General features: G+C 45.5%; 3 protein-coding genes across 3 annotated transcripts; all 3 read right to left on the bottom strand.

Annotated features, from left to right (window-relative positions):
• Positions 1–23,707: 23,707 nt before the first annotated feature.
• LOC129187865 (coxsackievirus and adenovirus receptor homolog) lies at positions 23,708–25,396 on the bottom strand. The gene is made up of 2 exons (XM_054787635.1): positions 25,306–25,396; positions 23,708–24,684 (listed from the first exon to the last, which is right to left on the bottom strand). The coding sequence occupies exon 2, from the start codon at positions 24,657–24,659 to the stop codon at positions 23,763–23,765; it is 897 nt and encodes a 298-aa protein (XP_054643610.1). The 5' UTR covers positions 24,660–24,684; positions 25,306–25,396; the 3' UTR covers positions 23,708–23,762.
• A 31,395-nt stretch (positions 25,397–56,791) lies between these two features.
• LOC129187699 (uncharacterized) lies at positions 56,792–63,583 on the bottom strand. The gene is made up of 2 exons (XM_054787311.1): positions 63,569–63,583; positions 56,792–59,056 (listed from the first exon to the last, which is right to left on the bottom strand). The coding sequence occupies exon 2, from the start codon at positions 59,027–59,029 to the stop codon at positions 57,539–57,541; it is 1,491 nt and encodes a 496-aa protein (XP_054643286.1). The 5' UTR covers positions 59,030–59,056; positions 63,569–63,583; the 3' UTR covers positions 56,792–57,538.
• Positions 60,914–62,820, bottom strand: LOC129187700 (coxsackievirus and adenovirus receptor homolog). Its single transcript, XM_054787312.1, has 2 exons — positions 62,761–62,820; positions 60,914–62,056 (listed from the first exon to the last, which is right to left on the bottom strand). The coding sequence occupies exon 2, from the start codon at positions 61,793–61,795 to the stop codon at positions 61,115–61,117; it is 681 nt and encodes a 226-aa protein (XP_054643287.1). The 5' UTR covers positions 61,796–62,056; positions 62,761–62,820; the 3' UTR covers positions 60,914–61,114.
• Positions 63,584–72,089: the final 8,506 nt, after the last annotated feature.

Raw genomic sequence — 72,089 nt, 5'->3', positions numbered from 1 at the left:
ACCACATTATCTTTTTTTGTATTAAATCCTTTTTGTTACACAGATATTTGACTCTGCATTTTTGGGATTCCTTGACCACGGCCACGGCCAAACTTAACAGACCAATCTGGCCAACGATATGGAATCCTCAGAGTTCGGCGCTGTCACAGCAAGGCGCGCTAGTGGGCAGCCATGAACAATCCCTCTGGGGAATTATGGAGACCCTGGCCGTACTCTCCACTAGCATTGGTGACATTGAGCGACGCCTGGGGCTTGGTGATAACCCGGGACAGCCGGAGGTTGACGGACTCCCTTCCGAGACTGTCATAACCGCACCTGCCGCGGCCGGCGCTGCTAACCGCGAGCCTAGTCTCCCGCACCCCCCACGCTTTTTCGGGTAATTGCGAACAATTTTTGCACCAGTGCACTCTGGTTTTTGTCCAGCAGCCTAGCACTTACCACTCGGATCAGGCTAAGATAGCTTTTATCATGAGTTTACTCTCGGATAAGGCAGCGGCATGGGCTATGGCGGTGAGCAAGGCTAAGCCGGAGGTGCGCCCCTCCTATCCTCATTTTTTGGCGGAGATTAGGCAGGTTTTTGACCACCCTATTCGGAGCAGAGAAGCAGGGAATCAATTCCTGGACCTTAGACAAGGCAAACGCTCTGTGGCTGCATTTACAGTAGACTTTAGAGTCCTGGCAGCGGAGAGTAAATACGACGAGGAAGCACTCCATGGAATATTCCGCAAAGCTCTACATGAACGGATAAAGGACGAGCTAGCGGTACGGAACTTTACGGCCACTCTTAACGAGCTCATCGATCTCGCCATACGGTTGAATAACCGTCTCCGGGAGCGGGTACGCAACATGGGAATACTTCCAGGAGCGGCCAAGACCCACCGTCACTGTTATCGGCCAATAACCTCCTGATGTGATCAAGAGTGTGGCAGCGGAATCAACATCCGTATCCGGACAGAAGGGGAATTTCTCCACTCTTTCTCCCTGTGAGTATGCCAAGACGCCACCTGTATCTAATCCTACCTCTGCAGCCAATAAGAGACTTCAGGTGACGGGACTCATTACGGGGGAGGGGGTTAGTGTCCGGGTGACTACTTTAATCAATTCAGGGGCTGATGATTGCTTCATTGATTCTGACTTTGTTAAAAAGTATGGTATTCAGGGGTTTGAGACAAATGACCACAAGAAAGTGCACTCCCTAGATGGACGCCTCTTGGCGGTACTTACTCACCAGACTGTTCACTTCACTTATCACTTCAATTATCCGGCAATCACCACGAGTCCATCCGTTTTTTCATCGTTCCGTCGCAGTCAGCACCTGTGTTTTTGGGGCTCACATGTCTTAGCAGACACAACCTGACGGTAGATTGGACGCGGGGGCAGATTACGAATTGGGGTAGTCAGTGTTTTTCGAATTGTTTACGTTCAGCAGTTCCTACTATTACGGGTAGACAACCCATTACGGAGGAAGTCGATCTTACAGGGGTGGCGGAGGTGTAACATGACGTCCGTATGGTATTCAGTAAGGACAAGGCGCAGAGGTTGCCCCCTTATCGCCCATACGACTGCACGATTAACCTTCTGCCCAGAGCCGCCCTGCCTAACGCTAGACTTTATAGTATATCGGGCCCCGAACAGGCCGCACTCAAGGAATACATTGCGTCCTCGTTAGCATCCGGCCGTCGTCCTCTCCTCTCTGAGAGGGTTTCTTTTTTGTGGAGAAGGACAAGTCTTTACGTCCATGTATCGATTTCCGCGGTCTTAACGAGATTACAGTCAAAAAACGTTATCCTCTTCCTCTTTTGGACTCCGCCTTTTCATCCCTTCATTCAGCAAAGATTTTTTTGAAATTCGATTTACATAACGCATATCATCTGGTTCGTGTCAAAGAGGGGGACGAGTGAAAGACGGCTTTTAATACACCATTAGGCCACTTCGAATACCTGGTCATGCCATTTGGCCTTACCAATGGGCCTGCGGTCTGTCAATGTCTCATCAACGATGTTCTCATAGACATGATTAATAACTGTTGTTTTGTTGACCTGGACGATATTCAAATTTTCTCTAACTCCATCCAGGAACACGTCCAGCACCTGCGCCGCGTCCTCCAATGTCTTCTGGAGAACCACCTTTTCGTAAAGGCCGAGAAGTGCGACTTCCATACCACGTCTGTGTCATTCCTATGCTTCATAGTGGAGAAGGACAAGCTTCGAGTCGATCCCGCCACGGTCCAGGCGGTGGTCGATTGGCCTTCTCCTAAATCAAGGAAGCACTTGCAGAGGTTCTTGGGGTTTGCTAACTTCTACCAGAAGTTTATTTGTAATTTTAGCATAAAGGTAGAACCTCTGACAAGGCTTACATCAGTTAAGGTTCCCTTTACATGGTCTCCCGAAGCGGAGAAAGCTTTCAGTAACTTCAAGACACTGTTTACGTCTGCTCCTGTGCTAACCCACCCTGATCCCACCCTACAGTTTATCGTTGAGGTCAATGCCTCGGAGTGGGTGCGGTCTTATCCCAGCGCTCACCAGTCCACCAGAAGCAACACCCATGTGCATTTTTCTCACGTCGCCTCACCCCAGCAGAAAGAAATTACGATGTGGGCAATCGGGAACTGCTTGGAAGCAGCACTAAGGTGCGTCTGTCATCGACACCCGTCCTCCTGGTCGACCCACCTCCCCTGGATCGAGCACGCCTACAACTCACTACCCTGCTCGGCGACAGGTATGTCACCTTTTTAAGACTGTGTTTGGATATCAGCCTCCGCTTTTTCCTTCCCAGGAGGCAGAGATTACGGTTCCCGCTGTGCATGTACACCTGCGACGCGCCCGTCACATCTGGCGCGAGACCCAGGCGGCACTGACACGGACGGCGGAACACAACAGATGCATAGCAGATAAATACTGCATCCACACAACCAACTACCACCCCGGGATGGAGGTATGGCTGTCCACTAAGGATCTACCCCTTGCAGGAACCTCCCGTAAACTGGCTCCTAGATTGGTGGGACCTTACAAGATCGAGGCCATCGTCAACAAGTCTGCGGTCAAGTTGAAACTCCCTGAAAGCTGAAGTCTATCCGGTGTTCCATGTCTCCTGCATCAAGCCGGTGGCCACCAGCCCGCTGTGCCCCCCGGTCGAGTCTCCACCTGCGCCCCGCATCATCGATGGCCAGCCAGCTTACACGGTGAGAGCAATATTAGATTCGAGAAAAAGACGGAGGGGGGTACACTATTTGGTTGACTGGGAGGGATATGGACCAGAAGAGCGCTCCTGGGTCGCCCGCTCCTGTATCCTGGATCCCTCTCTCATTTCCGACTTCCACTCCGTCCACCCCAATAAACCAGGTATGCCGCCAGGGGGCGTCTTATAAAAGGGAGGGGATACTGTCAGGATTGTGTGCTGCGGTACTGTCATCTCTTGCAGCACATCTCTGACACTCCTGATGAGCTGATGATCCTCACCTGTGCCTGATTAAGGAGTGCTATTTAAGCTGTGTGCAAAGCTATGTTCAGTGCCAGATTGTCCCATTGCTACACCCTGTCATGCTCACTCCAGCATCCCTGTGCATTGTGTTTTGGCTTTCTGACCCTTGCTTTCCTATTCCAGTGCTACCTCTACTTACGAATTTAATTTGTTCTGGGAGTAGCTACGTAACCTGAAAGCTTCGTAAGTAGAGACGCCTTTTGAATGTAAATGCGCTAATCCGTTCCAAGCCCCGCAAAAGTATGATATTATTTTTAATAAATCATAAAAGAGCATCAGAACATGAAACAAATACATGTTAAAATTAGATTACCGCACAATAAACATAAAACGAGAGGCACATAATGTAAAAAAACAAAGAATAAAGGAAATAATAAAAATATTCATTTACCTTTTAACTGTCACTTTTTGGCCTCTTTGTTTACTGGTCCTCAGCAGTGTTTTTGCCTCGCGTTTCTTGAAAAACTGATCCAATGATGTCTGCTTTTGCCAGCTTTTGACAATCCGTCAGAAATGCGCGAGGCAGACATCATCAAAATGAGCGATAGCCCGACTTGTCAACAATTCCGAGACTTCATGGAATTTTGCTAAAATGTCTTTAATTTGGGCTCATGCAATGATGGCTGCGTCCTCCTCCTCGTCGTCTCTGAACTCTTCCTGCACGGTGGTGTGTTGCATCGCCTCCAATTCCTGCAGTTCCTTCGTTGAAAGCTCCTCGTTGTGCTCCTGAATCAGCTCGTTAATGTCCTCGTCATCCACCTCAAGACCCATGCCCTTTCCCAGCGAAATAATTTTGTCAACTTCACGCTCCACCTCGAATTCCTCAGTTTCCCGTGGGGCAACAGCATCGTAGATATATTACGGCCATATTCTTTTGCGAGATCACTCAAACGCATCCCCTTTTCATACCTTTCTATTATCTCTTGCTTTTTTTCTATGGCCAGAAAAAGTCTCTTCCTCTTCTTTTCTCCTTGTCCACTTTTCTGCATGTCTTTCTTGGGGTCCATTGTGACTGTCAGCTCTTCGTAGCGGTACCATAGACTGTTTACAGAGCGGGATGGGGACACGAAGAGCATGCTGGGATACACGCATACGCACCGGGTTGCCATGCAGATTTTAGGCGATAGCCAATGGCAGAGCAGCTACAAGTTTGTTTATGTTCGGGAAACTCTGTGAGCGGCGAATAGCAGCGCGTACTGTACTGTATTTTTGACTTTGTATCCTGAAACGCCTTCGTAACTAGAGGCAATATTTTCCCGTTCAGGTACTTCGTAACCTGAAACATTCGTGTGTAGAGACATTCGTAAGTAGAGGTACCACTGTATTGTAAGTACAGTCCTACCTGCTTGACGTCCTTCAGCGGTCGCGTTTACGCTGTAACTTCTGCTAGTTTTTGTTAGCAACTCTTTTTGTTATTACTGTGATTTTTTTCCTGCTCAGTGTCAGTGCTAGCAGTGTTTTCTGTTTTTGCTATTCCCGTGACTAGGTCCGGAGGTATTTCTGTTGTACTTTGCTTCCTGTGATGTTTTTGTATTTTTGTTATTTTTTTTGGATTAAATACTTTTCGTTACACGGATATTTGACTCTGCATTTTTGGGATTCCTTGACTTAACACTTAACACCCAGAACATTTTGACTTGACTGTCGTACCATTACAGCATTTCAAGCAATCTCATTTTCCAAAAAACGACATCTTTATTCGTTTTGTTTTTCATTTTACAGCTTATAAAAAGTCATTTTTCTTTGCCATTTCAACCTTATGCTACTAAAATGACATTTTCTCGATTACTACATTATTCTTGTACAATGACAACTTTTTTTCTCTTAATATTTTGATTTTATTCTTGTAAGATTACTGCTGATTTTGCTCTTTTTGTTCTTCCTGATAAAATTCTATTTTTAGAATGTGCTCCCAGGCCACACATTGGACACCCCTGCGTTAAAGGGACTGTTTGCTCAGGACACGCGGCTGCCAAGAGGGTGCAACCATGTGTAAGCGTATATGCTACCTTCTCCCTGCTCCAAACATGGATGCTATGCCCAACGCACACACGCACATAGCTGCTTTTTTGTCTGTGGATGTCGTACTACCATGAAAAATACACGCATTTAATTTTTTTAAATCTGTACTTTTAAATCAATAATGCTAACATCTGCCAGCAATTCTGGGGCTACTAAATCTCACTCCATCCGAAGACAATCTTCCGAACGTCACAAGTGCCCAGGGACCCTGGTACACCGTTCCTCTTTCCCCTCAATTTTGTTGAAAAAGTCAGTTTTTTGGGCCTTTATTTTATTTCAAAAATAATATCCAGTTAGAAATCCCCCAGTTTTGTGCATGTTTAATGCGAGTGCCGACTTGTATCCGCAATCTCGTTCTTTCGGTTACGACCCAAAGCTCATGACCATAGATGAGGGTGGGAACATAGATTGAACGGTGGCCACGCTCCAACCTTCCCTCACTCGTGAACAAGACCCCGAGATACTTGAACTCCTCCACCTGGGGCAGGACCTCATTCCCAACCCAGAGGGAGCAATCCACCCTTTTCCGACTGAGAACCATGGCCTCAGATTTGGAGGTGCTGAGTCTCATCCCAGAAGCTTCACACTCTGATGCAAACCGTCCCAGAAAATGCTGCAGGTCACAGCACGATGAGGCCATCAGGACCCCACATCGTCTGCAAATAGCAGAGACGAGATCCGAACGCCCCCGAACTGGACTCCCTTGACACCTTGGCTGCGCAGAACGTAAATTCTGTCCATGGAAATTATAAACAGAATCGGTGACAAAGGGCAGCCTTGGCGGAGGCCAACGTTCACCGGAAGCAGGCTTGACTTACTACTGGCAATGGGAACCAGGCTCCTGCTCCGGTTGTACAAGGACTGAATGGCACATAGTAGCGCACCACCAATCCCATACTCCCAGAGCACCCCCACAGGACACCGCGAGGGACACGGTCGAATGCCTTTTCCAGGTCCACAAAGCACATGTAGACTGGTTGGGCAAACTCCCAAGTACCCTCCAGTAACCTTGCAAGGGTGTGGAGCTGGTCCAGTGTTCCGCGACCAGGACGAAAACCACATTGCCCCTCCTGTAGCCGAGGTTCGATTAACGGTCGTACCCTTCTCTCCAGCACCCGGGAATAGACTTTCCCAGGGATGCTGAAGAGTGTGATCCCCCTATAGTTGGAACACACCCTCCGGTCACCCTTCTTGAAAAGGGGGACCACCACCCCAGTCTGCCAATCCAGAGGTACTGTTCCGGACTTCCACGCAATGTTGAAGAGACGTTTCAGCCAAGACAGTCCCTCGACATCCAGAGCCTTGAGGAATTCAGGGCAAATCTCGTCCACCCCCGGAGCTTTGCCTCTGGGGAGCGTTTTGTCTACCAAAGATACTTCAGCCACGGTGAAGGAACTGTCCGCGTTCGTGTCCTCAGCCTCTGCTTCCTCTATGGAAGGTATGTCAGTGGGATTGAGAAGGGCCTCCAAGTATTCCTTCCACCGCCCAACTATATCCTCAGTCGAGGTCAGCAGGTCCCCGTCCCCACTGTAAACAGTGTGGACTGGGCACTGCTTCCCCTTTCTGAGGCGCCGGACGGTTTGCCAGAGCCTCTTCGAGGCCGGCCGAAAGTCGTGTTCCATGGCCTCACCGAACTCCTCCCACACCCGAGTTTTTGCCTCGACCACCGCCGAAGCCGCGTGCCGCTTGGCCTGCCGGTGCCTATCAGCTGCTTCAGGAGTCCCTCAACCCATCCATGCTCGATCGGACTCCTTCTTCAGCTTGACGGCAGCCCTGACCTCTGGTGTCCACCATCGGGTTCGGGGCTTGCCGCCACGACTGGCACAGACCACCTTGCGGCCGCAGCTCCGATCGGCTGCCTCAGCAATGGAGGCACGGAATAGAGCCCATTCGGACTCAATATCCTCGTCCTCCCCCGGGATGCAGCCGAAGCTCTGCCGGAGGTGAGAGCTGAAGATTCGACGAACAGGAGACTCTGCCAAACGTTACCAGCACACCCTCACTACACGTTTGGGTCTCCCGGGTCTGTCCGGCATCCTCCCCCGCCATCTAATCCAACTCATCACCAGGTGGTGATCAGTTGACAGCTCAGCCCCTTTCTTTACCCGCGTGTCCAGAACATGCGGACGCAGGTCTGATGATACGACTACAAAGTCGATCATAGACCTGCCGCCTAGGGTGTCCTGGTGCCATGTGCACTTATGGACATCCTTATGTTCGAACTTGGTGTTTGTGATGGACAAACTGTGGTTTGCACAGAAGTCCAACAACATCACACCGCACAGGTTCAGATCGGGGAGGCCGTTCCTCCCGATCACGCCCCTCCAGGTCACACTGTCATTGCCCACATGGGCGTTGAAGTCTCCCAGCAAAACGACGGCGTCACCAGTTGGGGTGCTCTCCAGCACCCCTCTGATGGACTCCAGGAAGGCTGGGTACTGTGAACTGCCGTTCGGCACGTACGCACTAACGGCAGTCAGGACCCTTTCCCCAACCCGAAGGCGTAGGGAAATTACCCTCTCATTCACCAGGGATAACTCCAACACAGAGGCACCGTGCCGGGGGGCTATTAATAAGCCCACACCAGCTCGCCGCCTCTCCCCTGCAGCAACTCCAGAGTTGCTGCGGGGTCGAGGTATGGTAATGTACTATATGAAAATAGAAAGAGCACGAAGGCTACCTGGAGAATAATAAATAGTGTCATAAAAAATGATAAACGAGAATCGGTTCTTCCAAATTATTTTGTGAAAAAAAAAGATTGACATTTTTGATAAATCTGAAATAGTTAGAGTTTCATGACTTTTTTGTTGTCCTTGCTTCCACAATTTTCCAAAATATTTGAGAAATTCTTTGTAACCAGGTTAGACAAATTTATACATAGATGCAATATTTTAAGTAATAGTCAGTATGGATTTAGAACTAACCACTCCACATCTTATGGAATTAACGGAAGAAATATCTACTGCAATAGAAAAGAAACAGTTTTTGGTAAGTATTTTTGTTGACCTCAAAAAGGCTTTTGATACCACTGATCACACCATACTTCTTAAAAAACTGAGCAAATATGGTATCAGAGGAGTTGCACTTGAATGGGTTTCAAGTTATTTAGAAAATTTGTGCAGATAGATGAGGTAAAATCTGATATTCAGTAACAGAGGGATAGACTCTGGTGCTTCAGTTAATATAGATGGTATTGAAATTAATAGAGTAAAGGAAACCAAGTTTTTGGGTGTAATTCTGGATGAGAAGTTGTGTTGGGAATCACATATACAGTATACAAAGGTAAATATATCCCAAATAATAGCATTGTTACATAAAGTAAAGGATTCACTGGATAACAAAGCAATGTATATGTTGTACAATACCATGATTGTTCCATATCTGACCTATTGCATTGGAGTATGGGGAAATGCTTGTAAAACATATACTCAGTCAAAATTTATTTTGCAAAAAAGAGCAATAAGGATAATTAGTAGAAAACAATAGAGACCCAACAAATCCATTATTTCTTCAGTTAAAACTATTGAAATTCCATGAATTAGTAGATTATAATGTAGTGCAAATTATGCTGAAAGCTTATAAAAAAAAAACTTTGCCAATTAATATTCAGAAAAGATTTGAAAAAAGAGAAAGCAAGTATTTGTTAAAAGGTACAGTGATTTTCAAAAAACAAAATTCAGGACTAAAATGATGGAATGTCAGATATCATATTTTAAAAAATGGTTAAAATGAGTCTGTTGAGGAAATATGAAATATCTTAGTTATGATCGACTGTCATACTATGGTTATTTTTATTGTGGGAAATGGCATTGGTTGAGTTGTAATTGAGGACATTTGTAACCATCTGCGTGGCTGGCTGCTATATATATATTTTTTGTTTATATTGTTGTTTTTAAGTACGACCTTGTTTGCGATTGAAAAAGGGGCAGAGATAATAAGACTTGTCTTCTTTCTGCTCCCTTTCATTCTGGTTTGAAGAGTGTTTGTTTTAATGTCATATTGTTTTAATACTGTTTGTTTGTTTGTTTGTTTTTTCTTTCTTGAATGAAATAAATGTTTAAAATCAAATCATATCAACTCCAGGCTCATAGTGGAGGATGGTGGATCTGTATTCATGTCTTGCTTTTTATTGGATGTTGTTCCTGTCATAGTTTTACACAATACATAATAAATGAGATCAATTAGATTGCTTTCATGTACGTATGTTTTGCTGGTGTGTTGAAAATCTTTGCGGTGACGAGCGAGCGGTCCACTAAGACTATTTACATCCATGTTTACATTGAAACAAGGCCCCAAATAGCTGTCCTCGGCTATGCCTGCCGGTAACGAGCAGTTCTTAACCCAACTTTGTAGCTCGCAGTTCAAAGCAAAAAAAATCAGCCGAGAGAGACGGCCGAGACACTCGTATGCCAAGGGCACGACTGAATAAATGACAGTGCTGCACTTTCTCACTTCTCTTTGGCAAGCGACAAACTCCGTCAACTCAACTCAGAGCGACAGTTGATACAAATACATTTAGTCTTTTTTTTAGTCAAGACGTCAAACAAGGCGTGCGCACGTAACTTTGACAGCCCAATTTTTAAATGTAGATTTATACTAAGATCTCTCTCTAATAATGTGACTATTAATGAGATGCGTATGTTTCAGTAGTGACAGTAACAAAAGTGGCCACTTGAGGGCGCCTGTACTAATCGCTGCCTCTTTCTGAGGCATCGGCTCCTGTTTCGCAAAACCATGAGGTCGTTTCAAACCAATCATCAGACGGATTTTGGATAAAATAAGCAATAAAAGAAACATTCTGTGGTGTGTTTTAGCTCACCTGGTGCAGACACACAAGAGTGTGTTTTCGTAGCACCAACATGTCGAACACCAGCTAAAGACGGACAGGAAGTGTCAGTTGGCCCAGCCTCGCCCAGACTCTACCTCCAGCGGCCTCCGAGTGAGGTGAGTTTGAGACCCCGGCTCTAAACACTCACTTGACTGTGTACTTTTCGAGGAAACTTGCTGTGTCTCCTACCTTGAGGAAGTGGTGGGTGGCCATGAAAAGGGGCGTGTCCTTCTCCTGGTTTTTGGCTCCCGTCAAAGAAAAACAAGTATACTTGCGCCACAGACAAAGTTGCCACCTACCTTTTACAACCAAACTTCAAATAACAGTCAGCTGTAATACTTTTACCGAGACATCTGATACTGCTAACAGTCGCAGTAGACATCTTTGGCTTCATGGCATCTGTAAAGGGGTACCTTAGAGTGGAGAAAGTGCCATGCCAAACATTCCAAGCGAAAGAAAGGCAACTAGTTGTCACGTTCGCACCTGGCCTTTGTGGCCTACTCAGGTTGTTTGCTGTCCCTGCCTTTTCCTGGCCTGTTTTCTCTGTGTTTTGCAGTCACCCAGGAGCGGGCTGGAGACGGGAAGGCTGGGCACCCCTGTGGCTAATTACTTCCTCTACTTAAGCTGACTGCCTACAGCTGGAGGACGCTGGTTCTTTGTCCAAGCTCCTACTCGCTACGCGCATGTGGACTTGTACTTTACCTGTGGACTACCTTTTTCTACTCGTGTTATTTTGTCTTAGTTTCACCCCAGCCTTTTCCCTGTTCTCCTGCTCTTCCTTGTTAGGTTAAGTTTTTTCATGGTGTCTCTCTCAGTTCTACTTTGTGCTTTACACCATCGCCTTTTGTTCTTGGATTTTTCACGCTGTGCCATTAAAAGACTCTAATTGAACTCCAAGCTCTCCGCCTCTGCATCTGGGGTCCAAATCATCTCTGGAACGTAACACTAGTGATGGAGCCTGTAATAAAATATTTTATGACATGTTTTTTTATGATAAAAACTGTTTGTTGTAATATATATGCACAAATATATTATAGAAATTATAATCACGTAATTAATTATTAAAATATGTATTTTTAAAAATTATGTTGAAAAGGTATTTGTAAAAAATATATATTCATAAATTACGTTATTTGAAAAAAAAATTGGGAGAAATATGTTGTCATACACTCAACAAAAATATAAACGCAACACTTTTTCTTTTGCTCCCATTTTGAGAGATGAGATGAAAATCTAAAACATTTTCCACATACACAATATCACCATTTCTCTCAAATATTGTTGACAAACCTGTCCAAATCGGTGATAGTTAGCGCTTTTCTTTTGCTAAAATAATCCATCCCACCTCACAGGTGTGCCATATCAAGATTGTGATTAGACACCATGATGAGTGCACACGGGTGCCTTAGACTGCCCACAATAAAAGGCCACTCTGAAATGTGCCGTTTTATCACACAGCACAATGCCACAGATGTCGCAAGATTTGAGGGGGCGTGCAATTGGCATGCTGACAACAGGAATGTCAACCAGAGGTGTTGCTTGTGTATTGAATGTTCAAGTGGTAAGTCTCTGTTGATATAGTACACTACTGATAGGGAAGTCATACAACTTCATGTCAAAAACTCCAACCTATCCCTTTAACATTCCCTCACATTTCTCTCTTGTTTAAACACTCTCAAAATTCAAATTTTGTTTGAATTTTAATGATCAATCTACTAGGTTGGACACAAGAAATGATTAAGTGACTCACATGTATTTCACTCCTCTGGCTGTGCCTATGTGTCCTGGCGCCATTCGGCTGTAGTGTTTTTGTATCCTTGTGAAAACATATTGCTCCTGCCAGCTATTATTACTCCTCCTCCTCGTCCTCCGTGAACCCAAGATTCATTTACAGTATTCCGTAATGGCGCCCAAAAGCCACTTAACTTCTGCCTTCCTTCAAAACAAAGCAGGCTACAGTGAATTTCTGTGCCAAACAGAAAACAACTTTTCGGCATTTATGTGTTTTTTTGTTTTTTTTTTACTGTCGCACTCAGGTGAACTGGGGCAGGAGAACAGTTCCCAGCTGCGAGCCGTTCAAAAGAACCGGTTTGTTCGTGAACATCACAACACGAATTGGCAAGACTATAAAAAGACATCAGATTTGATCGGAGGCCAAAAAATGTGGATCGGGACATCCCTGGTGATTAATTAACTTATTATCGAGCCAGGCCTGGTGCCCACAAGACAGTTTTTTTCTGAACAAGAACATTATGTCACGTTTTAATCTCACAAGATCTTGTAACGATTAGTCAAGAAAAAACATTTTTCTCTCTATTGTGATTTTAAATGCATTGCTATGATTTCCTGTTTTTTATTGTTCTCACTGGAACTGGTAGATTTAAAAGGAGGTCTTACTATTTCTTGGTTTTATAATGTTGTGCACCACTTTGGAAATGGTCTTTGTAAAATGTGACATGGAGATAAAGTGAATCAGATTGTCCCACACCAACGTCTCTGTGACGTTTGGACACATCTAAGTGAAAAGATGAAACGATTCATCATTTAAACATACTCCATCGTTTGTTGATACAGTGACCTCTACTCATATATCATCTTTTTGAAGTCAGAGGTTACCGTGTCAGATACAGCCAGAGCTACCTCTGATAGGACAGTTGTAGTTTTCATGATACGCAACACTAAGACAGATGGTCTGTGTGCTTTATGTCACGTGCATCTCTTTATGTCATTGTGACATGAAGTGATGCATACATAAAGTGAGTGTAGATGTGTTATTTCCATTGTGGATTGAACGTGTCTGCTGCTGGACTTCATCTCAGAGAATCATCCAACTGAGGCTTCCTCATCTTTCAGGAGGTGCGGGTAAACAAGTACAGCTTTTTTATGCTAAATGCTAAAAACAGAGCGGGGGTGTCCAAAGTGCGGGCTGGAGGTTTTTTCACATTGGCACTCAACAAAATGAATTGATTATCAATATTAAACCAAAACAGACTTACTGTATTGGAAAATATGCAGTTAAAGGTTAAACACCAGATGAGTGTACAAATAGTCGGGGTGTCATGCGAGATTAAAACATGACAAGAGTTCGTGTTTGGAGAAAAGCTGTCTCGCTGAATGCCTATCAGAATAAACTATGGCTTTGCAACTGTCACTGTCATAATGCAATCCGTACGCTATCGAGGCTGTGCATGTGCGAGACCAAGTCACTTCATCCTTTTCCAAATTCACGTGCTGTGGTCGTTATCTTTTTAAATGAGTGAACATAAATGGTCAATAACCATACTTCATATATGTAATTATACTGGAGGGTTATTTTCTAATTGACTCTTTTTAAAAGACCTGGCTAGCATGCGGATGTCTGTCTTTCTGTCTTTCTTTTACCAAGCGTAACCTTCTATTCTGCCCCTGCAACACGTTCTTAGCTCTGTGTAGCGAGACAGATCGTTAAAAGCGTGAAGGAAGGAAGGGAAGCTCCAGAAGCTTTGTTGAGGACTGATGTTCCTTCTTTTGGATCATTTTCTGTTCTCTCTTATTTCTTGACTTGTTTTCCTCCCTTTTTATTCTGTAACACTGCAAATACAAACAAAAACTAAACATTACATGGTGAAACATCCATTACTGACTATTATGTTCAGTGCTTTGACCATATCAACACATTAGCACAATAAACTATAGCTGGTCTTCACATGAAGAAATCAAGAACATTTACAGTATGCTGTCCTCACTTAATTTTGTTGCAGGCAACGTGATCTTCAGCTACACAGCTAGCTAATATGAACATTTTCCTTCCCCTTGTATCCTCCAAGGAACAGGCAGGTTGCTGTATTTGGCAGCATTCAAATCAAGAAATATCCTTGGTTCTAAAACTGAGAAAGACACGAATACAAACAATAAGTACCTGCAATACTAAATACCTTCACACATAATTTATTATAATTTCTCAAAAACTAATCACACACCCAAAATAGTGACATAAACATGTTACTATAACTGTGAACTGAAGAGACAACTTACGGATGAAGCCGTTTTGTGGACTTATAACAAAGGATGGAGCAGATTGCTGCACTGAGATGCTCACTCTGTCATGTATGCAGAAAAGAGGACTTCCCAGTTCCGGCAAGATGGCAGTCAACTCCTTTTAAGCTCTCAAGCAATAAATGCTGAAATTTCAATTTAGACCTCTGATTTTAACTCCAAACAGGTTAAAAATTCTGCCCACATCTTTGAAAGGAAGAATCTATCGTCTTGAAAGGCTCGAATTGCTGTTTAAAAGACGAAAGCAGTGAGGGGAAAGGCCGAAGCCTCAGCTAAGCTACTAAAGGTTTCCTAGTGTTCTACAGTGACTGATTATGGTTACTCAATGGATGCTTCTACGCCGTTAACCAAAAGGAAGACTACCCACCACCCCCAAGTCACCCCAGTGTGCAATTAGGTGACCAAGCGATGATGCTAGCTAACCTCTCCAAGCTAGCTGAGGTGAACGCAGTCGATATTAAGGATTGTAGAGCTGAACTGTCTAGTCTGAAAGAACATGTATCTATTCTTATCAAGTACAACGTGGAGCTGAAGGAAAGAGTGTTGGGAAATGGAACGCAACACAGGTAGTTGGAATTTGAAAACCCAGGGCCTGAAAGAAAACAACAACGAAGATACCCGCAAAGAAGTTATCGCTATTTTAGCCAAGGTCGTGCCACATTGGACTTCGTCAATGGACATCGTAGCGGACATCGTGCATCACCTTGGGACGAGAGTAGCAGGAAGACCTCGTCAAATAATTATCCAGTTCCAGAGGTCCAACTTGAGAAATGCTCAAATCTCCTTGAACCCAACTTATCTCCAGTAATTTGTGTTGGTAGAGTGGTTACAGAGGTTGGTCCAATCAGACCTTGTAAGTTGGGACGCTGGAATAGACCGGGATCCATGATCTGCTGGATTCTTGTCTGAGGGAACATAATTCCACTGCTCTGGCCTTGTAGACTGTCTGGCACGCTGCACACGGGTGCTCACGTAGACATAAAATCATCTTGTCTCATTGTGTATGTATCCTAACACAATTCTGCTGTAAGTATACAAGTTGACTGTTGTTAAATCAATGTCAAGCTCTCTGATCTCAAGATCTGCTATTTCCACAGCTAATACAGCGTCACACAAATCTAATCTAGTAATTGTCAGGTCAGGCTGTGGAGCGAGTTGAGACTTGCCAAAGACGAATCCTACTTCACTGTGTCCGTGCTCATTCATAATCTTCAGTTATGCCACTGCTGATATGGCTTTGACTGACACATCCGTAAAGACACAAAGTTCTGTGTGCTTTGGAAATGGAGAAGGTTGAAAATGTGCGTGAGATATTGACCTCTTGTAGTGCTGACAGTGATCCATGCCCTTTTCTCCAAACTTCACATTTGTCCTCAGGAAGACATGTCCCACTCTGTCTTGCGTTAAAAGCTCTCACGTTTGACAGGACGCCTCCGAATGGCTTTTGATGGCCGGGGACCTGAAAGGCGAAGGTGTCTTGCATAATGTTCCAACTGACACCAAGGCTGCATTGGACAGGTAAGTCGTATACATCAAGGTTGAGATCTTTGATGAAGGAAAGTTGCATCCTCAATGGAGAGAGAAAACAGGTTATCATTCTCTGTTGTACAGAAAACTGTCAGGGAGATTTTTCCACCATCTTTGACACGGGAGCTTTCTTTCACATGTACCGTAAAACACGGTGTATAAACCGCGCTTTTTTTTCCCACCGGTACGACGCCAAAATTCCGTGCGCGGTTTATACACGATGACAAGTCTTTGACCAGACAGAAATTGACCAGAAGCACATTTTAAAAGAGCCGTCTGTGGGTCAGACAGTTGCTTTGACTTTAGCGCCCTCTGCTGTACAGTTGCTGAAAGTGCAATTCCTCTATCTGACTGCTGTGTGTCTTTCACACACAGTGAAACGATCTCTATATACACTGAAGCTAACCTAAGCTTCCATTAAAACATTGCAGATGGTTTAAAATACAATGAGTTTATTCAAAGTCACACTGAAGCAATGCCGTGTTATGTACAATAACACGGCACCCTTTTACTATGCCGTCCTGACTAAATTTTGTTGCAGGCAATGTGATCTTCAGCTAAACAGCTAGCCAACATGAACATTTTCCCTCATTGCATCCCCCAAGCAACAGGCAGGTTATGTGACTGAACAGACGTAATTGTTAATCCGTAGCTCTGTCGACCTCTGCTGGACGAATTGAACATTACTGCGCCCGCAACCTTGACCTCGAGAATAATTTATTAGAACACGGTCACGAATAATGTTTTACTCGCAAAGATCTGACTACATTTCGTCATCTCACATGTGACTGGCCGCGTTGCTGCTGCTTGTCTGATATCTGTCACTGAAAAAGTTCCAACTAGAACCAATGACTGAACTACGAAGGGCGGAAGAGCTTACGTAAAAACTTACCCGGAAACGTCATACATGAATAAATATGATTAAACACAAAATGCAGTGCTATTTGAATGGAAACAACCATAAGCAGACTGCAATGATGCATTAATTCATAGAATTCAGCTATTGTTTTTCCTCAATGGAGAAATGCCATCCATCCAAACATATCTTGCTAGCAAATGCTTTTTTTGTATTTTTTCAGTGGCGAAAACGAACTTAAAATTTATGGAACCAAGAAAAGAGGTCTTAGAATTTATCCACTGTGATAAGAAAAAAAAAAAATACATGTTTAACTGTCACGAGGCGGCAAGTATTGGTGATGGATCCCAATGCAGACAGCACCACAAATGTTCAATTAAACAAAAAGTATTTATTAACAGTATAACAGAAAAGTCAAGGTCCATGAAAAAAAACAAAATCACCTGCTCAAGTCACGGGAAAAACTAACACTAACAAAAAACACTGCAACATGGATAGCAAGAAAAAGGGGTAGAACACAAAAAAAAAACTCACCAAAGGAGAGGAAAAAATACTGACAGTAGGTAACCAAAAATCTCTGTATGAAGTAACCGCAACGGCAGGAAAAAACATGCAAAATAACCACTACTCACGGTCGTCACGAGGTAAGGCCAGAATCAAGACAGCGGTACAGAACAAACAGGCAATCAGGCTTGCAGGAGAAGACATTAGGGCAACTAGGTGAGGTTGCTGCCTGGTCTAAATAGTCCAGCATTATTTGGACGCAGGTGTGCTTGCTCCACCTCTGATGGTGGAGTGTGCTGTGACGGAAAACAAACATTAGGTGGCAGCAGAGCAGCACACTCACGACATTATCCCCCCTCTTATAAGGCGACCCCTGGCGGCTTACCTGGCTTGTCGGGGTGGAGCAAGTGGAAATCGCTTATAAGTGATGGATCCAAGATACAGGAGCGGGCTACCCAAGAGCGCTCTTCTGGCCCATACCCCTCCCAGACAACCAAATACTGCACCCCCCCACCCCTTCTTCTGGCATCTGAAATAGCTCTCACCGTATACGCCGGCAGGCCATCGATCATACGCGGCGGGGGAGGAGCTCAGCCGGAGGGCACAGCGGACTGGAGACCTGGTTTGAGATGTGATACATGGAATACCGGGTGTACTTTCATGGATGATGGGAGTTTGACAGAAGACTGATGAGTCCACAGTGAATGGTCCCACAAAACTTGGTGCCAATTTCCAGCCAAAGGGAAGGTCGTGTGATGAGAACCATACCTCTTGACCCGGCTGGTATGCAGGTGCAGGAATCCTGTGGCGGTTAGCCATCCGTTGATTGCGTGCTGCTGTTCTGGTAAGGGCTGCACTCGTCTCCCTCCAGACGAGATGAGCTCTCCGCAAATGAACCAGAACTGCCGGTATGGAGACTTCTGCTTCCTGTGATGGGAACATAGGAGGTTGGTAACCGTAAGCGGCCTTGAATGGTGACAAACCTGTAGCCGAGCTGGGGAGTGAATTATGGGCATATTCCACCCATGGAAGGTGGGAGGCCCATGCGGATGGGTACCGATGTCAGACGCAACGTAGGGAGGCCTCCAAGTCCTGATTCGCCCGCTCTGTCTGGCCATTCGACTGGAGGTGGTAGCCTGACGTGAGACTGAGGCCCCCAGTGCTTTACAAACCTTTGATGCGAATTGCGGTCCACGATCCGAGACCAAGTCCGTCGGAATTCCATGAATGCGGAATACGTGCTTGACTAGTAGCTGCACCGTCCAACAATGGTAGTTTGAGAGCCACAAAGTGAGCCATTTTGGAAAATCTGTCCACTATATTCAGAATAACAGTCTTTCCTTGAGATGGGGGTAAACCACTGATGAAATCCAGTGAAATGTGAGACCAGAGGCGGGAGGGGACAGGCAGTGGTTGTAATAGGCCTGCAGGCAGGCGGAGACAAATTCCTTTATGCCTGCAGTCATTGTTGGCCACCAGAACCTCTGGGCCTCCAAAAATTGAGTGCGGTGTACTCCCGGATGACAGGCTACCTTGGCAGTTTGACTCCATTGCAGGACCTCCGATCGAAGTTCTGGTGGCACAAACAGCTTGTTCTCTGAGACCCCTCAGGCCCCGTCAGATGTTGCCTTGGTGACCTTTTCTTCGATCTCCCAACGAAGACCCCCCCCCCCCCCCAAGGACTCGAGCTACAGGTACGATGGTTCCGGATGGTTCCTCCTCAGCCGGGTCAAAGAGTCTGGATAGAGCATCCGGTTTGATATTTCTGGATCCGGGTCTGTAAGTGATTGAGAAATTAAATCTGGTGAGGAAGAGTGACCAGCGGGCTTGGCGTGAGTTGAGTCTTTTAGCAGATTGGATATATTTTTGTGATCAGAGACAACGATGAAAGGGAGGGCAGCACCCTCCAGCCAATGTCTCCACTCCCGCAGCGTGAGAACGATGGCCAGCAGCTCTCTATTACCCACGTCATAATTACCCTCAGATGTTGTGAGGCGACGCGAGAAGAACGCACATGGGTGCAGCTTCTGGTCAACTGGGGATCGCTGGGACAGAACCGCTCCCACTCCTGTATCTGAGGCATCCACCTTGACTGTAGAGGGGTTGGGATGCATGAGAACAGGTGCGGAAGTGAATAGTGATTTTAGGTTGGTGAATGCCGCCTCGGCTTAGGTTCCGCCTTGCTACTATAATTGAGAATAAATCGCCTGTAAAAGTTTGCAAACCCTAGGAACCTCTGTAGATGCTTCCTTGATGTAGGAGATGGCCAATCGACCACCGCCTGTATTTTGGCAGGGTCGGCTCTCAGTTGGCCCTTCTCCACAATATACCCTAAAAATGACACTGATGAAGCATGGAAGTCACATTTGTCTGCTTTAATGAACAATAGGTTCTCCAGAAGTCGCTGCAACACTTGTCGCACGTGCCGTGTATGTTCCTGAATGGAGTCAGAAAAAATGAGAATGTCATCCAAGTATACAAAACAGAAGCGGTTAAGCATATCCCTGAGGACTTCATTTATGAGGTTCTGGAAAACTGCAGGTGCATTGGTTAAAGCCGAATGGCATTACGAGATACTCAAAATGGCCTAGGGGTGTATTGAAAGCCGTTTTCCACTCGCCCCCCCTCCCTGATACGAACCAGGTGATACGCGTTTTGAAGATCCAACTTAGTAAATACTTTGGCTGTATGAAGAGAGGAAAAAGCGGAGTCCATAAGCAGGAGCGAATAGCTGTTTCTAACAGTAATGGAATTAAGACCCCTATAGTCGATACAAGGTCGAAGGGATTTGTCCTTTGTCTCTACGAAAAAAAATCCCGCCCCAGGGGTGACAGAGGGACGGATGAGCCCTGCTGCCAACAAAGTAGTGATATCGTCCTTTAAAGCTTGCTGCTCAGGTAATGAGATGTTAAATAGCCTGGCGCTAGGTAAAGGGGCGTTGGCCATAAGGTCAATCTCACAATTGTAAGGGCGATGAGGCGGTAAGCACTGGGCTCTATCCTTACTGAACACCTGGGCTAGGTCGTGATATGCTGTGGGCACTTAAGATCTACTCTTTCACTGACTCTCGGGTACCGCTGATCAAAGACAATTGGTATAGCAATGGTTTCCCCAGTCACTGATACTCATAGTTCTCCAATTGATAGGATTATGTAATTTGAGCCAGGTGAGTCCGAGCACCACAGGTGCTGCCTGCGAAGGAATTATATGAAACTGAATCCACTCAATGGTTACCCGAGAGTCGTAGGCTTAACGGTTCGGTTATGAAAGACACAATTGACAGTAGTTTCCCATCAAGGGAGAGGACTTCCTTAGGGCAACTCAGCTTAATCTTAGCAAAATGACATTCCTCCACAAACTGAGTCCAAGAAGCTATCATCAGCCCCTGAGTCAATGAGTGCTGAAACGGACACGCAACAACACCCCCCCATGATAGTTCCGTTTACTTGAAGTCTTTGATGTGTGGCATGGTGGTTCTCCTGGGTGTTTACCTTGCTCACCTTTAGGTTCTGGGATTGTGTCTCTGGAAGTACCGTGACCGGAGTTGTCCCAGCTGCTACTCAACTTCACGATGTTATGGGGGGGATCGAGCGCGGCGAGGAGGTCTTGCCGGACATTCGGCGATCTGATGTCCCACGGCACCACAGTAGAGGCACAGCTGTAGGCGGAAGCATCGCGCCCTTTCCGCCGCAGTTAGGTGTCGTCCCCCCAGTTGCATGGGTTTGTCGGCTGCGGCACTTTCCTTCCACTCCGCCCAAGGAGATGGGGTTGTAGTTCGGCGTCGGGGTCACGTTGGCTCCTTTCTCCTTCGCGTGTTCTCGGTCGCGTTTTCGTAGCCGGTTATCCAGGCGTACTGCAAGGTTGATTAGTTCCTCTAGAGTAGCAGTGTCATCCTTGACTGCCAACTCATCCTTGATGCGAGTCTGGAGAGCCTTTCGAAAAATGCCGCGGAGGGCAGTGTCACCGTAGCGCCTTTCTGCTGCTAGCACCCGGAAGGTGACAGAAGAATCAGCTACGGAACAGTTCCTTTGTTTTAAGTCCAAAAGTTGACTACTCGCCTCTTTACCCCGCACAGGGTGATCAAAAGTATTAAGTATCGCCGTCAAAAGATGAGCGAATGGCGGGTTTGGCTTTACTCGCCGTCATAGCCCATGCCGCAGCTCTATCATTGAGCAAACTCATGACAAATGCAACCTTAGCTGAGTCTGTAGCATAGGTGTTAGGCTGTTGGTCGAATACCAAGGAGCATTGGTGCAAAAATCGTTCACACCGACCTGATTCCCCTGAGAAACGAGGCGGGTGTGGAATATTCGGCTCCTAACAAAAAAGAGTGGGCGAGATACTGCATGCTCGGCGGGTTAGTCGGATCTAAACCAGGAGACGCCCCGGCGTCCTGACATTGTTCAGGTGAAAAAACTTGTGCAAAATGCTGACCCATGGCAGTGACATGAGAGGACAAGGTGTTAATTGCCTCCATGATTTTCCTCAGGGATTTGTCGTGTTCACCGACTAATTGTCCCTGGTGCGTGAGTGCTGACCGGAAATGGTCCAAGTCTGCGGAATCCATTTTGTATGGCCAGAACGTGCGGTCACGAGGTGGCGAGTATTGGCGATGGATCCCAATGCAGACAGCACCACAAATGTTCAATTAAACAAAAAGTATTGATTAACAGTATAACTAACAGAAAAGTCAAGGTTCATGAAAAAACACAACACAAAATCACCGGCTCAAGTCACGGGAAAAAGGGAAAAACTAACACTAACAAAAAACACTGCAACGTGGATAGCAGGAAAAAGGGGTAAAACAAAAAATCACAATCATCAAAAGGAGATAGGAAAAAATACTGACAGTAGGTAAGCAAAAATCTCTGTATGAAATAACCACTGCAACAGCAGGAAAAAACATGCAAAATAACCACTACTCACGGTAGGCACGAGGTAAGACCAGAATCAAGACAGGGGTACAGAACAAACAGGTAATCAAGGGAATCAGGCTTGCAGGAGAAGACATTCTGGCAACTAGGTGAGGTTGCTGCCTGGTCTAAATAGTCCAGCATTAATTGGACGCAGGTGTGCTTGCTCCACCTCTGATGGCTGAGTGTGCTGTGACGGAAAACAAACATTAGGTGGCAGCAGAGCAGCACATTCACTCGTGACAGTAACTTCTCAAATCTTTGAAATGAACGCACAAAAAAGACTTTTGTAGTAGTGCCCATTTTCTTGTGTTCCTTTAAGTTAACATGTGATTGAACGTAGCTCCCTGTCCTTCTTGATAAAGTCACACTTTCTTGTCTTCATCTAAACTCAAGCACAACGGAAGAACGTGCTGCCCCCTCGTGGCGTGTCAAAACATTGCAGTCTGTGGACTTATCCTTCCTCAAAGAGCAACCTTGGTGTTTTTTCTAGGCTAACACACCTGCAGCCATGTCTGTTTGTTGCCATGGCGACAGCTGTTGTGTGCGCGTGCATTTTAGAGCGCAAGACGCGGACACACACGACGAGCAACATTACTGCTCTTGCCGCAACCAGTCTGTGCAAAATTCAAGTATGAGTGCAGCCATTGTTTAAGTCTACATTGCTTCTATTGTATAATTCTAGTCAATTCAGACTCATTTTCCACAAATTAAAACTACTGTTTTGTCACAACATTACAGCTTAAAGGAAAAGTTTTTTCTTTCTGATTTCACCTTAATGCTACTAAAATGAGGTAGGTTATTTTCTCTCATATTACGATATTCTTGTAAAATTGCTGATTTTGCCACAGTTTTCTTGATAAATAATAATTTTGCGGGCTGCAAATTGCTACCGAGCCGCACAATGGACACCCCCGTTTACTCCGGTTAGTCGGCTGCCAAAGAGGGGCTAACTGCCAACCACGCTGCGAGGTTTATTCTTGTAAAATTGCACCTCTTTTTGTTGTTTGAATACAGAAACATTTACTTTATATTTTGACTTTATTCTTGTAAAATTGCAGCGATTTCCATTTTTTGTGTGTTTTTACTTTTGTTATAATTGTAGAATGACCATGGGCCAATAAAACACAGCCGCTGGATGCAAATGGCCTTTGGACCGCACTTTGGACACCCCAGACCTGAAGGTCATCCATCAAATAGATCTATTTTTGATTTATTTTTATGAATTGCAAGTGTGTTGGTGTGACCTCAAGGTCACTTCTGTCTCTTTGATCTTCCAAACACGCAGTCTTGAACCTAAAAATGTGACATTTGACCTCTGAGTCATGAATCAAATATGAACTAAAGCGGTGAAACATTTCCATGTAATGTACTCGCATTTTGTAAAGATGAATGTGCACATTGTTCCTGTTTAATGAGTCAGTCGCTACCCGATTCCCTTGAGTGATTGACTCGTCAGAGCTGGAGTCCGTAAAAGGAGTCTCCACTCACTCTTTTGGACAGCTTTGTGTTTTTATCATTTATTTTTTATTGAAGAAAAGTAGTCATACACAACACAGAAATCCTAAATGAATCAAAAACAACAAATTTGGCTCCATTATTTCATATTTTCAGCAGTATCGCCAGAAGTGTGAGGATGCTCACACGTGACACTATCGGGAAGTGTTTCCAAGTCTCCCCCCTCCATCGACAACATGGGCACCTCCTCCACTGTTTCACTTCTGCGCCAGTACCAGATGGCGAGAGCACCGACAAGACCCAGCACAAGCACGACGGTCGTCACGGCCACGACTGGAACTGGAACTCCATCGCTCATGGCTGATGGTGGTGGACACTCAAGTAGGACGTCACAGTGTTGGGTAGCAACCAGACTTTCCACCGTACAGAGATATCTTCCACAGTTGTCCTCTGTGATCCTGTCTACAAACAAGTCACCCAATGTGGCATTCACACTGGCGTTTGGTGGCAACATCTTGTTTCCGCTCATCTTTGTCCAGCTGTACGTCAGTTGGAGTGTGTCATGTGAGGATCCGCATTTGAGTGTCACGCCATGACCCTTTGCAGGCTCCCCTTCCACACCACAAACCGGCTCGATTGGTTTCTCCATGACTGTCAGGTTCATCTTCCTTTCCTCACCTATTTCATAATTTCTCAAGAGGCATGTGTAGGTCCCCGTGTCTGAGAGACGCAGGTTGCTGATGGTTATGGAAGCGTCGCCTTTGCAGTGTGAGGTCTGAAAGCTGTGAGGCATGTGGTGGACCCTGCCCTTCAGTGGTTCGTAAAAAACACCACAATGCCAAAATGTAATACGGAAGTCTTGTGAATTCACCTTGACAAACCAGGTAATCTGGTAGTGTCCATTGTCAGTGGGATATGTATGCTTGCAGGGAAGAGTGATGTTTGATCCTACAGCTGCGTAATAGGACGTCTGGGAGTTGGCTTTGAGAGTGCAAAAGGTCAGCACCAGGACAAAAGAGCAGAACGCAGGCCTCATGATTGGAGCGTTGGACGGGAGCTTGCTGTAAAGTAAACACACGTTACATTGTCTTTCATGTCTTCAAGTCCAAGTGTGACTTGTGTGTACAACTAGAAAGACACCACTAACAATTTCACTCTGTAAAGTGCCAGAAGTGGCGATTGTGACATGTATTTTATCCATTATATTTCTGCAATGATGGCCCCTGGGCCACACATTGGACACCCATGCACCAGGAAGGCAGGTGCTGCCAGTGTGTCTGCTTCACAATCACAGGTGGAGATCCTGCGCGGCAGATGCAAGAAACGCTTTTACTTTGAATGCACCCCTACTTGCTAAATATAGCAACCATGCCGCAGCCGAGTTATGGTCGCCACGTTACGCCTTCAGAGAGAACCATTTACGTGTTTTGATCTGATGAGAATTATTACAGCGTCTGCTTGGATATAAACACACGCAGCAGCTCTTCATCTATGATGGAAAAAAGCACACGTCTCCCTGATGCTGACACAGGGAGCATTGCAGTGTTTAAACACTTAATGTGGGCCTCCAATAATGCTTTTAATTGCATATTAATCCATTTTACTGAGGGCCAATGAAAAATACGCCTCCATGTCACCCCCCTGGCTGTTTTTAAGCATTTAGCATAAAAAGTGTACTTCACCTGCACCTCCTAGAAGATGAGGACACCTCAGCTGGATGATTCTCTGAGATGAAACACGTCTACAGTCACTTTATGTATGCATCACTTTATGTCACAAGACATAAAAGATGCTTATGTCATAAAGCACAAAGACTAGCTTTCGTATTTGATGATGAAAACTGCAACTGTCCTATCAGAAAGCGCCACGATAGCTTTGGAGCTGCCACGGTTGCCTTTGAGGTGAAAAAGATGACATGTAATACGAATAATGCGGAGACTACAAGGCTGCACAAAAAATACCTTTTAACGAAAACCGCTCCAATTAAAAGTAACACATCTAGTAAGAGCAATGCCAAGGTTATGTTTTGCCAGTCTTTATCGGGTTGTTAAAACAGAACATTTTCAGACATTCGTGCTACGAATTCCCAAAATGCCTTTGAGCTAAAGAGTTCCAGCTACTTCCACATTTCTCAACCCATTCAGACACTTCTAAAGTCAAAATTCTCAACTCATTCAGGACATTTAGCCTTCCGGGTACATGCTATCTAACTTTAGCATATGTTAACGTTAGCATGCTAGCATTATGAGCCATGTTCATGGATAGTGTTGGAGATGAAATTTCTCCACAACCTGCCACCCTTGCGTGTTTTTTAATCTCCAGTTATGAGAAGGAATCAAAGACTCTCACAACAAATTTGATTGTTTCCAAATGTATTGAATAAGTCAGACAGAATAACTGCAAGACAAATCAGACATAATTGAAAAATAAGTCAGACAGGATAGTTTACAGTCTTCAGGTACCTGGACCCCGTTTCATTTCACCTGTACCATCTCCTGGCTGAAAATGAAAGAGTGCTCCTGCCAGTTGTCAGTCATTTTTATCCTTGTAGGACGTTTTCCACAGCTGTGCCCTCCCCAACCCCAAGCTCAGGTTGAACATGCGCTGTCGAGGGCCCAGCTCCCACACGCAGGCTTTCAGAAGTCGAGGAGATACTCCATCCGGACCTGCTTTGCTGGGGCGCAGCCTCCTTAGCTCCGCACTTACTTGAGCTGCTGTTACTGTGGGTCGTGTGAGTGGGGGGTGAGTGTGAGTACCTGTTTAAGTGCCACCATCTTTTAACGTCTTCAGGTTCAGAAGTCTTTGATGTTATTTAGGGCTTATTAGTAAAGCAGCGTACAGTCTTTACTGGCACATCACCCATGCAGTAGTGCAAGTGACATTTCTATGCACTGCAATGCAACCCAGTCAGTGGTCCTGCTCAGCCTCAGGGGACCACTTCCTGAACAAGCATGTGGTCATGGATAACTTCCTTTGGTGTATCGTGGTTTGACTAGGACCAGGTTGCCTTCCCCAGTGCCAGGTGCCAGCACGCATCAGTGATATTTGCATACATGAGAGGAACCATGGCAATTGGCAGAGGTCTGCTCATAGATTTTTTTCCTCATTGGATGAACTTGTTCCTCTTAAAAAAAAAGAAAGCCAAATGGCCCTCAGACCACACTTTGGACACCCGCGCTAGAGGTCATCCATCCAATAACTTGAGTTTAGTAGAGTTTAGTAAACTCAACACCAATCATTACCCGATTCCCCTCAGTGACCGACTGTGTTTTGATTTTTAATCAAAGAAAAATGAACAAATATGGCATCATTATTCAATGGATTTCCAGCTTGAAATTTAAGTTCACATAATTAACCAATAGAAATGCAACACTAGCAGATTGAATTGGGTTTTACTTATTTAAGTACTTAAATGACCAGAAAGCAGAATACACCCAAGTAGCTAGAGTTGCTGGAGGACTCTGGACATTCAGGAAACAATCTGGCACTGGAAGCTTGTCAGACTGCAGCTAATAGAAGGCAGTTAATGAGACACAGGTGGGCTTAATTAGGTCCTCCGGATGGCTCAGAGGTGTACTGCAATACATGGCAGACAGAACATGACATTTTTGTCCATAAATTTTGTGGAGTTTACAGTAAATACATTCATCAAATAAATGTTCCGTCCACTCCCATCACAAAATCAATAGATGTTCTGATCAATATCAAAACCACGTCTACTCATTCCCCACACTTGTGTCACGTGTTGTCATCTTTACACGCCAAGATGTCTGCTGTCCAGGATACAAACGTGGAGGGCAACACAGAAAATAGTATCAGTTATAGACAACTTCATATACAGTATATACACACATCAAATCTTTATATGAAGACAATTTTTAAAATAGCAACGTTGACCAAAGTGTTTACAAATGGGCTCAGCAGCTAAACGTTACAAAGTAGTTCATCATATTGTTATGGTTAAAAATACAAGATTCTCTCTGAACAGGAGATGACGGATGGATTGTCTTCTCTTTCCAGCAACACACAAACCCTAAATAAATCCAAAACAACTTTGGCCATTATTTCATATTTTTTTCCATCGCTTCTGCCAGTCGAGACCGTTCCCCTCCTCTCCATTGACGACATAGGCACCTCTTCCACTGTTTGATTAAAAACTAGGTCAACACTGTTTCTTCTGCACCAGTACCAGATGGCGGCGAGAGCACCGACACCCAGCACAAGCATGACGGACGTCACGGCCACGACTGGAACTATACCTCCATCGCTCGTGGCTGATGGTGGCGCCGTGGGTTGAACTTTTTCGCTTGTAATTGGGGGTGGTGGTGGTAGTGGTGGTTGTGGACACTCAAGTAGGACGTCACAGTGTTGGGTACCAACCAGACTTTCCACCGTACAGAGATATGTTCCACAGTCGTCCTCTGTGATCCTGTCTACAAACAAGTGGCCCATTGTGGCATCCACATTGGCCTGAGGAGGCAACATCTTGTTTCCGTCCATCTTTGTCCAGCTGTACGTCAGTGGGAGGGTGTCATGTGAGGATCTGCATTTGAGCCTCGCACCATAAACCTCTGCAAACTCCCATTCCACGCTACACTCTGGCTTGCTTGGTTTCTTTGTGACTTTCAAGTCAATTTTCTGTGCGTATGTTTCGGAAATAACAATCAAATTGCAATAATAGGTCCCCGTGTCTGAGAGACGCAGGTTGCTGATGGTTATGGAAGCATCTCCGCTTCGGGGGTCGGTAGACGTGTAGCGGACCCTGTCAATCAGTGAATCGTACATATCATTGTGATATGCTATTAACTGATAGCTTGACTTGAACACAAACCACTTAATGGAGAATTGCTCACGGGCATATGTACGGTCATATGTGTGGTTGCAGGGAAGAGTCACGTCTGATCCTTCGGCTGCGTAAAAGGACTTCGTGGAGCTGGTTTCGAGAGCACAAAAGATCAGCACCAGGACAAAAGAGCAGAGCGGAGACGTCATGATTGGAGTGTTGGACAGGAGCTTGCTGTAAAATAAAACACACGTTACATTGTCTTTTATCTCTTCACCAGCTTCACAAGTCCAAGTATGATGACTTGTGTGTACAATGAGCAACACGGGGGTGTCCAAACATATGCCTGCCTCTCTGTTCAATCCTGCCATTAAGTTGAAATGTTCAAGAAATAGACGTCATTTTTAAAAGGTCATAATATCCCGAGAAACAAGACAAATAAATATAACAAATAAAGTTCCAATTTCTGAAAAATTACATTGAGGAAAAAGTTACAATGTTACGAGAATAAAGTCAAAATATTGTGGATATAAAGTCAAAATAAAAAAAAAATATAGAAGTTGGAAAATGGGCGAAGCAAAAAAAAGGGCGGGAAGCAGTCCTTTTACAAGAATAAAGTCAAAATATGATGGGAAAAAAACGTTTTCTAACAAGAAATAAGGCAGCAATTTCAAGGGACTAAATCACAATAATATGAGGAAAAATAATGTCAATTTAGTAGCAGAAACAAAAAAACAAACTAGGTTGCATGAAATGAGGGTTGACGCCCAGCAGGGGTCAGTATCGAGAAACACTCATACACGCGCACGTATGCACACAAATGTTACCCTGACATTAAAATAATAACTGACTTGACCCAGGCAATGTTGCCAAATTTTCAGTAAAAAAAGTGGCAATTGGCTGTCGTAGAAGTCGCTAAATGACGGCATCGTCTAATTTGGATATCATTTGCATATGATGTTGTAAAATATGCTTTTGTAAACCCATAGCCTTGTAGGAGAGACACCAAAATTGAATTAAAACACTTTCACACACGTTGACTTCTGAGAACTTTTTTTTTAATGGGCACAACTCGACAGCGAATAACAGATTTATGGATCACATAAACATGACTCAGTGTGGTTCGTGAGTAGCACACCCTTCTGGCTAACAGAACATCTAGATTTGACATTAAAAAGCGGGGAGATTCTCCCATTCCTTCAAGTAACGCAACCTTCGTCCCTTAAAAACCATTTGATACGTTATTCTCTATCTTTTGCTATATTAAATGTACTTTTCCCCTTCCAATTCTCATTGCCTTTGGGACAAAATTCTACTGTGCACCCTGGCTCAGCACTCCCCTATAGCAATGATAGTTTTACTCCTCTAGAAAGACATTTTAATTTTAACTGCATATCCCATCCCTTTTTTCCACTAAAATCCATGGTCATGATCCTTTACTTTTTATTCTTTCATACAATTCACTATGCTCTCATCTAATTTTTTTGTTTTTCATATGAAATAGAAACTTTTCTGATATAGAAATATGTTTTAACAAAAAACACAGGAATAATATGTAATATAATATGTTGTGGCGCATGTTGGACATAATTCACCCATGGGAACTTTATGTGGGTTGGAGTTTCACCTGGGCCCCTTTTGTTGAGGGACCCTTGTTTTCCGGTTCAGAGACATGTGCGTTTTGCTCTGAGATTGTAAGCTCGAGAGGAGCAGGGAAATAAATGTTCCCAGTTGTTGTTCCAATCACTCTGCATGCGACTCCTTCTTCCTGGCACCACACTGAAATAATATATAAACTTTGTCTCCATATGGGGGTTCATTTGAAATTCGTGTAAACGACAAAAAGAAAACTTATTTTTTTATATTTGCAAGCAACCGCAAATTATTTAGTGGTCTACGAGCGGTTGTTTGTTTCCATATCCCCCACAGCCCCCATTGTAAAGCCCTTATGACTCAGGTATGGTATGATATGGACAGAATGTTTAAAAATGATCATATCCGAGTCCTTATGACTAAGCTCAAGCACACCTGTTGTGCGAGGTTAGACTAACCTCGCATTTAGTGTGAGTGGCTAACAAACTAACAACAAACTTAACAACTCACAAGTTCTCACATAAGTCATTGTCCGAGAAGTGTTTCTTGCGAGTGGCAAAACGGCGGCCGTGTGCCTTCACAAGTCATCGCCAATGAGCTATCCAGATGTATAATACAGATCAGTGGTAGAGCTCCACATCATGGCTTGAGACTGCCTTTGGGTGGGGCGGACCTGTCAACAGCACCCGCCCTGCTCAGTGAGAACACAAAATGCAGAATACGTGCTTTTACTGTACTAGAAAACTCCCCAACCACGCCAGACAAAGTCACTCGTCGCTTTTGAGAAAATATGTCGTCAAGGGGGGTTGAAATGTCGTTTGCGACAAAACCGCCAAGTTTGCAACACTGGACCCAGGCAGAACAAACTTAAACATGCTAACAACTAGTGGCAGACGATCATGGAATGACAGCAATTACGGCCAATCACACGTTAGCATAAAAAAAAGGCCAATCAATGAGCTGTGGGCAGTCTCAAGGAAAACCACTGAACTCTACTACTGGAATGGCCCCGATCTCTTGCTGCGCTTTGGAGGCTTGAAGCCACCGGAAGTATAGAAGTTTCACCCAAAACAAGAAAGCCTAACAACTAAGAGGAGTTCGAGATGCCGTCTTGTGCTGCTATTAATGGCACAAATCGTGATACTCGTGAAAATCGCGAGAAGGGACTTACATTTCACAGGTAGGTAAATGCTTATAAATAATAAAAATAGTTTTAAAAAAATTGATACTTTAAATCTGTAAGCATCTATTCATCTAAGTAGTTGTAAATTACCCCTTATTCTCCTTTAGATTTCCACACTGCAATGCTCAACTTCTAAAGCAATGGGTAGTAAATATTCGGAGAGACAGGTGGATTCCTGCAGCCAGATCGCAACTCTGTTCAAGTCATTTCACCGAGGAGAGCTTGGACAGGACCGGCCAGACTGTTAGATGACGACAAAATGCAGATACAACAATATTTGACTTTCCTGATCATCTTCTAAAGGTATGCCTTGCATTTAACTTTGATACTACGGAGATCCTTATCATAACAAATACCTTGTAAACACTGAAACTGAGTTGTTATGCATTGTAATTTCACACCATAGAGGTAGGAAAAACCTTAAACTGGAGGGAAATTTTAAGATTTGGGTCTAGTAAATTTACTCTGTTTTAATGGAATTTTTGTTAATTCGTGTTAATTTTTATACCGAAACATAATAAATGTAGTGAATGAAGATACATGAATGTGTATGCGTGTGTGCTTTTTGGGGTGAAGCAAGGTGGCCGACCTATGGCTTCATGCGGTCAGCCGTCACGCCCCTTCCAGTGGTATAGAGTTCAGTGAGGAAAACAGGCCGGGAAATTGCATCCGTTTTCCACGCGGTCCTAGTACTCACTGGGTTATAACATTCTTATTACAGATTTCCTTTTGAAAAAGCGCCCGTGAGCAGGTTTTTCCCTGGTGACAAACATTTCACAGGTTGCTTTCAAAAAAGGACATTTTGGCTTAGTACAGTAGTAATTAGGGGTGCTCCGATCAATCCGCCACCGCTAAGTATCGGACGATTTTCGTGAAAAATCACTGGATTGGCACATGCCGATACTTGCTTTCAATGCCAATCACAAAAGCCGATTACCTGTGGCTATCGCGATCCTTTCGTGCAGTGTAGTGTCTTAACCTACCTAACATCTTTGTCAGCTAGAGTTGGGATTTATGACTGTTTGAGGGCAGCCGGATCTTGGTGAGCCGTTAAAAAAAATGTCTCATTTGGCTCATTTTTATATTAAGTTTTAAGAGAACAGCCTGGCCTTAACTCGTTTTATCTTGGAAATAATCACTGGGAGAAATGAATTTAGATATCCCACCAATATCAGTTTGAAGTATCTGAAATATTCATTACAACCTTATTTGACATGTGTGGATTACAGTTTGAACTGGATTCGTTGTAAATATTCCACAAGGTGGCGCCCTATCACTCTGCATTGATGCCACTATTTTGATTTATTCTTTGTACAAATGTTGTGTGTCCCAGCTGCGACTTGGTTCCCATCGTTCATGTTAACGAGACATTCAAAAGAACAGGTTCGTTCGTGAACATCCCAACAGGAACATTACTATTTTGTGAGAGCGGAAAAATGATTTTATGGTTCCTTTATAACGAGTAGTACGGGTGCAGCCAGTTGGCAGTCGAGAGACCTTGGAATTGTCCTGACTTTTCCCTTTTATATGACACCCCTGGCCAATAGCACTCATCAAGACACTGAAAAATGTATAATCAATCCATGTGGTCGGCGTCGGATGATTTCAGTCTTTGATGACCAGTATCGGAATCGGCAGCATAAAACCCTGATCGGAGCATCCCTAGTTATAAGAATTTATTTCATTTTCAGAATACACACACACAAATACTGTGGACACCCCCGCTCTAGGCTGTTTAAAGCATTTAGCATTAAAAATAAGTACAGTAGTACCTCGCATAACAAACCTCCTTTTACATAAATTCCACAGAACATGAAGAATTTATGTAAAGTGTTTGCATCGTATTACAGAAGAAATTCCATATCACAATCACAATCAACTTTATTAATGCCTCAAGTTTTTAGGTTTTTTTTAATGCTTCAAGTCGGTGCAAGTTCAGACTAACACTTGTTGACGCCTTCTGACGCATCACGCTCTCATTGGCAGATTTTCGGGGCACCGCCTCCGCTCTCATCTCATTGGCTGATTATCAGGGCACCGCCTTCGCTCTCATCTCATTGGCTGATTATCGGGGCACCGCCTACGCTCTCATCTCATTGGCTGAGTCATACAGCATGTACGTGAGTTTGTGTGAGAGACAGGCTTCTCCCTTCAAACTCCTTCCTCTTCGTAGTCGCCCTGAAACTAACTTAAACAATTAAATTAAGTTACAAATTAAAATTTTGCACACAGCATTATCGTGTAGTTCGTGTGCGTTTGTCTGTGAGACCAGCTGACTCTCAGACTCTGAGTCGCGTTTCGACTCAGGTTAGTCCTTCTCCTTCCTGCCTCCACTTGCGCTCCTGATCAAGACATCTCGTGAACGGTAAGATTGTTTTTGTTTTTCAGTTTTATTCATTTACAGTAATCTTATTTATTACCTTATTTTATATTGGAATGTTACTCTATGTTTATGCTAACGTTTTATTATATTTTCCCACCATATTTGGTGGATTTTGAATATTTTGATGATGATGATGATGAGACCCGGCCGGGCTCAGCCCAAAGAAGCCACACGGGATCTCCCCCCCGTAGACCCACCACCTACGCCTTCTGGTTGGGGAAAGGGTCCTGACTGTCGTTTGTGTGTACGCGCCAAACGGCAGTTCAGAGTACCCAGCCTTCCTGGAGTCCATCAGAGGGGTGCTGGAGAGCACCCCAACTGGTGACTCTGTCGTTTTGCTGGGAGACTTCAACGCCCATGTGGGCAATGACAGTGTGACCTGGAGGGGCGTGATTGGGAGGAACGGCCTCCCCGATCTGAACCTGTGCGGTGTGATGTTGTTGGACTTCTGTGCGAACCACAGTTTGTCCATCACGAACACCATGTTCCAACATAAGGATGTCCATAAGTGCACATGGCACCAGGACACCCTAGGCCGCAGGTCTATGATCGACTTTGTAGTCGTATCATCAGACCTGCGTCCGCATGTTTTGGACACACGGGTAAAGAGAGCGGCTGAGCTGTCAACTGATCACCACCTGGTGCCCCAGGTGGAGGAGTTCAAGTATCTCGGGGTCTTGTTCACGAGTGAGGGAAGGTTGGAGCGTGAGGTCGATAGGCGGATCGGCGCAGCGTCTGCAGTAACGCGGTCGCTGTACCGGACCGTCGTGGTGAAGAGAGCTGAGCCAGAAGGCAAAGCTCTCAATTTACCGTTCGATCTATGTTCCCACCCTCACCTATGGTCATGAGCTTTGGGTCGTGACCGAAAGAACGAGATCGCGGATACAAGCGGCTGAAATGAGTTTTCTTCGTCGGGTAGCGGGACTCACTCTAAGAGACAGGGTGAGGAGCTCGGTTATCCGGGAGGGAGTAGAGCCGCTGCTCCTTCACATTGAGAGGAGCCAGCTGAGGTGGCTCGGGCATCTAGTCCGGATGCCTCCCTGGTGAAGTGTTTCGGGCGTGCCCAGCCGGGAGAAGGCCCCGGGGAAGACCTAGGACACGCTGGAGGGATTGTGTCTCACAGCTGGCCTGGGAACGCCTTGGTGTCCTCCCGGTGGAGCTGGAAGTGGTCGGGGACCGGGAAGTCTGGGCTTCCCTACTGAGACTGCTGCCCCTGCGACCCGGACCAGCGGAGGAAAAGGGAATGGAATGGAATGAATATTTTGAAGGGCCAAAGGTGTGAGTTTGGGAAGATCTTGGAACGGATTAGGCTATTTACATGTATTCTACGCTTCGTATAACATAAAATCCCTATAACATAAAGGTTCTCGGAACGGATTATTTACGTTGAAGGGCGTTGACTGTACTTTACCTGCACCTCCTGAAAGATGAAGCCTGAGTTGGATGATTCTCTGAGATGAAGTCCAGCAACAAACACGTTCAATCCACAATGTAAATAACACACATCTATACTCACTTTATATATGCATCACTTCATGTCACAATGACATAAAGAGATGCACATGACAAAGCACACAGCCCATCTGTCTTAGAATTCATTATAATGAAAACTCCAACTGTCCGATCAGAAAGAGCTTTGGCGCTGACACGGTTACCTCTGACTTCAAAACAGATGCACATGTCATTAAGCATAAAGACTGTCTTTCTTATTCATTATGAGAAAAACTACCAACTGTCCTATCAGAAAGCGACACGGTTACCTTGGAGTTCAAAAAGATGGAATGTAATATGAATAACGTGGAGACTACATGGTGAAGGAACGTCAGAACAACAGCACACAGCAAAAACCCCTTTAAACCAAACCATTCCAATTGAAACAATAAAAACTAGTAACTCTAATAAGAGCAATGCATTTAAAATAGCAGTAGCAAAAACAATAAAAAGGTCAATAACGCCTCCTATTTTGTAAAGGAAGAGGCCAGACAGGCTTTATACAACATTTTTATGTACACTTTTAAAGGTGGTTCACAAACAGCCATGGTTGCTAAGTGGCTCTGCTCCTTTTATTTCAATTCAGTCTCATTTGGTGTGGAGGGTGTGCTACGGTAGAGAAATACGACTGTGACCTTTCCTCTTCGATCCACGTAGCTCTTGATGAAAGTCAAACACGCTTTCTTCTCTTCAGCCAAACACGAGCGCTATCATCAACGTGCTGCCCCCTCGTGGTGTGTCAAAACATTGCAGTCTGTGGACTCAACGTTCCTCCGAGAGCAACTTTTATTTTTTTTCCACACACCTGCAGACATGTCTTTGTTGCCACGGATGTGTGCGCGACTATTTTAGAGGGGCCGGGTGGTGCGCACACGAGCACAAAGGCACTCTGGGGAGATGTGTGTGTTCATACATTTTGTCAAAATGCGACGGTCCAAATGCATACAAAAACATCACGTCGGAAAATAAATCATACATCTTGCTCACGTTCCAATAACACATTTTCATGTGTGTGTGTTTGGTGTGACCTCTGAACCCGTCTGCGCTGCAGTCCAGTTCCCGTGGCCAGTTAGACCGGCGTCCCCCGGCGGCTCGAGCACGGCGGCGTGTCCCCCGCCCCTACACATTGTTCATCGGGAGCAGGCGGGGTCATGGAGGCATTTATGGGATTCCAGTGGTTACTTGACGCAGAGCAAGCCGCCCACGTTGGCCACAAACTCCTCCAGGCTCTTGAGGAAGGCCAGCTTCTGCTTGCGGTCCATGGCGGGCGGCGTGCTGCTGGCACTCAGCTTGTTGAAGGCGTCCACCAGACGCTGGTAGATGGCGGCGTCCCTCTGCGACGACAGCAGTGTCTCCACCAGCTCAGAGTACTCCGCCTGGTGGAGGACGACACGCTCGGTAAGGAAGTACAGAGGTTGGCTGCATATTGTATTCTTGGTGTAAGTGTTTCTTGGCAGTGACGGCAATGGCCACGAGGGGGCGCCATTACTGTTCTTTGCCTCCGTGCCGCTAAAGCAGGGGTGTCCAAACTTTTTCCACTGAGGTCCACACAGTGAAAAATGAAAGGACGCAACTTTGCCACTGTGAAATTTTGTAAAGCAGCACATGTAGATATGCTAACACGTTATCATGAAAAAAGTGCATCTGAGCTTTGTGAGCACCAAGGCCGCCTCTACACTGGGACATGGGGCATGGGCATGTTTTCTTCATTATGACTTCATTCCCAGAACATTTTCACTTGACTGTCGTGCCATTACAACATTTCATGCAACCTAATTTTCCAAAAACGACATCTTTATACGTTGTTTTGTTTTTCATATGACAGCTTATAAAAAAGTCATTTTTCTTTGCCATTTCAACCTTATGCTACTAAAATGACATTTTCTCTCATACTACATTATTCTTGTACAATGACAACTTTTTTTCTCTTAATATTTTGATTTTATTCTTGTAAAATTACTGCTGATTTTGCTCTTTTTGTTCTTCCTGATAAAATTCTATTTTTAGAATGTTCTCCCAGGCCACACATTGGCTTGATTGTTTGCTCAGGACACGCGGCTGCCAACCAAGCTGTCAACCGTGTGTAAGCGTTATATCCTACCCCCTCCCTGCTCCAAAGACGTAAGCTATGCCCAACCTACACACGAAGCTGCTTTTTTGTCTGTGGATGTCCTACTACCATGAAAATTATACACATTTAATTTTTTAAATCTGTACTTTTAAATCAATAATGCTAACATCTGCCAGCAATTCTGGGCCTACTAAATCTCACTCCATCCAAAGACAATCTTCCAAACGCCACAAGTGCCCAGGGACCCTGGTACACCGTTCCTATTCCCCCTCAAATTTGTTAAAAAAAGTCAATTTTTTGGAAATATGGGCCATTATATTTCAAAAATAATATCCAGTTTGTAGAAATCCCCCTGTTTTGTGCATGTTTAATGCGAGTGTCGACTTGTCCCAGGGTCCTTGAACGCACCATCTAACTATCTGCTATGCTTTTCTTTCACCTCATATTTGCTCCCTGGGAATGAATAAAGGTAAGATTTGACTACCTTATCGAGCACTAATTTGTATATTTATATTTGTGTGGTGAAACTAACTCCAGGCTCATACTGGAGGATGGTGGATCTGTATTCATGTCTTGCTTTTAATTGGATGTTGTTCCTGTGTTGTTCCTGGCCGCGTGTCAAACAAGACGTGCACACGTAACTTTGACAGCCCAAATTTTTAAATGTAGATTTATACTAAGATCTCTCTCTAATAATGTGACTATTGATTAGATAAAAAAAGCAAGAAAAGAACTCAGGTGAACGGGGGCGGGAGAACAGTTCCCAGCTGCGAGCCGTTCAAAAGACCTGGTTTGTTCGTGAACATCACAACACTAATCGGCAAGACTATAAAAAGAAATCAGATTGGATCGGACACCAAAAAATGTGGATCGGGACATTCATGAGAAGGGGACAAAAAAAAAGAGAGACAAGAGACAAGGACAACAGCAGCAACAACAACAATTGTGACAACAAGAACAGAACAACAGAAACATACAGAACTACATCAGCAAATAAATGTCTGTGACTACTATAAAGACGAACAAGGACATAAGGACAAAGGAAAAAAACAATATCAACAACCACAATGACAACACTGTCAATGACAATCACACATAATAGCAGTCATGAAATGATGAACTATGATAGTGATCACAATGACAATACTGCATTGAAACAGTCACACATTATAGTAGTAATGAAATGATGAACTATGATAGTGATCACAATGACAATACTGCATTGAAACAGTCACACATTATAGTAGTAATGAAATGATGAACTATGATAGTGAACAGAATGATAATTACTGTAATGCACATCATTGTAAAAAAAAATATAGTCATACTGGTGAAATCACCGTCGCTGTAATAAAACCAACAACATAATAACACCCTGGTTAACTCAGTGAGTAATGTGGGGAAGTACGTATGTACTGTGAGTGTGCATATGTACAGGTATCTCTGTATGTGGGGAAGACTTCATATATATAAAGGTGCAAGAATGTGTGGGCGTGTAATTGTCACTGAGAATGCATGAAAGGAAAGGAGCTGCCCTCCACCTCCCAGAGAGCCCCGCCCCAAATAGCCAGGCCGAGCCCCCGCTGCCAGAAGGCCACCAGGCCTACAGGGACAGGCAGCACAAAGATCAGTGCCCCAAGAGCCAGCCCAGAGAGCCCTCCCCCCCGGGAAGACCAGCAAGGGGCCGAAGAGAGGTAATCCCAGCCAAGGACAGGGCGCCGGCAGGACGGAGAACTGCCAACCCCTGAGACCAGCGAGAGATCACACCCCACAAAGGCAGACGAGTACCGGGGGCCACAAACCGGCAGGCCCAGAGACGCCCCCACAACCGGAAAGAAGCCCGCCCACGCCGGAAGCGCCAATCCCCGCCCACCACCAACCCCATCCCCAGGGAGCGGGGATGTCATGTATGCAGAAAAGTATGCAGAAAAGAGGACTTCCCAGTTCCGGCAAGAAGGTGGTCCAAGCAGGCAACTTCTTTTAAGCTCTCAAGCAATAAATGCTGAAATGACCTCTGATTTTAACTCCAAACAGGTTAAAAATTCTGCCCACATCTTTAAAAGGAAGAATCTATCATCTTGAACGGCTCGAATTGCTGTTTAAAAGACGAAAGCAATGAGGGGAAAGGCCGAAGCCTCAGCTAAGCTACTGATGGACTCCTAGTGTTCTACAGTGACTGATTATGGTTACTCAATGGATGCTTCTACGCCGTTAACCAAAAGGAAGACTACTCCCCACGCCCCCGACACCACCTAACAAGGTGATTGTGTCTCACAGTGAAGAAAACATCAACTCCATCTTTGAAGCTATCAACAAGCTAGCGAGTAAAATGGATAACATCAGTGTGCAATTAGGTGACCAAGCGATGATGCTAGCTAACCTTTCCAAGCTAGCTGAGGTGAACGCAGTCAATATTAAGGATTGTAGAGCTGAACTGTCTAGTCTGAAAGAACATGTATCTATTCTTATCATGGAAAACGTGGAGCTGAAGGAAAGAGTGTTGGGAAATGGAACGCTACAAAGGTAGTTGGAATTTGAAAATCCAGGGCCTGAAAGAAAACAACAACGAAGATACCCGTAAAGAAGTTATCGCTATTTTAGCCATAGTCGCCCCACACTGGGCCTCGTCGATGGACATCGTATTGGACATTGTTCATCGCCTTGGGACAAGAGTAGCAGGAAGACCTTGTCAAATAATTATCCAGTTCACCATGAGGTACTACGTGACGCCTGTACTACTGTTGGTCAGTGTTGACCTTGGAATGGCCCCGATCGCTTGCTGCGGGTTGGAGGCCTGACGCCACCGGAAGTGGAAAAGACAGGTGGATTCCTACAGGTGGATTCCTGCAGCCAGATCGCAACTCTGTTCAAGTCATTTCACCGAGGACAACTTGGACAGGACCGGCCAGACTGGTAGATTACGACCAAATAATGCAGTTCCTGTCACACCTTGCTGTGACACTACTGGTATGTTTGGGTCATTGTTGACTGTTACTCTGTTTGTGGTGCATTTACTCATGCTGATGTCTTGCACTCAGACCCTGGTCCCGCCTGCCTGGGGCGGAGCTGCGGGATGTGCTGCAGCTTGCTCATCAATTAACTAACCTACTTATACTCACCTGTTGCTGTTTTCGGCACTCAGCTATTCCTCCGGATCACTATGCTACACCACGCTTCCAAGGTCATCTCCCGAGCAGTCCTGCTACATGTCCTGTAGCTCCTTCAAGCCTGGTACAGTTATTCCCTTTTTGTCGCGGTGCCCTTTTGATTTTTCTTATCGCACCGTTGTTTTTTGTTCTTACTGGTAACAGAGACTATTACCTGTCCTACAACTTCTTTTGTCTTCTGCATCTGGGGATCCATTATAAACTGTTTTCCTGCGCACTCCGCGTCACAGAATAGCTGAGTCAAGTACTATGGATCCCGCGGAGGATGAAAGTGTTAGAATGGCGCTCCGAGCTCATGGCCAGCGTATCAGCCACCACGAGCAAACCTTAACGAGCTAACCACACTCGTCCGGGAGCTGCACGCTCAGCTGGCAGGTGCACCTCCCGCCGTCTCTGCCGACCACACGCCGCTTGCCGCCGGAGGCACGGACATCACCTTACCTTCCACTTATTCATCACGGGAGCCCAGCATTCCCCATCCAATGCGCTATGAAGGGGATTTTGGACAGTGCCAGCTCTTCATTCATCAGTGCTCCCTGGTCTTTTCACAGCAGCCGCACACCTACACAACAGATGCAGCCAGTGTGGCGTACATGCTCAGCTTACTCTCCGACCGTGCTGCCAGCTGGGCTATGGCGTTGTGCGGAATTGTGTTCCAGCATGCCTCTCTTTGTCACCGAACTTCAGAGTGTCTTCGATCACCCGTTGAGAGAACGAGAGGCAGGAAGCCGCCTTCTCGTGATACGTCAAGGCTCCTCGTCAGTGGCGGATCACTCCATCTCCTTCCGCATTTTGGCGGCAGAAAGCGGCTGGAATGACAAGGCACTAAGAAGTGCGTACCGGGCAAGCCTCAGCTCGCGCCTACAAGATGAGCTGGCCTCCCAGAGAGACCCAGACACTGGAGGAGCTCATCATGCTGTCCATTCGCCTGGACAACCGGTTGCGGGAGCGCAGCGCTCAGCGGAGGGCGGAGCCTTCTGAACCGACACGTCAGCTCCCTCTTCCACATGCAGCTGGGAGGCAGTCGCCTTTCTTCAGCTGAGAGGAGTCGACGGCTACGTCTGCGGCTGTGCCTGTATTGCAGGAGCGCAGCACACCTCATTTCCCGCTGCCCGGTTCGGACAGCCAGACAGTGCTCCTCTTCCACCGGGGACATTCCTCAACAGTTGCCATCTGTGTCACCAGCTTCTGCTGCTTCTTCGGCTGTGGTGGGCCGACTTCAGGTGGAAGGTATGCTATCTTGGTCAGGGGGAGCATGCCCGGTTAGTGCGTTTATTGACTCAGGAGCAGACGAGAATTTTATTGACTGTGAATTTGTAAAGACTTGGAATATTCCCACTGTAGAGCTAATTAATCACAAGAATGTCCGTTCGCTCGATGGACGTCTCCTGGCTAATATCACCCATCAAACCCGCACTATATCTTTGCTTCTTTCGGGTAACCATCGTGAGGTTATCAATTTTTTTCTCATGCCCTCGCGCTCGGCACCGCTTGTACTCGGGCTACCATGGCTTCGCCAGCATGGTGCCGGCATAGATTGGAAAACATTAAGGATTTCGAATTGGAGTACATTCTGCCACAGTCACTGCCTTCGCACCGCATCTTCTCCTGCTCCTCTGGTTAAGTCTCTACCTGTTACCCCTCCAGACCTGTCCTCGGTTCCTAGGGAGTACCACTCCATTAGCGATGTCTTTTCTATTGACCGAGCCATGACACTTCCCCCTCACCGCCCATATGACTGTACCATAGACTTATTACCTGGTTCACCATTACCTTCGTCCCGGTTGTACAATATCTCTCAACCCGAACACCGAGCCCTGGAGGAGTACATTTCCACCGCCCTGGCCGCTGGCCATATCCGCCCTTCTTCCTCCCCTCTCGCGGCCGGGTTCTTTTTCGTTAAAAAGAAAGACGGTTCGTTGCGGCCATGCATCGACTTCCGCGCCCTCAATAAGATCACAGTTAGGAATAAGTACCCCCTTTCCCTTCTCAATTCTGCTTTTACTTCACTGCATGAAGTAAAAGCGTCATTTTCACAAAATTAGATCTGCGCAACGCCTATCATTTGGTGCGCGTGAGAGAGGGGGATGAGTGGAAGACGGCCTTTAATACACCACTCGGGCACTTTGAGTATTTGGTGATGCCTTTTGGGCTTACCAATGCCCCGGCCGTCTTCCAGTGCCTTATTAACGACATTTTACGGGACTTTATTGGCCGTTTTGTATTCGTTTACTTGGACGGCATCTTAATTTTTTCCCCTTCCATTTCCTTACACATTCAGCAGGTGCGGATGGTCCTTCAAAGACTCCTAGAGAACCAGTTATTTGTTAAGCCCCAGAAGTGTACGTTCCATGCACCCTCCAAATCTTTTCTGGGATTTATTGTGGAGAAGGGTCAACTTAAACCTGATCCTGCCAAGATCCAGGCAGTGATCGAGTGGCCCACTCCTATATCAAGGAAGCTGTTGCAGAGGTTCCTGGGGCTCGCTAACTTTTACCGCCGTTTTATACGGAACTTTAGTAAGGTAGCGGAACCTCTGAATAAGCTTACATCCTCCAAGCTACCCTTTGTGTGGTCGCTGGAGGCCGACCGGGCCTTCAAACGTCTTAAGGCAGCGTTTACTTCTGTACCTGTGTTAATACACTCTAATCCTTCTACCCCTTTTTTTGTTGAGGTAGATGCGTCCGACTCAGGGGTAGGGGCCGTGCTCTCCCAGCACTCCACCATTGATCAGAAACTGCACCCCTGCGCCTTCTTCTCCCGACGCCTGTCCCCAGCAGAGAGGAACTATGACATCGGCAACCGGGAGCTCCTGGCGGTGATACTGGCCCTTCAGGAATGGAGACATTGGCTGGAGGGCGCTACGCAGCCATTTACCATCTACACGGACCACCAGAACCTGGCCTACATCCGCGCTGCCCACCGCTTGAACCCCCGACAGGCACGGTGGGCACTATTCTTAACCAGATTCAACTTCTGCATCACCTTTCGCCCAGGTTCACGCAACGGGAAGCCCGATGCACTATCAAGGATGTTTGCACCCGCGGTAGAGGATTCCTCTCCGGAGACCATCCTTCCCCAGTCCCGGATCCTGGGGGCCCTCCGATGGGAGGTAGAAAAACGCGTCGCTGAGGCTGGCAAGGGTTTCCCTCCCCCAGCAGGTTGCCCTCCCAACCAACTGTTTGTTCCGGCGGAGCTTCGTTCCGAGGTGCTGATGTGGGCCCACGCCTCCAAGATTGCCTGTCATCCGGGAGCTAAGCGGACGGCCTTCCTTCTGGCCCAGCGTTTCTGGTGGCCGACCTTCCAAGCGGACACACGAAGCTTCGTTGCGGCCTGTACCAGTTGTGCCAGGAGCAAGCCCTGTCATCAGGCTCCTGCGGGATTGCTCCAACCCCTCCCCATTCTCTCCCGACCATGGACTCATGTTGCGGTAGACTTCGTCACTGGCTTACCTTCTTCCAGAGGATTTACAGTCATTCTGACGATAGTGGACAGGGTTTCCAAATGGACGCACTTTATCCCCCTCCGTAAGCTTCCCTCCTCATTGGAGACCGCCAAGCTGTTGATCCAACACGTGGTTCGCCTTCACGGGATTCCACAGGACGTGGTTTCCGATAGAGGCCCACAATTCTCGTCAGCTGCATGGAAAGCCTTCTGCAAGTCGCTGGGCGCCACAGCCAGTTTATCGTCCGGCCATCACCCGAGGTCGAATGGACAGTCGGAACGAGCCAACCAAGATTTGGGGGCGGCACTGAGGTGCGTGTGTCACCAGCGCCCATCTTCCTGGTCCAGCTACCTTCCGTGGGTCGAGTATGCCCATAATACACTCGTCTGTTCCTCTACAGGCCTTTCCCCTTTCCATGTTGTCCACGGCTATCAACCCCCGCTTTTTCCATCCCAGGAGGCGGGCTGTACAACCCCCTCAGTGGCAGCGTTCCTCCGCCGCGCCAACCGCGTCTGGCGCAACACTAGGGACGCACTACTACGCACCGCCAGACGCAACCAAAGACTGGCTAACCTCCATCGTAAACCAGCCCCAAACTACAAGTCCGGTCAGAGGGTTTGGTTATCTGCCCAGGAGATCTCCCTGGGGGGAGAGTCAAAGAAACTGGCCCCAAGATTCATTGGTCCCTACGAAGTGGAGCGGATGATCAACCCAGTCACAGCACGCCTTAAACTGCCAGCATCCCTCAAGTGCCACCCAGTGTTTCACGTCTCCCACCTTAAGCCGGTGGCGTCCTCCGCCTTGAATCCCCCACCTGCACCCCCTCCTCCCGCTCGACAGATAAAGGGCCATCCTGCTTACTCAGTGAGAACCATCCTGGATGCCAGGAGATGAGGCAGGGGTGTGCAGTTTCTGATCGACTGGGAGGGTTACGGTCCAGAGGATCGGTCATGGATTTCCCGGTCGCTCATTCTTGACGAAACACTTATTTCTGACTTTTACCTCAGGTTCCCTAACAAGCCCGGTAGTCCGCCAGGGGGCGTCCATTGACGGAGGGGGGGAATACTGTCACACCTTGCTGTGACACTACTGGTATGTTTGGGTCATTGTTGACTGTTACTCTATTTATGGTGCATTTACTCATGCTGGTCCCGCCTGCCTGGGGCGGAGCTGCGGGATGTGCTGCAGCTGCTCATCAATTAACTAACCTACTTATACTCACCTGTTGCTGTTTTCGGCACTCAGCTATTCCTCCGGATCACTATGCTACACCACGCTTCCAAGGTCATCTCCCGAGCAGTCCTGCTACATGTCCCGTAGCTCCTTCAAGCCTGGTACAGTTATTCCCTTTTTGTCGCGGTGCCCTTTTGATTTTTCTTATCGCACCGTTGTTTTTTGTTCTTACTGGTAACAGAGACTATTAAAGCCTGTCCTACAACTTCTTTTGTCTTCTGCATTCGGGGATCCATTATAAACTGTTTTCCTGCGCACTCCGCGTCACAGTTCCAACAATATTTGACTTTCCTGATCATCTTCTAAAGGTATGCTAGCATTTAATTTTGATACTACGTAGATCCTTATCATAACAAATACCTTGTGAACACTGAAATTGAGTTGTGATGCGTTGTAATTTCACACCATAGAGGTAGGAAAAACCTTAAACTGGAGGGTAATTTTGAGATTTGGGTCTAGTAAATTTAGTTTTTAATTTAATTTTTGTTAATTTGTGTTAATTTTTATACCGAAGCATAATAAATGTAGGGAATGAAGATACATGAATGTGTATGCGTGTGTGCTTTTTTTGGGTGAAGCAAGATGGCCGACAATGGCTTCATGCGGTCAGCCGTGACGCCCTTCCAGTAGTTTAGATTTCAGTGTCTGAACCCTGTAGGCTCATGAGAACAACACAGCATGCGACATATAACTGCTGACCTAGCACGTCTGCTCTGGCCAAAGGTTAAATCCAAGGAAAGATGTGTGTGCGTGAATATCTTATCAGTATGGTAACCAAGTAGCTACTAAGCGATGTAAATATGTTAACTATAATGCATAGCAATGTAAATCAACTCAGTAATATAGATATATGTTAATTATGATGCATAACAATGTAAGTCAACTAAATAATGTAAATATATTTGAATTATGCATAATAAAAATAATCTACATCTTCAAATAGTATTATGTAAACTACAACCCCCATTTCTAAAACTTCTATTGCTGTAATATTACATAGGTTACAATTCATTTTCTAAAGCCCAAATGCCTTAAGCTTAAATGGGTAGTTTACACTTTATGGGTTTACATTTCTAACCTGATTGGTACCATTGTGTCAAGGGATTTTGTGTTTTCAATCCTTTTGTATTACTAACTTTATCTGAGTACTTGAAGTTTTTTTCTTGTTTTAGTTATGACCTTTTTTCTTTCCAATCTTAGCTGTGTGTCTTTAAATACTAGGGACTTGAGAGATAATGTCAAAAGAAAGCCCATCTTTTTGTCCTGTAAAAATCTAAAGGCTAATTGCATTTGCTTCAGGAAACGCACTCTGTTGAGGCAGATGGAACATTTTGGTCTAATCAATGGGATGAAAAAATACTTTTTTGTCTTGGCACTAACAAATCAACTGGGGTAGCTTTATTGTTTAAAAACTTTTGTGACAAGATAGAAATTTATAGGAAAGACAATCTGGGTCACTGGCTAATCTGTGTATTTGAAATAGATCATAGCTTCTTGATTCTCTGTAATGTTTATAGTTACAATAGTGTCGCACGGTGGTCGAGTGGTTAGCATGTTGGCCAACACAGTAACAGCCTGGTAACAGCTTCATAAGCAGCAAGCAGTCATCCTCATGTCGCTAGATTGTTGCTTACCGTGCCAGCTCATGTTCTTCGCTGTTGCAACTTCAGTGCTCTTAGTGCCAGCCTCACTTGTATTGTGCAATCCTGCCATATCTCCTGCCTGACATTCCTTCGGCCGTGTGAGTATTTTGCTATTCAGCATGAGTGCCTGCTCGGTTCTCAGCAGTGCTTTTCAGTTATGGACTCTTGACTTCTGCTCCCTGCCTGATTTTCGGCAACTCCCTCAGTTTTTGTATTTCCTTTTCCCTGTGTACATTCCGGGCGATTTTGTGTTGTTGGACTATACCCTTTGTTTGTACTTTGTATTTTTGTTATTTATTACCTGTCTGTGTAATAAACACTTTTTGAGCTCACGCATCTCGGAAATTTTGCCTTTGACAGACTATTTTACTTCTACAGCATTCAGTATCCCTATTAAATTCACTGTTAAATATTTGGGTGTACATCCATCCATCTTCTATACTGCTTATCCTCACTAGGGTCGCGGGTATGCTGGAGTCTATCCCAGCTGATTTCGGGCGAGAGGCGGGGTACACCCTGTACTGGTCGCCAGCCAATCGTAGGGCACATATAGACAAACAACCATTCACACTCACATTCATACCTATGGACAATTTAGAGTCGCCAGTTTACCTAACATGCATGTTTTTGGAATGTGGGAGGAAACGGAGTACCGGAGAAAACCCACAAACGCACGGGGAGAACATGCAAACTCCACACAGAGATGCCCTACGGAGATTCCAACCGCCATCTTCCCGATCTCCTGACTGTGCGGCCAACATGCTAACCACCGTGCGGCTTTTTGGGTGTACATATATCTAAAAATGAAACTAAACTAGAAAATATTAAATATTAATATTTTGGAGAAATTGCAAAAATACAGATCTCATTCAAATAATTGGACACAGATTTATGCATTGAAGATGGAGGGTTGCCAGAGGTTTCCAGATCCCCGGACCTCACGGTGTATGCAGTTTTTAAATGAAACTTTTTATTATGAAGGGAGAAAAAAAATCCAAAGCTACATGGCCCTGTGTAAAAACAAAATGATTGCCCCCTATACCTAATAAGTGGTTGGGCCCCCCTTAGCAGCAACAACTGCAATCAAGCGTTTGTGATAACTTGCAATGAGTCTCTTACAGCGCTGTGGAGGAATTTTGCAGAATTGTTGTCATTTGGCCACATTGGAGGCTTTTCCAGCATGAAGCGCCTTTTTAAGGTCATGCCACAGCACCTCAATAGTATTCAGGTCAGGACTTGGACTAGGCCACTCCAAAGTCTTCATCCATTCAGAGGTGGACTTGCTGGTGTGTTTTGGATCATTGTCCTGCTGCAGAACCCTAGTTGGTTTCAGCTTGAGGTCACCAACAGATGGCCGGACATTCTCCATCAGCAGAATTCATGCTTCCATTTATCACAGCAAGTCTTCCAGGCTCTGCTCGTCCACCCTGGGACAAGTTGCTCTCGCTCGTCCAATGTGTAGCCTGAAAGCACATTCTAAAAATAGAATTTTATCAGGAAGAACAAAGAGTGGCAAAATCAGCAGTAATTTTATAAGAATAAAGTTAAAATATTAAGAGAAAAAAAGTTGTAATTGTACAAGAATAACACAATATGAGGGAAAATGTCATTTTAGTAGCATAAAGTTGAAAGTTTTTTTAAGTTTTAATATGACAAACAAAACAATATGTAAAGGTTGTCATGTTCCGTGTTGTCGCTTTGCTGCCGCCTGTCTGCTTTCTGTTGCAGTACACTCTACCTCCTAATTGCTCTCATGAGAAACACCTGTGTCCCATTATCGGCGCCTTTATCAGCTGCTGCCAGACTACAGAGCGGCGCCAGTTATTCCTTCACCTACCCTGCTTCCTACTGCCCTACCTTACCTGGTCCGTTTTTCCTTGTTGCTATTTTAAAATGTTCTGGGAATTAATTCATAATGAGGAAAACATTATGGGGGGATGTTTGGGCCGCATGCCCCAAACCACATGCCCCAGAAGAGAGCTGCTCACAAAGATCTTGTGATCTTGATAACTTCTTAGCATATCTACATGTGTTGCTTTACAAAATTTTAAAGTGGCAAAGTTGCATCCTTTAATTTTTCACAGTGGAAAAACTTTGGACACCCCTGATTCAGCGGCACGGAAGCAAAGAGCAGTAATGGCGCCCCCTCGTGGCCATTGCCATCACTGCCAAGAAACACTTACACCAAGAATACAATATGAAGCCAAGCTCTGTGTACTTCCTTAAAGACCACGTCGTCCTCCACCAGGCCAAGGTCTTTCATAAACCTGATGGTCGAAGAAGCCACTGCATCCTACTTTAGCTGGATAGACCTTGGCCTTCCATCCTCGTTGTTGTGCATCTCCTGCCAGATCTGTGTAGCGCAGTTTCTTTCGTTCGTAGGCCTCCCATTGGACCGTGAGCTCTATGATCTAGACCACCTTTAGTGAAGGGGACCATAGCACCAAGTCTGGCCTGAGGGCGGTGGTTGCAATCTCCGGGGGAAAGATTAGTTGCATGCCAATATCAACTAGCATCTTCCAATCCCGGGCCATGGTGAGCTGTCCAGTTTCTGGTTTGGTTGCTTTGTGGTTAGGCTGCTTCTGTCCCTCTCGAACGAATGCTGGCACAGAGATGGAATTGGCAGCTCTCAAGGGCAAGGAGTTGATGGTGTTCCTCTTGTTCTCAAGACTCTGCCAGACTCTTGAGGACCTCATTGTGCCTCCAAGTGTATCGGCCTTGTGTAAGGCTGGTCTATAACTGGTCAAGATGTGTTTGAGAGTCGCTGAACTTGGGCAGAGGGCGCAGGTTGGGTCCTCGCCATACCACTGGTGAAGGTTTTTTGAGGATGGGACCACATCGTACGTAGCTCTTGTTGTGGAGTAATAAGAGGCACAACACAACTCGTATGCAGTTGAGGGAAAAGGGATACCCCGTTTATTCCGTTCACCCTTAAATAGACCCAGTGAACAATAACAATGACGTGGATTACCAAAACCTCGTCCTTCCTTGGACCTGTTGGCAGGACATTTTGAAATCACATAACATCTGGAACACATCTTGTATAACTTCGGTCACGATGACCTCCCCCTCAGTCACGTAGGCCTGAGTTCAACTGCCTTTCACAGAACAAAAGGTACTCTGGAGTTGACAGGACAAGAATCATTTTACAATATATTCCCCCTTTTTGGGGGTCCCAAACCCCCAAAACAAATAATAATGTCTCTTAGACCCGTCATTTCACCGTCTTCATTTTCCGAAAGAAGTTCAAAGATTAAGTTCGTGGGGATTTTGATGCATGCTTGTCCTGAAGAATGGGCACGGGGAAATGGGGAACTTGTTATGGGCAGTGATTTGGTGTGTGGCAAGGTCGGGAGCAATGTTTCTGCTCACATCATCACCGCCCAGAGGATTATTGTGCCTCTGTAAGAATGGTGTAGGCCATCTTCAGTCCCTTCTTCGATCACCCGCCGATGATCAGCACGATGTCATCTGGAGGGACCCTTTGTGATTAGGGGCTTCTTTTGCCGAAACGAGGTGGTGACTTGGCATGTCACATGTTGGAGGAGGGCGCTCATCTCACACCTTCCTCATAGCCTGCCTCCTGGATGGATGTCCTCCCGCACGATCTGGCTCCTTCCTCGATTATAGCCCTCAGGAATGACTCGTCTCGGCTGGCGTGGTCCTCATGGATGGCTCGTCTCAGCTGGAGGGTCCCCTTGGTTGGTATAGCTTGGTGCAGTGGTTTAAATGCTACCACATCGTGCTCCCTTCCACTTGGACAGCCGTCGGTGTTGCTCGCACCACCTTATAGGGTCCCTCTCGTCTTGGCTCGTGCCACTTTCGCCGTACACCTTGGTGTACACCTGATCGCCTGGCACCACCAGGCCGTCTGACACCTCCGTGGACTCAGGAGCCCTGCTTTTCTCCTGCACATAGATAGCTCTATGTATGGCAGTTAACTGTTTTATATAATCTTTCAGTTCATTTTGCAACTGCTCAAGTGGGGGCCCTTTATAAGGCCCTCTCAAATGTGGTGCTGGCATGGGTCGACCCGTAAGCATTTCATGCGGTGTTAGATGTGTCATTCTGTTAGTCTGCATGCGATAACTCATTAGTGCAAGTGGTAGTGCATCCACCCAATTTAACTTTGTGCTAGCACAAATTTTATTGAGTTTGGCTTTAAGTTTCCCATTTACTCTCGCCACCATTCCCTGGGACTGAGGATGATAGACACACCCCAACCTTTGTCTTATTCGTAACTGTTGTAGGATTTCTTTGGCTACTTTTTGCACGAACGCCGGACCGTTGTCCGAACTTATTTCTGATGGTATTCCAAACCGCGGAATTACTTCTCTTAACAGGAATTTAACAACAGTTTCTAAACTCTGATCTTTAGACGGCATCGCTTCAACCCAACGACTAAATCGGTCAATAACTACTAACATGTACCTCTTTCCATGCACCGATTTAATCATGTCTACATCGTCTAGCACAAGATGTTTGAATGGTCCTTCTGGAACTGGTATGTGTCCAATGGGTGTAGTTATGCCTTTTCTGACATTGTTCTGTGCACAAACTTCATATTGTCCCAAGACTTCATCTATCATTGACTGCAAATATGGTGACCAATATCCTTGCTGTTTTATCTTCCTTACAACTTCCCCCTTTGCACAGTGATCTGGACTGTGCACATCTGATATTAGCACTGTAAGTAATGAGACTGGCGCAACAAGCAGTCCTTCATGTGATCTCCACAGACCTTTTTCATCTTTTGAAGCTCCTCCCTGCTGCCACAAACTGTGCTCACTTAGCCCTGCATTTTGTTGCATCAACACAATGTCATCTGGCGTAGCGGCAGGTTCTATTGACACCAATGGAGCCAAAACAGTCACCTGGCTTTTAGAAGCCAATTTTGCTGCTTCATCTGCTGCATTGTTTCCATGCACAACATCTTCATTTCCTTTCCTGTGTGCCTGACACTTGATAACAGCAAGCCTTGTCGGTTGCATCATCGCCGAAATAAGATCAACTATCTGTTTTTGGTGGTGTATTGGTGAACCATCACTTTTTTTATAACCACGTTGCTTCCACACTGCCCCAAACAAATGACACACTCCATGTGCATACGCCGAATCCGTATACACATTTGCTGTCTTTCCTTTGGCCATTCTGCACGCTTCAGTCAAAGCCTTCAACTCAGCTAATTGTGCAGAGCATGGTTGTTCACAACTCTCAGCCTTTATTGTCACAAAATCACTTCCTTCCTGTTTGATAACCGCAAACCCTGCATGGCTGCCAAGGTGATCTCTGTAACACAATCCATCCACAAAGTATGTCACTTCTGCATTTAACAAAGGTGTAGATTTCAAATCTGGTCTTAACTTCGTGTACTTGTGGCAAGTACTGCAAACATCGAGCCTGCGTGATCACAAACTTATTTTGGTGGATCAGCTCAGAAATTTTATGATGCGTGTATATTGTCACTGGATGTCCCATTGTGATTGTTGATGCCTTCTCATATGCATCATGAACGGCAGCCAACCCTTGATAACATGGTGGCCAACCCTGGACCACATTGTCCAGCTTCGTGCTGTAGTATGCAAGGGGTTGTTTCCTTCGACCACTACAGGTTTCTTGCATCAACACTGCAGATGCGTACATGTTATGTCTATTTGACATGTACAAAAAGAACGGTTTGCCATAGTCTGGTGTTGCCAACGCCGGAGCTGTTTGCATTTCCTGTTTGATTGTTTCAAACGCAATTCTGGATTCATTGGTCCATTTCAGCGGTGACCTCAATGTCTGAGTCTCACCCTCCATTATTTCTCGCAATGGTGCAGTTTTGACAGCATAGTCCACTATCCAGTTTGAGCTGAAACCAGTCATGCCTAGAAAAGTTATCATCTGTCCCACTGTAAGAGGGAGTGGCACTTTGCTCACTCCCTCCGACTGAGAGAGTGCCACTGAGATTGTTCCGTGTGATATAACTCTTCCCAGATACTCGACCTGGGGCTGGCAATATTGTAACTTTGCCCGGGAGGTCTTATGCCCCCCCTCAGCCAACTACTGAAGTAACTTACCGTATTTTCACGACCACAAGGCACACTTAAAAGTCTTAAATTTTGTCCAAAATGGGCGGGGCGCCTTATAATGCGGAGCGCTGTATGTGTGTACCGAGTTCCAAAATCTGTAAGTGTTGCTGCATGACTTTTATGAGCGCTCCGCTCGACTGACTGGGAGCCTGCCGACACGCTGTTTGTATAGAGGAAAGGAAAGGTGGACGTGACTGAGGACGCTAAAGGCACGCCCCAGTAGTTATATAAGTTTATTTTTATTATGAAATGGTGCAATCTATCCATCCAACTACATCACCAACATGGACGACGTGCCGCTCACTTTCCACATCCTGGTGAACCACACTGTAGAGAAGACCAGCACGGTAGCGATACACAGAACGCGACACGAGAAGTCGGCTTTTACTGTTGTGCTTGGTTGCCATGGTAATAGACAGAAACTGCTACCTGTGGTAGACGCTGATGCTGCCTAAAGAAAAGTTTCCAGCCGGACGGCTGGAAGGAGAAAATGGCTGAGTGACGTGTACGGAAGGAAACCGGATGTTTTTCACACGCATCACCACAAATGAACCTGGAGCTTAACATCATTCCGGGAGGCTTGACGAGGGAACTCCAACCGCTGGACATCGGTATAAACACGGCATTTAAAGTTACGTTGCGAGCGCCGTGGGAGCGATAGATGACAGCTAGCGAACACAGGAATGCAGCGCCGTGCTAGTTTCGCCACAATTTCTGAATGGATGTAAACACGGCGTTTAAAGTTACATTGCGAGCGGCGTGGGAGCGATGGATGACAGCTAGCGAACATGCTTCAGTAACACTGGAATGCAGCGCCGTGCTAGTTTCGCCACAATTTGCGAATGGATGTAAACACGGTGTTTAAAGTTACGTCGCGAGCGGCGTGGGAGCGATGGATGGCAGCTAGCGAACACAGCTTCACTAATGGATTGTGGATGCTTGGGCTAACGTGTCTGATGCACTGTTCGAGCTTTCACAAAAAACAGCATCATTTCTGAGGCGCCGCACGGCAACGAGACTGACTGACAAAGACGACAGGGGACCTGGCGTGTTTGATGGAGAACTTGCCCCGCTCTTCATTTGGGATATAAAAGATTTGTGGATTAGGATTTATCAAAAATAACGTGAGTACATTGTTAAATACTTCAATAAAGTACAACCCAACTCAGTTTTACTCTCGCTGGCTTTTTAAAAACAATACAATAGCAAGCATTCTAGCGTATTGTCGCGTCGTTCCCCGGCGTGCTTTGCGGTAGTGTTTTGCTGCGTCGCTGGGGAGCACTTCCTGTTCCCCAGCGTGCTTTGCGGGTGTGTTTTGGTACAAATGCTCTTAAAGTTACATGTTTGAGCTACATAGTTGTTAGTTATTGTTCTGCAAAAATAGAGGTAATGTCTTGTCTGTGTTTGCGTTGCTGTGTGATGTTTTTAGTTGTGCACCATGACTTAGACTGTTGTGTTGAGTGATGACGATCCTGATTTCAAGTAGGCTAGTCGGTATGTGTTACCAAGCATACCTGCGCCCAATAGCACGGTGCGCCTTGTGTATGTGTTAAATACAAAAATAGCACCTGTAGCTGAGACTGCGCCTTTTAATACGGTGCGCTTTATGGTCGTGAAAATACGGTAATTGAGTCTCTGTGGCAGTCCTCGAGTGTCGGTGCGCATATTAACAGATCGTCAACGTACTGTAACAGGGTGCTATTGAGTTGCAACCCTTCAAGGTCCTCTCTTAAACACCTGATTAAACACATGTGGACTATGTTTGAACCCCTGTGGCATTCCAGTATAGCAATATTGTTTTCCTCGATATGTGAACGCAAACAAATGTTGAGGGTCTTCGTGTAACGGAACACTAAAATATGCTGAGCACAAGTCTATTACTGTGAAAAACTTAGCTTCAGGTGGAACATTTGTCAAGAGAGTATGCGGATTTGGTACTTCTACTGGACTATCCTGGACGATCTCATTCACTGCTCGCAAATCATGTACCAGCCGGTACTTGGATTTGTCTGCTTTCTTCACAGGTAGTATTGGCATATTACAAAAACTGTGTGTCTCAATTAATACTCCCGCTTTCAGAAGCCCTTCAATAGTTTGGCTTATACCTTTCTCTGCCTCTAATTTCAGAGGGTACTGTGCGCGTCTTGGAAGTTTCATGTTTGGTTTAAGCTCCACTCTAACAGGGTTTGCTGACTTCACTAACCCTACATCTGTTTCATGTTTTGACCATAGATTTTCTGGGACGTGTTTGAGCATTTCTTGTTTTAAGTCACTCTCACCTTCACGGATTTGCGGCATCTGTGGTACGTCAAATGAAGTAATGATCACTTCTTTTGGTTTTGAAACCATATGGGTACCACACAAAATTTTTATCTTTGTCTCATCTGGCGACACAAAAATTAGTGGATTTTCAGTCGCTTTCCAAGTTATTTTGGACACATTTTTCATCATTGGCCCCAAATCCTTTGACGCAAAATTTTTGTTTACCAACAAGGTTATGTGTGGTGCCGAACTGGGCACGTTGTACCATTGTGCAAGGAAAGGATTTGACTCAACGTTAAACGCTGCACCCTCTTGCCCAATTATGATATACTCTGGTATGGTATCAAATCTGGAATGGTATTCAGACCGTGGTTTTGACGCTTTTGGAATTTGAGCACAGATGTACTCTGGAGTTCACAGGACAAGAATCATTTTACAATACTCTTATGATGAAGCTGATGTTTCTTGCTTCCATTTCCCAGAGCTGCCTCCAGGTGAGCTTTGTCTTCTCCACACCTTCCCACCTCATCCATTGTCCCTGCTTGGCAAAAGTGACAGCCTTTGCTCTTCTTTCAGCCTCCTCCTGACGGCGTACTTCCTCTACCACCAATTTCCTCCTTTGTGAGGTTGAAGCTTTGTGCCAAGTTGGTTTATTCACTGCAAGGCCAAACCCTCCTCTTCCCAGCTGGACAAGTCCCACAATATCGTTGTGCTTCAGGTCGGACGTAGCACGCTCTACTTGTTTGATGACAAATGTCTTAATATTTTGACTTTATTGTAAAATGGTGTCTGTGCGCCCAGGGTGTCATTCACGCCTGTACCGCCACTGATCTTGGTTAATTGGTTCCAGACCTGACCGTGATGAGTGAATTTTTGCCAAGTAGGATTCCTTAGAAATGGAATATTTTGGTAGTTAGAGCATAGAAAAGCAGTTTACCATCTTTAAAATATGCTTTTTGTCTTTATTTGTGCCTGCATGGGAGGACAAGATTCATTGAATTTGATTCATATGTTTGCTTGCCAGCTGTTAAGGATGTTTTTCTTTTTTTATTTCAGTTTGCATCCTTAGAAAAGTGTCATTTGGAGCCAAAGAGGGACTTCACCTTTAACAGTTGTCAAATTCAAATGTTCTTTATGTAGACAGTATAACGTTTAAAACAAGCCCCGTTGACAAAAGGAATGCAATCCAATGAAAATTAGTGCAAATGAAGTGTCCAGCTACGCACTCAAGGCCAGCTTAATGAGTAATACACTAAATATAATAACAATAGTAGCTGAAAAGAGAACTCAAACATGCATGAATAAAGAATCAAATCAAGCAAGATGTCCTGCCTAACTGAAGTAGTGCTTTTCTTCAACTGGTTCAAGCACTGGGAGGATCAAACAGAGAGGGAGGCAAATGTAGCCCCCAGTAAGTTTGGACACCCCTGTCTTGCTCGTTATACACACAAGTCACCATACTCGGACTTGGTGCAGCGGTGGACTTGGTGAAGACATGAAAGACAATGTAACGTGTGTTTACTTTACGGCAAGCTCCTGTCCAACGCTCCAATCATGAGGCCTGCGTTCTTCTCTTTTGTCCTGGTGCTGACCTTTTGCACTCTCAAAGCCAGCTCCCAGACGTCCTATTACGCAGCTGTAGGATCAAACATCACTCTTCACTGCAAGCATACATATCCCACTGATGATTTAGACATTACCTGGTCTGTCACGGTGAATTCACAAGACTTCCGTATTACATTTTGGCATTGTGGTGTTTTTTACAAACCACTGAAGGGCCATCAGCAACCTGCGTCTCTCAGACACGGGGACCTACACATGCCTCTTGACAAATTATGCAATAGAGGTTCAAAGGGACATGAACCTGACAGTCATGGAGAAACCAATCGAGCCGGTTTGTGGTGTGGAAGGGGAGCCTGCAAAGGGTCATGGCGTGACACTCAAATGCGGATCCTCACATGCCACCAAACGGCAGTGTGAATGCCACATTGGGTGACTTGTTTGTAGACAGGATCACAGAGGACAACTGTGGAAGATATCTCTGTACGGTGGAAAGTCGGGTTGCTACCCAACAATGTGACATCCTACTTGAGTGTCCACCACCATCAGCCATGAACGCTGCAGTTCAACCCACAGCGCCACCATCAGCCATGAGAAATGGAGTTCCAGTTCCAGTCGTGGCCGTGACGACCGTCGTGCTTGTGCTGGGTCTTTTCGGTGCTCTCGCCATCTGGTACTGGCGCAGAAGTGAAACAGTGGAGGAGGTGCCCATGTTGTCGACGGAGGGGGGAGACTTGGAAACACTTCCCGATAGTGTCACGTGTTAGCATCCTCACACTTCTGGTGATACTGCCAAAAATATGAAATAATGGAGCCAGATTTGTTGTTTTTGATTCATTTAGGGTTTCTGTGTTGCTGGAAAGAAGACAATCCATCCATCATCTCCTGTTAAAAAACCCCAAATGAATCTTCAAGGAAACTCCCTACTTTATAATGTGATTTTGCATTTCTACTTATTGTTTGCTATTTAATTTCAAGTTATTGGATCATGATGCCGCATTTGTTGTGTATGACTACTTTTCTTCAATTAAAAATAAATGATAAAAACACAAAGCTGTCCAAAAGAGTGAGGGGAGACTCCTTTTACGGACTCCAGCTCTGACGAGTCTGTCACTGATGGGAATCGGCATCCACAAGAGTAGTGCCCCTCTCGCCCACATTTGAAACAGCGCATGCAGTTGTCTCCTTTCCTCTCTTTTTTGCATTTTTTACAGCCCTTTTCTCTCTGTCTTGGTGTCATGGTGCATGGACTATTTTCCATTGCAGTCATAAACATTTGCTGCATTTCTTTGCGAAGTTCTTCTATCATCTGCTGTGTATCTGCCTTTGTCTCTTTACCTTTAACTGTTTTCACGGCCACTAAAGGGGAGGACTCGGGAAGCTTGAGGGGTGTCTGAACAGATGTCTGGGCTGCCTGGCATTCTGTTTGGAACTCCTGCACCTTGGGAATCTTGGCTGCAGTGGACCTTTTTCGTTTCTCCAATCTTTCATTTTCTAGCTTTGAAGCTTCATTGAGCGTTTCAATGAGGTCTCCATCTGTTACGGATAAGTCACTTAGGAGGGGCAGTAACTGGTACTTGATAGAGTCACTGAGCAGCCCAGTTTCAATGGAGCGGAGGAACTTGTGCTGGATTGTGGCTCTGCTGTATAGTTCATCGGTCTCCTCATTTGATACTTTCCATAACAGTTTCTCTTTGAGTTTGATGGCACGAAATCCAAAGTTGAGGGCAGTTTCTTTGGGCTCTTGGGAGAGATTGAGGAGTTGATGGTAAAGCTCAGTGGGACTGTCGACCTTGTAGTGCCCTTTTAATATGGTGAGCAGTTTACTAAGTGTCAGCCCACGTTTTATCTCCAGCATGTCTCTTAGGGGCATTCCTGGACTGATGGCCCTAATTACTGCTTCAACTATTTCGGCCTCTGCGTGTCCTTTTTCGCTCCCATTCTCAATCTGGCGGATTAGGCTGAGGTAAGATAGCCTGTCCTTCTGCCCATGTTCTCCAATCTGTCCACATATTTTAAACTCCCTTCTCAACGTTACCTCTTGTAGAGTTTGTGCTGGCTCTTTTCGAGTTCTAGGTGGAGTATTTTTCATCCTTCTTGGGGAGATTCGTGCAGGGTTGTCGTCAGGCTCTATATTAGGCACAAATTCTTTTGATGGGGGCTCCTCTTCTGATTGACTATCTCCTTTGCTTCGTCTGCGGATGTAGGTAGCGATGTCCTTGTAACACTGCTCCACTTGATCCTCATCCTCTGCCATCCTGATGAGTGTCCTCTTAGTCCTGCTGCGAGGCTCTCCACTGTCCAGGCCGGAACATTTCAGTCGCCTGCAGACATCCATGAGAAGCTCCCTCTCCAACTGCCACAAGGCTGTACTCACTTGATCACACAGGGGCTGTGTCGCTTCCATTTTGTTCATTGAAAGTTCATCTCTTGTGAAGGGAGGTGGTTTGTGATCATGTTGACTCCTGGCTGGCTCGCCAAAATATGTAACACTGCAGAGAATGATGGGCCAACTCATCTCCCGTGCAACATATTTTTGCAAAAGCTGCAAAACAAGGAAATATAGATTATTCGTGGGCACCTTCGATGTGTCTGCACACATCTCATCACGTACTGACTAACAAGTTTTTCTTCTAGTATTACAATAAACAAAACAACACACGTTACGGTACGAGCACATACCTTAATCAACTCAAAATACAATGTTACAGTGTTTTAACCATTGTTTCCAATCACTGTTTTATCCTCTTTTCCATTACTCTCATGAATTGTATTTATTAAACTAAATCTATGTCCAACAATATACCCCTTTACTGTATTCTCATTGTAATCACTCTGAATGAAACAAACACCAAGTATTTTACACTTTCTATGACCATACAGAAATTACATACTGTAGCTTTAACTTCACATTCACATGTGGGACATACTTTCTCCATCACAGCTTCCTGAATGAATTAGCAATAGCACAGCACATGTGCTCTTTACCCTAGCTTTGCCTTATACTTAGCTTAGTATTTACAGGAACACAAGCATCATATGACAATACATCTTCACTCTGTTTGACAAACGTTTTGGCTGTACATGTATTCACCTGACTCATGTGCGTCCCTTAACAATATACACGTAGAATTTGGTCATTCACACATTGCCACGGACGACCAGTCCGCCATTTTCGGTACACAACGAAGAACGTCACTCGAACGAGCTCATTAACGTGCATATTCACTCTTTAGCTTGACACCTGTTACACTCTAAAGCGCTAATTAACTATTACAACTGCTGACTATTACTTACATATGTTTTACAAGTCGTCTTACCTGCAAAACAAGGAAATATAGATTATTCGTGGGCACCTTAGATGTGTGTCTGCACACGTCTCATCACGTACTAAAAAAATTTTTCTTCGTCGTTCACCAGGACGTCAGCTACTGGTGCACATGGCACCCTCTGCTGGCGGAAACCTATATTACACTAACAGCATATAAACAGCAAGACATCAACAGTGGCTCTTATAAAAAGCAAGCAAGCAAGATACGCAAGTAAAGAGTCGTGTACAGAATGCATAGTGACTACAACATGGTTCAGCTTAAAGGAAAAGTCGATTTTCTTTCTGATTGAAACTTAATACTACTAAAATGAGGTAGGTTATTTTCTCTCATATTACGATATTCTTGTAAAATTGCTGATTTTGCCTCAGTTTTCTTGATAAAATTAAGCTTATAGAATGCACTGCGGGCTGGAAATTGCTACCGAGCCGCACAATGGACACCCCCGTTTACTCCGGTTAGTCGGCTGCCAAAGAGGGGCTAACTGCCAACCACGCTGCGAGGTTTATTCTTGTAAAATTGCACCTTTTTCGTGTTTAAATACAGAAACATTTACTTTATATTTGGACTTTATTCTTGTAAAATTGCAGCGATTTCCATTTGTGTTTTTCCTTTTCTTGTTATATTTGTAGAATGACCATGGGCCAATAAAACAGACGCTGGATGCAAATGGCCCTTGGACCGCACTTTGGACACCCCAGACCTGAAGGTCATCCATCAAATAGCAGATCTATTTTTATGAATTGCAAGTGTGTTTCTTTGACCTCAAGGTCACTTCTGTCTTTGACCTTCCAAACACGCAGTCTTGAACTTAAAATGTGACATTTGACCTCTGAGTCATGAATCAAATTAGAACTAAAGCGGTGTAACATTTCCATGTAATTAAATCGTGTACGCGCATTTTGTAAAGATGAATGTGCATTGTTCCTGTTTAATGAGTCAGTCGCTACCCGATTCCCTTCAGTGACAGACTCGTCAGAGCTGGAGTCTGTAAAAGGAGTCTCCCCTCACTCTTTTGGACAGCTTTGTGTTTTTATCATTTATTTTTTATTGAAGAAAAGTAGTCATACACAACAAATGCGGAATCATTATCCAATAACTTGAAATTTAATAGCAAACAATAAGTAGAAATGCAAAATTCCATTATAAAGTAGGGAGTTTCGTAGAAGACTCATTTGGGGTTTTTTAACAGAGATGACGGATGGATTGTCTTCTCTTTCCAGCAACACAGAAATCCTAAATGAATCAAAAACAACCAATCTGGCTCCATTATTTCATGTTTTTGGCAGTATCGCCAGAAGTGTGAGGATGCTAACACGTGACACTATCGGAAGTGTTTCCAAGTCTCCCCCCTCCATCGACAACATGGGCACCTCCTCCACTGTTTCACTTCTGCGCCAGTACCAGATGGCGAGAGCGCCAACAAGACCCAGCACAAGCACGACGGTCGTCACGGCCACGACTGGAACTGGAACTCCATCGCTCATGGCTGATGGTGGCGCTGTGGGCTGAACTGCAGCGTTCATGGCTGATGGTGGTGGACACTCAAGTAGGACGTCACAGTGTTGGGTAGCAACCAGACTTTCCACCGTACAGAGATATCTTCCACAGTTGTCCTCTGTGATCCTGTCGACAAACAGGTCACCCAATGTGGCATTCACACTGGCGTTTGGTGGCAACATCTTGTTTCCGCTCATCTTTGTCCAGCTGTACGTCAGTTGGAGGGTGTCATGTGAGGATCCGCATTTGAGCGTCACACCAGGCTCCCCTTTCAGGCCACATACCGGCTCGCTTGGTTTCTCCATGACTGTCAGGTTCATTGTCATTTCCCGTTTCTCGGCTATTACAGGATTTCTCAAGAGGCATGTGTAGGTCCCCGTGTCTGAGAGACGCAGGTTGCTGATGGTTATGGAAGCGTCTCCTTTGCAGTGTGAGGTCTGAAAGCTGTGAGGCATGTGGTGGACCCTCCCTTCAGTGGTTTGTAAAAAACACCACAATGCCAACTTGTAATAACCAAGGCTTGTGAAGGCAACCACACAAACCAGGTAATGTCTAAATCGTCAGTGGGATATGTATGCTTGCAGTGAAGAGTGATGTTTGATCCTTCGGCTGCGTAATAGGACGTCTGGGAGCTGGCTTAGAGAGTGCAGAAGGTCAGCACCAGAACAAAAGAGCAGAACGCAGGCCTCATGATTGGAGCGCTGGACAGGAGCTTGCTGTAAAGTAAACACACGTTACATTGTCTTTCATGTCTTCAAGTCCAAGTATGACTTGTGTGTACAACTAGAAAGACACCACTAACAATTTCACTCTGTAAAGTACCAGAAGTGGCGATTGTGACATGTTATTTTATCCATTATATTTCTGCAATTGAAACAACCCTGAAAAGGGAAACGATATGAATGAGGATGGCCGGACACGATGTCTCCCTCTGGCAGCCTCATTCAGAATATTTTTAATTATTTCACAAAAACAGATGTGTACATCAGGCACACAGTAATCATTTTGTTGTCACAGGTGAACTTATACAGCAAATCAAACAAATTAATAAAACACCAAATAGTGTCCCTTTTTACATGAATGTACTTAAATGACAAAACATTCTTTTGAAGTAGACAATTTCAATACAAAGTACTTGCATGTTATTGTTAACAAATAATCAGACTGGCAGGTCTTACAGAGCATATACATGTCTACATGAACAAACAAACAAAAAGAAAACTACACAAGTTCGTGATAAACTCCTCTCGAGCGCCATTACTGCTCCTACAGACGGCAGCCTGCTAGCTTACATTGCTATGTAGCACCCAAAACGTGGTTCTAAACCCCGTTTTAAAAGTTCCTTAAATGCACCAAACATGCTCAAGATGTTCACATATTGCAGGACTGTATCTAAGACATCTAACTGACCATGACATACCTGAAAAGGGGAAAGATATGAATGAGGATGGCCAGACACCATGTCTCCCTCTGGAAGCCTCATCCAGAATGGAGCATCGCGGCCAAGAGCTCCCCCTTTCAGCCCTTGCAGACGTAACTAATCGATCCCAGATGAACTGATTACAAGTACATTTTTAACGATGTTAACACATTTTACGCAGTTTAAATTGTTATAAACCTTTTACAATGTTTATGCAACTTTCCCTAACCCTAACCCTTACATTAATATTAGAACAAGGCTGACCTATTATTTAATAAATTAATTATTCACTTTTTAAACCAGCACTTTTCAATACAAACAATCTATCACACAATGAGCCACAGATGGCCCCTGGGCCACACGTTGGACACCCATGCAACAGGAAAGCAGGTGCTGCCAGTGTGTCTGCTTCACAATCACAGGTGGAGATCCTGCGCGGCAGATGCAAGAAACACTTTTACTTTGAATGCACCCCTACTTGCTAAATATAGCAACCATGCCACAGCCGAGTTATGGTCGCCACGTTACGCCTTCAGAGAGAACCATTTTCGTGTTTTAATCTGATGAGAATTACGACGGCGTCTGCTTGGATATAAACACACACAGCAGCTCTTCATCTATGATGGAAAAAAGCACACGTCTCCCTGATGCTGACACAGGGAGCATTGCAGTGTTTAAACACTTAATGTATGCCTCCAATCATGCTTTTAATTGCATATTAATCCATTTTATTGAGGGCCAATGAAAAAAGGCCTCCATGACACCCCCCAGGCTGTTTTTAGCATTTCGCATAAAAAGTGTACTTCACCTGCACCTCCTGGAAGATGAGGACACCTCAGCTGGATGATTCTCTGAGATGAAACACGTCTACAGTCACTTTATGTATGCATCACTTCATGTCACAAGACATAAAAGATGCTTACGTCATAAAGCACAAAGACTAGCTTTCGTATTTGATGATGAAAACTGCAACTGTCCTATCAGAAAGCGCCACGATAGCTTTGGAGCTGCCACGGTTAACTTTGAGGTGAAAAAGATGACATGTCATACGAATAATGCGGAGACTACAAGGCTGCACAAAAAATACCTTTTCACGAAAACCGCTGCAATTAAAAGCAACACATCTAGTAAGAGCAATGCCAAGGTTATGTTTTTGCAAGTCTTTATCGGGTTGTTCAAACAGAAAAGTTCAGACATTCATGCTACAAATTCCCAAAATGCCTTTGATCTAAAGAGTTCCAGCTACTTCCACATTTCTCAACCCATTCAGACACTTCTAAAGTCAAAATTATCAACTCATTCAGGACATTTAGCCTTCCGGGTACATGCTATCTAACTTTAGCATATGTTAACGTTAGCATGCTAGCATTATTAGCCATGTTCATGGATAGTGTTGGAGATGAAATTTCTCAACCTGCCAATTTCACCTCCCCCTTGCGTGTTTTTTAATCTCATGAGAAGGAAAAAAGACTCACAACAAATCAGATTGTTTCCAAATGTATTGAATAAGTCAGACATAATAATTGAAAGATAAATCAGACATAATTGAAAAATAAGTTAGGCAGGATAGTTTACAGTCTACAGGTACCTGGACCCCGTTTCATTTCACCTGTACAAGTGCTGCAAGTGCTCCTGCCAGTTGTCAGTCATTTTTATCCTTGTAGGACGTTTTCCACAGCTGTGCCCTCCCCAACTCCAAGCTCAGGTTGAACATGCGCTGTCGAGGGCCCAGCTCCCACACGCAGGCTTTCAGAAGTCGAGGAGATACTCCATCCGGACCTGCTTTGCTGGAGCGCAGCCTCCTTAGCTCCGCACTTACTTGAGCTGCTGTTACTGTGGGTCGTGTGAGTGGGGGGTGAGTGTGAGTACCTGCTTAAGTGCCACCATCTTTTAACATTTTCAGATTCAGAAGTCTTTGATGTTATTTAGGGCTTATTAGTAAAGCAGCGTACAGTCTTTACTGGCACATCACCCATGCAGTAGTGCAGGTGACATTTCTATGCACCGCAATGCAACCCAGTCAGTGGTCCTGCTCAGCCTCAGGGGACCACTTCCTGAACGAGCATGTGGTCATGGATAACTTCCTTTGGTGTATCGTGGTTTGAGTAGGACCAGGTTGCCTTCCCCAGTGCCAGGTACCAGCACGCATCAGTGATATTTGCATACATGAGAGGAACCATGGCAATTGGCAGAGGTCTGCTCATAGATTTTTTTCCTCATTGGATGAACTTGTTCCTCTTAAAAAAAGAAAGCCAAATGGCCCTCAGACCACACTTTGGACACCCGCCCTAGAGGTCATCCATCCAATAACTTGAGTTTAGTAGAGTTTAGTAAACTCAACACCAATCATTACCTGATTCCCCTCAGTGACCGACTGTGTTTTGATTTTTAATCGAAGAAAAATGAACAAATATGGCATCATTATTCAATGGATTTCCAGCTTGAAATTTAAGTTCACATAATTAACCAATATAAATGCAACACTAGCAGATTGAATTGGGTTTTACTTATTTAAGTACTTAAATGACCAGAAAGCAGAATACACCCAAGTAGCTAGAGTTGCTGGAGGACTCTGGACATTCAGGTAACAATCTGGCACTGGAAGCTTGTCAGACTGCAGCTAATAGAAGCCAGTTATGAGACACAGGTGGGCTTAATTAGGTCCTCCGGGTGGCTCAGAGGTGTACTGCAATACATGGCAGACAGAACATGACATTTTTGTCCATAAATTTTGTGGAGTTTTACAGAACATACATTCATCAAATAAATGTTCCTTCCACTCCCATCACAAAATCAATAGATGTTCTTATCAATATCAAAACCACGTCTACTCATTCCCCACACTTGTGTCACGTGTTGTCATCTTTACACGCCAAGATGTCTGCTGTCCAGGATACAAACGTGGAGGGCAACACAGAAAATAGTATCAGTTATAGACAACTTCATATACAGTATATACACACATCAAATCTTTATATGAAGACAATTTTTAAAATAGCAACGTTGACCAAAGTGTTTACAAATGGGCTCAGCAGCTAAACGTTACAAAGTAGTTCATCATATTGTTATGGTTATACAAGGTTTCTCTCTGAACAGGAGATGACGGATGGATTGTCTTCTCTTTCCAGCAACACACAAACCCTAAATAAATCAAAAACAACTTTGGCCATTATTTCAGATTTTCTTAGGTCTTCCCATCGCTTCTTTACAGACCTATCGCCAGACGTGTGAGGATGCCAACACGTGACACTATTGGGTAGTGTTGCCAGTCGAGACCGTTCCCCTCCCTCCATTGACGACATAGGCTCCTCTTCCGGTGTTTGATTAAAAACTAGGTCAACACTGTTTTGATCGTGACTGGTGGTGGTGGTTGTAGACACTCAAGTCGGACGTCACAGTGTTGGGTACCAACACAGACTTTTCCACCGTACAGAGATACAGTATGTTCCACAGTCGTCCTCTGTGATCCTGTCTACAAACAAGTGGCCCATTGTGGCATCCACATTGGCCTGAGGAGGCAACATCTTGTTTCCGTCCATCTTTGTCCAGCTGTACGTCAGTGGGAGGGTGTCATGTGAGGATCTGCATTTGAGCCTCGCACCATAAACCTCTGCAAACTCCCATTCCACGCTACACTCTGGCTTGCTTGGTTTCTTTGTGACTTTCAAGTCAATTTTCTGTGTGTGTGTTTTGCCATTAACGTACAAATCACAATCATAGGTCCCCGTGTCTGAGAGACGCAGGTTGCTGATGGTTATGGAAGCATCTCCGCTTCGGGGGTTGGGAGACGTGTAGCGGACCCTCCCGTTCAGTGGTCCATGCACAACTTGGCCATCTGTTAACATTATTAACTTATACGTTCTATTGAACACAAACCACCTGATCTCTAATTGCTCATGGGCATATGTGTGCTTGCAGGGAAGAGTCAAGTCTGATCCTTCGGCTGCGTAAAAGGACGTCCTGGAGCTGGTTTCGAGAACACAAAAGATCAGCACCAGGACAAAAGAGCAGAGCGGAGACGTCATGATTAGAGCTTTGGATGGGAGCTTGCTGTCAAATAAAACACACGTTACATTGTCTTTTATCTCTTCACCAGCTTCACAAGTCCAAGTATGATGACTTGTGTGTACAACGAGCAAGACGGGGGTGTCCAAACATTTGCCTGCCTCTCTGTTCAATCCTGCCAGTCCTTGAACCAGTTGAAGAAAAGCACTACTTCAGTTAGGCAGGACATCTTGCTTGATTTGATTCTCTATTCAGCAAAATAATCCAGTAGGGAATCCTACTTGGCAAACATTCACTCATCACGGTCGGGTCTGGAACCAATTAACCGCAATCAGTGGCGGTACTGGCTTGAATGACACCCTGGGCGCACAGACGCAGTCATTTTACAATAAAGTCTAAACATCCATCCATCCATCCATTTTCTATGCCGCTTCTTCCTCATTAGGGTCGCGGGGGCATGCTGGAGCCTATCCCAGCTGACTTCGGGCGACAGGCGGGGTACACCCTGGACTGGTAGTCTAAATATGAAGAAGACATTTGTCATAAAGCAAAAAAGAGTTGCAATTTTACAAGAATAACGTAATATAAGAAAAGATAACAATTTTAATCGCATTAAGCTGAAATGTTCAAGAAATAGACATCATTTTTAAAAGGTCATAATATCCCGAGAAACAAAAAAGACAACAAATAAAGTTCCAATTTCTGAAAAATTACGTTGAGGAAAAAGTTACAATGTTACGAAAATAAAGTCACAATATTGTGGAAACAAAGTCACAATTTAAAAAAAATGTATACGTTGGAAAATGTCAAAACAAAAAAAGGGGAGCAGTCATTTTACAAGAATAAAGTCAAAATATTAAGGGAAAAAACGTTTTCTAACAAGATATAGGGCAGCAATTTCAAGGGACTAAATCACAATATTATTAAGAAAAATAATGTCAATTTAGTAGCAGAAACAAAAAACAAACTAGGTTGCATGAAATGATGGTTGACGCCCAGCAGGGGTCAGTATTGAGAAGCACACTCATACACGCGCACGTATGCACACAAATGTTACCTTGACATTAAAATCAGTCTTGACCCAGGCAATGTTGCCAAATTTTCCGTAAAAAAAGTGGCAATTGGCTGTCGTAGAAGTCGCTAAATGACGGCATTGTCTAATTTGAATATCGTCTGATGTTGTCAAATATGCTTTTGTAAAACCATAGCCTCGTAGGAGAGACACAAAAATTAAAATAAAACACCTTCACACACGTTGACTATTGAGAACTTTTTTTTAATGGGCACAACTCGACAGCGAATAACAGATTTATGGATCACATAAACATGACTCAGTGTGGTTCACTGATCTGTACCAATAAGTCTGGATACACCATACGTCGCACGCGCCGGTGCAAGCCGCTGAAGCCACAGAGAGGCCATCTTACCACTACAAAGCAGATGAAGAGGCTCGCAGAACATCTACAGGTATATTTTAAATTAAAAAGCGGGGAGATTCTCCCATTCCTTCACGTAACGCCCAGCAGGGGTCAGTATTGAGAAACACGCTCATACACGCGCACGTATGCACACAAATGTTACCCTGACATTCTGAAATGGCCGCCAAGCGGTGTTGCTGGCGGGCCGACCATGGCTCAGTCACCTTGGACATGGCGAAGGTCAGCGGCTTATGATCAACATAAGCCGTGAAGCGGCGGCCTTCCAACAAAAAACGGAAATGGCCACACGCAAGATAAAGCGCCAGTAACTCCCGGTCAAAAACACTATACTTCCGCTCGTTATCTCGCAGTGTACGGCTGAAAAAAGCAAGTGGCTGCCAAACCCCCGCCACTCGCTGCTCAACTACTGCACCGACGGCAATGTCAGAAGCGTTTGTCGTCAAAGCCACCGGCGCGATGGGGTGAGCGAGAAGCGCAGCGTCTGCGAGGGCGGACTTAGCCTGCTTGAAAGCCCGGACTCGCTCAGGAGTCCAGTCAAGAGGGTCATTAGCCTTCATCTGCCGCAAGGCCGTGTAAAGAGGTTGCAGGAGGTGGACCGCGCGATGAAGGAAACGGTTGTAAAAACCATGCCCAAAAATTCCTGCAGTGCCTTAACTGACGCCGGGCGGGGTAAGTCCGCCACCGCCTGTACCTTGGAAGGCAACGAAATCGCGCCCTGTGACGAAATACGGTGGCCCAAAAAATCTATCACCGGCAGCCCAAACTGACATTTGGCCGGGTTAACGATGAGGCCCTGCTCATCGAGACGGTGAAAAACCTGCGTGAGGTGTGACAGGTGTTCAGGTGACAGGCTGAAATACTGGCCACCAATATGTCGTTGAGATAGACGAACACAAAGGTAAGGTCACGCAACACCGAGTCCATCAGCCTCTGAAAAGTCTGCGCCGCCCCCTTAAGGCCAAAAGGCATGCGCAAAAATTCAAAAAGCCCGAACGGGGTAATTACTGCAGTCTTAGGCACATCGTCAGCACGCACAGGAACTTGGTGATAACCGCGGACCAGGTCAACCCTGGAAAAAAACGTTGCACCGGCCAGGCGAGCTGAAAAATCCTGGATGTGCGGAATGAGGTAGCAATCATGCGTGGTGATATTGTTAAGGCGGGGGAAATCGCCACACGGCCGCCATGACCCATCCGCCTTGGGCACCATGTGCAGGGGCGAGGCCCATGGGCTATTAGACCGTCCAGGCGACGCGCGCGTGCGAAAACCGACGGTCCTACCATAGGAATGAAATGTTCAACACCATGCTTGGTACTCCCAGTAGAAAAAGCTGGTGTGATCAAAGCTGGAAAATCCGCTAGCAAACGCTGAAAAACGTCACCCGACGCCAGAAAATTAGCTTTGGTCAACGGCCCCAGTCCCCCCGTCTCACACGGAAATGTGGCAAAAGACACAGCGTCAATCAAACGGCAATTGAAACATTAACAAGCAGTCCATTTGCACACCAAAAATCTACGCCGATAATAGGGACAGTTATTGAGGCAATGACAAAGTCCCACACGAAATTACGCCCGTGGAAACAAACAGTCACCGTGCCAAAATTTCGTGCCAAAAGTGTTGATGGAAGAGCCGTAGGCTGCACTTAACAGTGGCCCGCAGCCCTCGCCCACCTTGTCCGTGTTTGCCGGGGGAAGCAGGCTGACTTGCGAGCCACAGTCCACCAGGAACCGCCTCCCCGACTGCGAGTCGCTAATGAAGAGCAGCTAACTCCGTTCGCCGACGCCCACAGCCGCTACTGGACGCCGGCGCTGGCATTTCCCGGAGCTTCGAAGGAGCAGGGGGGAACACATCGCCGAGCCCACGTGCCAAACCGCTGGTGAAAGAATCACAGGCTCCTCCCGCGCCGCTTCTGCGACACCACACCAGCCACCATCGCCGGGTCCGCGTCCTCCGTCGCTGTTTGCAGTGAATCCGCCGTCACGCCGTGCACCGCGAACCGCCTTGTAGCAAGGAGAACCCGATCAGCTTCCTCAGCCAACCCCCGGTAATCGCCGGCGTCCAAACAGGGGGAGGCGGGAGTTGGCGCCGGAAAATGTGCGGGAAAAGGAAACCGCGGTCATCCGAGCCCAAAAGTGAGAGCATATTGTCCATCAAATCCACAGCCGTGCCGTCGCCCAAGCCCGGCAGGGAAAGCAGTCTGTCCGCCCTCTCCGTGGGCGACAAACAGTACCTCCTGAGCAGAAACTGTTTGAGCGCATCGAATTTTAAAGATGGGGAGGTGCACGCAACAGCTGCATGACACGGCGAGTGGTCATCTGGTCTAGAGCAGCAACGACCAGGTAGTACTTGGAGTTGTCTGTCTTGATCCCCCTCAAGTGGAACAGCGCCTCGATATGCTGCACGAAGCCGGGTCGCTTTGCCAGAACTCCGGGAGCTTCACAGCGGCGGCGACGGCTGGAGCTGGGAGCTGGGGCGACAAGACCGAAGAGGAATCACACTCATCCACTGCTTGAAACATGTTCAACGGGGTCACCAATGTGGCAGTTGCAAGGAAGACTCAAGGTTTGGTCTCATGCAGAGCTTTATTCTCCAACTGCACACTACTCAACTTGACAAAGAGGGAACATCTCCTTTGTAGCGCTAACACTTGCGCGCCCAAAACTGGACTCTCACCACGCCCCCTAGTCGACTCCCTACTGGATGAGAGACATGCCCCCTAGTGTCCACCACATTATCTTTTTTTGTATTAAATCCTTTTTGTTACACAGATATTTGACTCTGCATTTTTGGGATTCCTTGACCACGGCCACGGCCAAACTTAACAGACCAATCTGGCCAACGATATGGAATCCTCAGAGTTCGGCGCTGTCACAGCAAGGCGCGCTAGTGGGCAGCCATGAACAATCCCTCTGGGGAATTATGGAGACCCTGGCCGTACTCTCCACTAGCATTGGTGACATTGAGCGACGCCTGGGGCTTGGTGATAACCCGGGACATGGCATGGGCTATGGCGGTGAGCAAGGCTAAGCCGGAGGTGCGCCCCTCCTATCCTCATTTTTTGGCGGAGATTAGGCAGGTTTTTGACCACCCTATTCGGAGCAGAAAAGCAGGGAATCAATTCCTGGACCTTAGACAAGGCAAACGCTCTGTGGCTGCATTTTCAGTAGACTTTAGAGTCCTGGCAGCGGAGAGTAAATACGACGAGGAAGCACTCCATGGAATATTCCGCAAAGCTCTACATGAACGGATAAAGGACGAGCTAGCGGTACGGAACTTTACGGCCACTCTTAACGAGCTCATCGATCTCGCCATACGGTTGAATAACCGTCTCCGGGAGCGGGTACGCAACATGGGAATACTTCCAGGAGCGGCCAAGACCCACCGTCACTGTTATCGGCCAATAACCTCCTGATGTGATCAAGAGTGTGGCAGCGGAATCAACATCCGTATCCGGACAGAAGGGGAATTTCTCCACTCTTTCTCCCTGTGAGTATGCCAAGACACCACCTATATCTAATCCTACCTCTGCAGCCAATAAGAGACTTCAGGTGACGGGACTCATTACGGGGGAGGGGGTTAGTGTTAGGGTGACTACTTTAATCGATTCAGGGGCTGATGATTGCTTCATTGATTCTGACTTTGTTAAAAAGTATGGTATTCAGGGGTTTGAGACAAATGACCACAAGAAAGTGCACTCCCTAGATGGACGTCTCTTGGCGGTACTTACTCACCAGACTGTTCACTTCACTTATCACTTCAATTATCCGGCAATCACCACGAGTCCATCCGTTTTTTCATCGTTCCGTCGCAGTCAGCACCTGTGTTTTTGGGGCTCACGTGTCTTAGCAGACACAACCTGACGGTAGATTGGACGCGGGGGCAGAT

Source organism: Dunckerocampus dactyliophorus, chromosome 9 (genome assembly GCF_027744805.1).
Source record: "Dunckerocampus dactyliophorus isolate RoL2022-P2 chromosome 9, RoL_Ddac_1.1, whole genome shotgun sequence".
NCBI lineage: Eukaryota > Metazoa > Chordata > Actinopteri > Syngnathiformes > Syngnathidae > Dunckerocampus > Dunckerocampus dactyliophorus.
The sequence above is the reverse complement of the archived record's forward strand: the minus strand, read 5'-3'. Positions and strand labels throughout refer to the sequence as shown.

Excerpts from the sequence above, each read along its gene's own strand:
- LOC129187865 (XM_054787635.1), bottom strand. The coding sequence starts at position 24,659 with ATGAGGCCTGCGTTCTGCTCTTTTGTCCTGGTGCTGACCTTTTGCACT.
- LOC129187699 (XM_054787311.1), bottom strand. The coding sequence starts at position 59,029 with ATGAGTTGGCCCATCATTCTCTGCAGTGTTACATATTTTGGCGAGCCA.
- LOC129187700 (XM_054787312.1), bottom strand. The coding sequence starts at position 61,795 with ATGCCTCACAGCTTTCAGACCTCACACTGCAAAGGAGACGCTTCCATA.